This window comes from Pan troglodytes, chromosome 10 (assembly GCF_028858775.2).
Source record: "Pan troglodytes isolate AG18354 chromosome 10, NHGRI_mPanTro3-v2.0_pri, whole genome shotgun sequence".
In the NCBI taxonomy this organism is placed as follows: Eukaryota; Metazoa; Chordata; class Mammalia; order Primates; family Hominidae; genus Pan; species Pan troglodytes.
Genome location: NC_072408.2, coordinates 64,743,490 through 64,804,437, shown reverse-complemented (window position 1 = coordinate 64,804,437; position 60,948 = coordinate 64,743,490). Strand labels below are relative to the sequence as shown.

General features: G+C 38.3%; 1 protein-coding gene across 50 annotated transcripts; it reads right to left on the bottom strand.

Moving 5' to 3' along the window:
* Positions 1–227: 227 nt before the first annotated feature.
* CAPRIN2 (caprin family member 2) lies at positions 228–45,645 on the bottom strand. 50 transcript variants are annotated; one of them, XM_063786802.1, is made up of 19 exons: positions 45,371–45,641; positions 44,034–44,249; positions 41,760–41,822; positions 31,686–31,772; positions 25,630–25,868; positions 24,300–24,382; positions 22,012–22,179; positions 20,908–20,951; positions 19,317–19,994; positions 16,637–16,759; positions 15,042–15,123; positions 13,934–13,989; positions 11,492–11,596; positions 9,760–9,906; positions 7,187–7,355; positions 5,633–5,818; positions 4,459–4,559; positions 2,249–2,312; positions 228–1,192 (listed from the first exon to the last, which is right to left on the bottom strand). In XM_063786802.1, exons 2-19 carry the CDS (start codon positions 44,208–44,210, stop codon positions 1,122–1,124), a joined length of 2,643 nt encoding a protein of 880 aa, XP_063642872.1. In that variant the 5' UTR covers positions 44,211–44,249; positions 45,371–45,641; the 3' UTR covers positions 228–1,121. The 50 variants fall into 50 exon arrangements, with proteins under 50 accessions (XP_063642872.1, XP_009423942.3, XP_063642873.1 ...); XM_009425667.5 differs by having other exon boundaries at positions 228–1,148; XM_063786803.1 differs by having other exon boundaries at positions 5,633–5,815.
* Between the last annotated feature and the right edge of the window lie 15,303 nt (positions 45,646–60,948).

The following is a 60,948-nucleotide window of genomic DNA, read 5'->3' as shown; positions in this document are numbered from 1 at the left end:
AAGAATGCATGATTTGGCCCATGGAAAACAGATCAAATGTTTTGATGAATGGCATGTATAATATCAGAGAAAAGTAACCCTAGAAGGAACTGTTATATATGTCTTATTTTAAAATAACAGCATGAGCCCATGAAGAAATAACCATTCAAGAGTTATCAGTGATGACTATTAAAAAGCAGATATTTTACCTCTCAACTAAATGTTTAATTAAATAGGAACACTGAAGGTGCATGTAACTTTTTTATTGAGGCACAACAAGGCATTGTAACTTGCCTGGACTTGAGGCAGTCAGTTTAGTAAGCTGAACGTTAATACAGTTAAGGATTAAGTGCAAACAATATACATTCACAGCTTGACTAGCGAGGCTACATCACAATTTATAAAGTGCCAGATTAGTGCTAATTGTCATTCAGCTTGATTTTTCACCTCAGGAAGGAAAACAAAAAAGTAAGGACCTCCTCCTTCCTCTAGGAACAAAAACATTTTCCTAAACCAATCAGTCATGAGGGCAAAGACTACTTTTCCTTCAATCCCACTAATTAGAACACCATCCTTTTATTGTCAATACTGTACTGACTTTCAATCTTGATAAAGAAGATAGCCTGAAAACGTAGAATATTTCCAGCTACTTCCATAAATTGCTCCCCTGTGCAGACGTAACCATATCTGGTCTCCCTGGAAGAGCTGAAGAATTGCATGATTGCTAGCAGTTTCATGGTCTGGAGCACCATCATTGGCATAGGCTGATACCAAGACCTCTTCATTCTTCATGAGGTTGACATACAGTGGCACATTCACTGCCAGCTTTAGCATGTGAAAAATGAAAACATAAGTGCCATTCACTGGGCAATTAAATCTACCAAGCTGAAGATCAAAAGTTTCTCCTAAGTTGTTCAGAAGAAGATCAAACACAATAGGTTGGTCTAAAGTTCCAGGGGCCAGATTAGAGGTTCTGGCTGCTGAGAAGGCAACTCGCATCTGCTGAGGCAGAGGGTAGACGTGTACTGGCAGTATGGTGGCTGCTGGATTTGTCACTGGCACATCCACAGGGGTCATGCTACGGGAGTCTCCTTGTCCAGAGTCACCACTGTTAAAGGTTTCGTTGTCTCTTTCTGGGCTGCTCACCTGAGAAGAATCACTCCACCCTGCTGTTTTATTAGCAACAGTGAGTTTCTCATAATGAAGCAGTTAGCTTTGAACACAATATTTAACATTAGTCGGCTACTGAAACAGACAAAGATACATTTTATAGTAAATTCCAAAACAAAAGCAATATATAGCTAGATTATACTTTTCTAGATTTTTCTGGTAATAGGTTTTTACATACTCTTCTAAAGCCAGAAAGGTCCAAGATAATCTTGTCTAATTGATCCTTTTTTAAGATTAAGAAAATGTGGCGCCCAAAAGGCCAGATAACTTAGCAAAGTCTAAAACTCAGGTCTGAACACTTTTTACTTCATCTTCCTCCCATAATTCTTAATTTCTCAGAGATCATTCTACAAAGCACCTAATGTAGAAGGTCTCAAGAAAATGGAGACTATATAAAAGAACCAATTTTTAGAACTACTAGCCACTAGCCATTCAGAGATATATTGATACGGAACTAAGTCCCATGATGATGAATGCTTTTTTTATTTCCAAGTCATACACTTTTAATGTTTTAAGTGCCATACAAAAACACTGCTCAGACTAAGGCAAAGGCAAATTGAATACTAGCTATTTTTTCAGAAGGAAAAGATTGCTTTCCTGTGCCAAAGTTACTCTTCAATGATTTTTCTTCTCCCTTATACAAACTTTTTAATAGTTCCTTCACATTTTATTTAAAAAGTGTTATAACTATTCTGCTTTTGTCTCAAGTCACGGTGTCTTAATTTGTGCTCATTTGAATCTATTAATGCAGTGACACTACAGTAAGAAGTACCCATTATTACAAAAACCACCATCGTGAATCATCACATGAAAAATATTTGAAATCAGCATAGTGAATATATAAAGTTAAATATGCTCTAGTGTCAAGCAGATTTTTAAAAAACACCCACCCTTTTAATTCAATTTGCAATTGGTTTCCATAGCCTATCTAGTGGTCTAGTATCTCCCTTAGTACTTTAGTACTACATTCAAGCAAATTGAAAACCTCAACAAGATAAATGCTAAAAAGCAATGTGCTTTGGAAAGAACTTGGTAGAGGATGCAGAAAGAACTAGAGACATGTGCTGGGTAAGAAAACTATTCAGCTAATTACCCTTACCTCTCGAATTTGCTCGTGGACCACCAGATGTCCCTCCTCGCTTATAACACTGCTGGAAATTATCCTAAAGTGAACATATAAAATTTACCTTGGCATTAAAAATGCAGGACTATAATTGGTTATTACACAGGACTACTGGCTGGCAAATAAGATTAGTCCCCTTAGTTCTTTACCTGGCCTTCCCCAGCAACCAAAGAGGCTCAGATGTTTCCAAACACTAAGAAAAACAAAGCAAGGGCAACAGTGGCATTACTTGCTTCACCTGTTAATTAACCTGACCAATCAGATCTGTTAATACCTGAAAAACAACAAAGCACTTGGAGAATACTATGTAAAAGATACAATGCTAGGTAATGAGAGAAATTTTTAAATGTGGCATGGTCCTCTGTCCCTCATCTCAGTATAAAAGGACATCATAAAGCAAGAACACAGACTTTTCTCAACCTTGCTCTATTTATACACCAAACTGGGAAGACCAATACCAACTATGTTGGGGTTTGGGAATTTTTTTTTAAGAAATTGATAAAAAATTATATTGTATAAATATATTTATTGCCTAGAAATATAATCTAATATATTAAGAAAAAATGTTCCAGGGGCAGTACTTCAAACAAACTCAAGTATGAAGGAAGCCAAACTTCATACAACCCATGAAAAGAATAATTAGTGGTGTAATTATTATATGCAATAAAAATTGAAACAGGACAAGAAGGTACACAATAAAAATAATAAAGCCTCTTACTCCATACTCCCAGTTGCCCCTTTGCAATAGCAACTAGCATTATCAGTTTCTTGTTCCTCAGGAAAAATGTAGAAGAGCACACAAAATACTGTAATAGTGGTATTAAGAAGAGACAGTTCTTTTACCTAAGTCTGTATTAATAAACATCCTCCCCTCACATACATTCCCTGAGGATCACATAATAACATCTAATATTTGCACGGCTGATATACACACCTGGCTCTGTAGTGCTAAGCACTTAGGTGCTTTAGTTCATTTAATTCTCAGAATATCTCATGGAGAATACCTCAGTGTTAGATGAAAAACTAACAGATGAGGAATTAGAGCTCAAAAAGTTTCACTAACTTATCTGAGGTCACATGGCAAGAGAAGTGATAAATGAGGGGTCAAACCCAAGGCATTTAGATTCCAAGATGTTTTCCACTCTTTTTTTTTTTTTTTTTTTTTGAGACAGAGTCTCGCTCTTCTTGCCCAGGGTGGAGTGCAATGGCGCTATCTCTGCTCACTGCAACCTCCACTTCCCAGGTTCAAGCGATTCTCCTGCCTCAGCCTCCTGAGTAGCTGGGATTAAGGCGTGTGCCACCACGTCCGGCTAATTTTGATTTTTAGTAGAGATGGGGTTTCACCCTGTTGGTGGTCAGGCTGGTCTCGAACTCCTGACCTCAAATGATCCACCTGCCTCAGCCTCCCAAAGTGCTGGGATTACAGGCGTGAGTCACCACACCTGGCCTTCACCCTTTTCAATACTGCCTCTGTGTGGATATCCATCCTACCCCATGTAACTGTAAGTTCTTCAAGGATAGGTATTTTATATATTACCAACAGAACTCAGTATGGTACCATACACATACTCAAAGGCTTGTAAAACTTCAAAACTGAATATGCTGATGTATTATAGATTCAAATCTGTAAGTTCCCAAGTTTTGTTAAAGTGGAATTTCTAACATCCTCTTATGAGTCTTTTACCATATGTAGTAAAGAAAATATGCTGGGTTCTTCAAGTAAGTACAAACAACAACAAAAAACTTACGAAAAAGGGCTTTGCTACATTTGCTAGGCAAGTTAAGCTGAAGTCAATGTAGTAAAGTTAAAATCATGGGCTCTGGAGTAAGAAAGTCACATTCTAATCTTAGTTTACCATTTCCTTGATAAGTGACGTTAGGTAAGTTATTTAACCTCTGAACCCATTTCTCCTGTGAGGTGGAAGAGCAAATGAGTTAATGCAAACAACATGATTAATAATGTCCTTAACACCTTCTAAGTTCCACATAACAAGCAATTATCTTTTATCTTTCTTGGGTAATTGCAAAAACTTCCAACTCAACTCTTCTCCATAGGACTTACAAGTAGTTTTAAAGCTAAGAGTGCACTTTCAGAAAACAAATTATGACTCTGTGATATACTTCAATCACCAGCTTAACATCAACAACTGTACCACTATTCAACTATGACAACTATTCTTACTTACCCTTTGGGAATAAGGTGCTCCAGAATACTCTCTAGCTTGGAACTGCAGCTGGCTATAATTTCCATTGGAAATTGAAGGGAGTCCTCTATAAGTATCAAAACCTAATAAATAAACAAACTTACATAAGATTATGGACAAAATCATATTAAACTTTTAAAGAGTCTAATTCTATATTGCTTTAAAAGTTAAATTGATTATATAATGCCATCATTAGACTTATGCCCTCTTTAAGCAAACTCTACTAATATTGCTTCCAAAGTAAAACATATTTATAGAACATTGCTGTCTTCAAATAAGCCAGGTTTATAAATTTACTACTGCTAAATGCAAGGTGGGGTTGGGAAAGGGTGGTGGTAGGGCAGTTAGGTACTTAGGGCCTCTGTCCAGGGTTGTTTTGTTGTTGTTTGCTTTTTTATAGGCAGTGCCTCGCTCTGTTACTCAGGCTGGAGCACAGTAGTGAGATCACAGCTCACTGTAACCTCAAACTGTTGGACTCAAGCATTCTTCCCAGTTCAGCCTCCCAAGTAGCTGGGACTACAGGTACATATCACCATGCCCAGCTAATATTTTTTAATTCTTTGTAGAGGTAGGGTCTCACTATGTTGCCCAGGCTGGTCGCAAACTCCTGGCCTCAATGATCCTCCTATTTTGGCATCCCAAAGTAATGGGATGACAGGCGTCAGCCACCACACCCAGCCTGTCTAGAGTATTTTTGTTAATAATAAGTAGTGACTAGGACACTTGGAACCATAACAAAAGTTTAAGAGAATATCACTATTATAGTCTCAAATTCTATATTCTTCTTTGTGACATAATCTAACAAATAACTAGAAATAATTAGAAAATGGGCATCTTGTAAATATGATACACTTTTAGCAGAGTTAAGTCAACAAAAGAAAAACATTACTCAAATATGAAAATTCATCCTTTGTAAAACAATATGGTGAAACTTTCCACTTCAGTAAGTCACAAAATCAATCTGCTTTTCATACAGAAAATTAGTTCCTCTGTTATGGAGAATAGGTATATTAAAAATACTTTATTATCCACAAACAGGAAATTCTCTACTACATTGTAAATGACAAAAGGGAGCAAGGTTAGGTAAAAATGGTTTGAGTCAAGTAAACACACAGACAAAATAATTCAGTATAATTCAATTTTATTCAGGGCATACCTTTATAACCACCAGGGGACCGATAGGAATTGGTTATTAATCTCCCACCACGAGTACATCCTCTAACAGATCCCCGGCTATTGACAAATGGCTGAGTAGGTCTGGGAAATACATTCGTCTGTGCTGGGTAAAAGGCAAGGCTACCATTGCTTACTTGAATAGTTCCATCAGGATGATAATTTGCTGCTTAAGAAAAACGATTTTAGGGTCCAAGAGTTAAATGGTAATAGTCTTTATACTTAAAAGCCAATATATATCAAAATCATTAATACAATTTGCTGCCTTTAAAAATAAATAGGAGATACATATATTCATGTATATAATTCATCTACATGACTCAAATACGTAATTCATATATATAATGGAATATTATTCAGCCTAAAAAAGGAAGAAAATTTTGACCCATGCTACAACATGAATGAACCCTTAAGACATGCCAAGTAAAATAAGCTAGTTTCAAAAGCACAAATATTGTATACCACTTATATGAGGTACCTAGAGCAGTCATTTTCAGAATCAGAAAGTAGAATGGTGGTTGCCAGGGGCTGGGGGGAGAGGAGGAGGAGGAGTTAGTATTAAATGATTACAAAGTTTCAGTTGGGGGGAGATGAAAAGTTCTGGAGGTGGACAGTAGTAATAATTACACGACAGTTTGGTTGTACTTAATGCCACAGAACTATATAGTTAAAAATGATTAAAATGGTAATTTTTATGTTATGTATACTTTACGACAATTTTTAAAAAGCAGGCTAAATACTCCAGATGAGGGAGTAAAAGAAAATGGATTCTAATTAATACTGTATCTGAGAAGGCACCTGACAAAAATATCCCTTACGTAAGTCACCTGCCCTGTCTTTCAACAGTAGAGGGGAGAACAGAATCAGGTCATCTATGCCTAGGTCCCAGAATTCATATTACTACCTCTTCATCACTTGATTAGCCAAGTACTCAGAATGCTCAATTCATTTGCTCCGACTTCAGTTAAAAAACTTAATAGGGATCTGAAATACCAATACAAAAAATCTACAAGTGCTTCTTAAATTTAAATTAAGAAATGAGTACAAAGTTACCTATTCTTTCATGATTTAGAACAGCATGAAAAATCAAAATAGCCTCCCATCTCTAAGCAAACAGTACAATGAGCATACTAAGTCATATCTTCAATCTTTTATTATAAGATAGAAAAGGACAGATAACCATTTGTTAAAAGGATTAACAGAATGGTTTCAAAACCTTCATATAAGCAGCCAGATAGTGCCCATCTACCTCAATCACTGTCTGTGGTAATCAAAGCAAATAGATTTAAAAATACAAACCTACTTCAAGGTTAAATCCGTCATCTAAGTTCTATCTCTACAAAAATTAAAATTAATAGGCAAACTTAACACAAAAAAGGGCATTAGGTTTTTCTCAACACTGGAGGAACATGTGAAGAAATAATGCTTACTGGTCAGGAAAATACTTCTAAAGTGTCACTACAGACTTCCTAGACTTGCTGTCCATTCACTTGGCTGTCCCTCTAAGTCTTCCAAATATCATATGCAAAGATCTTACCAGTCTCTTGAGAATGGACAGTTTGTTCTACATGTATAGATGGCAGTTGGCACTGGGGTGGTGTTTGTGTACTTGCTGTGGTAAAACTTTGATTGTAGCCAGGTGAATAAGGGGATTCTTTTATTTCTTGTTCTTTTCGTGGAGGCAGAGGTGCATTAACGTTAAATACCTTAAAAGACAAGGACACACTGAGTCATTTGGCAAGTTTCAAAGAAAATGCTTAAGGGTGGTATCCAGCAAAATTGTACGTTCAAAAACTTCTATTTTGCAGGCAAAGGACTTGAATAGACATCTCTCCAAAGAAGATAAATGGCAAATAAGCACATGAAAACATGCTCATCATCATTAGTCATTAGGGAAATGTAAATCCAAACCATAATGCCATAAAATTTTATACCCATTAGCAGGGCTATTTTCAAAAAGACAGAAAATAAGTGTTGGCAAGGATGCGGAGGAACTGGAACCCTCATGCATTGCCGGTGGGAATGCAAAATGGTGCAGTCGCCCTGTGGAAAACAGTATGCTGCCTTTTCAAAAAGTATAGAATTAACATATGATCCACTAATTCCATTTCTAGGTATATACCCAAAATAACTGAAAGCAGGACTCAAACAGATATTTATACACCCATGTTCATAGCAGCATTCTTCAGAATAGCCAAAAGGTACAAACAACTCAATTTCCCAACAGATGAATGGATAAGCGAAATGAAGTACATACATAAAATGGATTATTCAGCCATACAAAAATGAAATAATGATACACTGTATAACGCAAATGAACTTTGAAAACATTATGCAAAGTGCAGTAAGCCAGATACAAAAGGAAAAATGTTGTAGGATACCACTAATATGAGGTAGAATAGGTAAATTCATAGAAGCGAAGTAGAATAGAGGTTAGCAGAGCTGTGGAGGGGGTTACAAACAGGAAGTTATTGTTTAATGAGTACTGAGTTTCTGTTTGGAATAATGACAAAGTTCTGAAAGTAGTGATGATGATTGCACATTATGAATATACTTAATGCCACTGAATTGTATACTTTAAAAAGATTAAAATGGTAAATTCTGTTACATACATTTTACCATAGTAAAAAAAACAAAAAAACCCTCCTACTTGATTCCTGACAGATTTTACACCTAACAGCAAAAGTTAATCTTCCTGCTATTATGCTATCATAATAATGCTGAGAATAAAAGCTATACAAGGGTAAGGGGTCTTTTTTTCAAAAACTAAAGATGAATGAAATATTTTACCATTTAATGAATCTTTACCACGTGGCAAGCAACGATCTGTCCTTCTATGACTCTCTAGCTCCCTGATTCTGCTCCATTTTTCTTTACATCACACAGCACCTGATATACAGGTATTTGTCTCCCTAGCCCTCCTACCTCCATACTAAAATGTTAAGTTTCCTGAGCATACTTTTCTTTTTTCACTGCTACAACCTCAGTGATTAAGAACAGTGCCTGGTTTTGTAACTATTCTTTAATCAATAAATGAGTAAGAACCAATGTGTACTGGGTAGGATTCAAACAGGCAGAGAAAACAGATTGGCATGAGCAAAAGGTACTGTGACAAGAATATATAAGGCAAGCTCAGGGGACTAGTGTGACAGGTTATAACAGACTTGAAAAGGTACTGAGTGTCAGACAGAGTACTAAATTTCATTCTGTAATGGAACACTGCTTGCTTTTAATTAGACAAAAGAAAAGGTAAAACCAATGTGGCTATACTGTGCAGGATGAACTGACAGGAAAAGAGTGAAAGCAAGGAACTATTCTATCTAGAAATAAGATATTCTAAGTGATAAGGTGAGTGAATTCAGCTGTCTGGACTCACCAGCCGATCTCCCGGGGTGGTGCCTGCTTTCCATGCTACTCCACTGGCCCCACTACCACCATCACTCCGAAGTGCTTGGAGTGGGACACTAAGCACCAATAGGAAGGGTACTTATTGGCTCACTAAGGCTTTTTTCCCCCCCAAAGAACTGTTTTATACTAGTCTGTGTTTAGAGAATAAACATACCAAACTAGCTGTAATATTATTTTTTTAAAAAGCCTTAACTGCAATTTGTAGAAAAATACGTAATTCAAAACACCACACAAATCTGAACAAATCTCCAAAAACCATCTTGAGATCAGGATAAAATAAAATGAAAGTTTCAGCAATGACAGAACACCCAAGTATGTGTCCGGTATTTCAGGTTACTGATGTTAGGGAATAATACTAGTAATGATATTAGTAATGGTTAGTATTATTAAGCTGTTGCTAGAAATTCTGTTTCTCACCCACACATTTTGCTTGTTTAATATGGATCCTCAGCTTTGCCTGCTACTAATTCTAAAAGAAGGAATAATGCTCTGATAAAACACCCATTTAAAATTCTAGAGGCTGTGGATTTCCTATTCTTCTGCCACAAACAAGCATTGCCATTGGCCAAATATAATTCTACCAACCCAAATAAATTTTACAAAAGGCAAACTTTTCACACAGTATCCAATAATTATGTAAGAGAAACAATGGCCTTTAACAGGAATAATGAACTGCAATCATCATTCATGTTTCATACTCACTGTCTGCATGGCTTGAAAGGGTGCTGTGTTAATGGTTACTGAACTACTACTTGCTGGAGGTGACTGGAAGCCCTGTTCAGAGCCCTTTGCCATGGGAGGATTTGGAGAAGCTAGTGAAGACGGTTGCTTGCCTGGGGGAATTGCTGCCTGGGGAGGAGAAATGCAGCATCAGCCAATCACCTGCCATATAACAAGCAGTTAACTTACTCTAAAACCCAAACTGGCATAAGTCAGCAAGTTCTTTAGGATGACATTTGGACACAGGAATGCAAAAGAATAGCTTTTGCTTACAATTTCAAATCTCAATTGCTGAGGATGCATACCAGTATTTGCTTTGCACAGCTTGCTGACTAAGTGAAAGAGTCTTACCAATAATCAGTCTAACAGATGAGGGGCTGAACTTTTTATATGCACCTAGTCCTTTTCAAACCCTGAAATGGTAATTTCCAGTTAAGAGCCTAATATTATTCAAAATTTATACATCAGAATTGGATTTAAGAAAAAACTTGGGTTAGTTGTTTAGTGTTAATTTTTCTCTATTTTAAAGACTTATTAGTTAGTAGGTTTCTAAGTCAGCTACCTAAAACAGAAAACAACTCTGATCCAATTTAAGTAATCCTTACCTAAGGAAGCCACAAGTTCTTGACATAACAGATTATAAATCCAAAGGCTTAAAAAAAATACCAAAAACCAATCTCAACTAGATTGTGAAGCAGACAGCTGTGAGTTACTTGGTAACAATCACTTCTTCCTCTTCTTAAAATGAGGAATGAGATAATTTAAATTCAGATCAAGCCAGCACCATAAAAGCTAAGGATTATCTATATTTTCTTATATTCTATAATGAATACATATTCTTCTATAATAGTTAACAAAAAATACCTGATAGTTGCTAAATTACTCCTCAAAATTCATCCTACTATGTCCATCTCAAGGATTTACTCAAACTTAGTAAAAACTGTAACTTAGAATTGAAATTGAAAGCACAAACATAATACTGTTAAAATGCTTTTATTTATTTATTTTTTTTGAGATGGAGTATCACTTTGTCACCCAGGCTGAAGTGCAGTGGCACAATCTCTGCAACCCCCGCCTCCTGGGTTCAAGCAATTCTCTGTCCTCAGCCTCCTGAGTACCTGGGACTAGAGGCATGAGCCACCACACCCAGCTAATTTTTGTATTTTTAGTAGAGATGGGGCTTCACCATGTTGGCCAGGCTGGTCTTGAACTCCTGACCTCAAGTGATCCACCTGCCTCGGCCTCCCAAAGTGCTGGGATTGCAGGTGTGAGCCACTGCACCTGACCGAAAATATTTTTGACAAAGTTAGCCAAAACAAGATTGTAACTCATTCCAACTCAATAAGTGCTAATATTTATAAAATAAAGTTATTGAGCTTTCATTTATACAAATAAGAGACTTTTCTCCTAAAAGTCCTTCAGTGTAAATATAGTGGGAAGCTTGACTTAATGCTACCTACACTTTTCATTTTTTTAGATTAAAAATGGACATTTATTGCACTAGATAAGGCAATACCATATTAAATCTATTTATATGGCAAAGCTACAATAAAGTTACCTGTAAAAGTTCCAAGATCACAATATCTATAGAAAGCGATACATTAATAAAGTATAAATGTTACATCATTCAACTAATCATGCCTGTAATTCATAAGATAAACTGGTTCTGCTATTCTTTAAGATACAAAAGAAATTAAGACAATTGGTCTTTTACCTCAGGAGTCTCTGAGGTCATAAACTCTGTTTCAGATCCAGAAGAAGCCTGATCGGTAGTAACCAAGCAAGCATTTGAGCTACAAGTAACTGGAGAAGAAGTAGCCTAGACACAGGAAAATACAAAATATTGTAAAAGGCACATTTTGTTCACTTTATATTTCTTGGGCCCTGGCCTTCCTAATATGTTACTCTTACTGAACACGCACATGTGTCAAGCACTCTGCTAAACACTTTATACGTGTTAATATATTTAATCCTAACAGTAATCTGTGAGGTAGGTACTATTCTCATTTTATTGACAATTAAGCAGTGGCAAAGAAAGGTCAAGACATTTGCCCAAGATCATACTACAATTAAGTGGCAGAACTGAGATTCAAACTCAAGCAACCAGCTAGCTACACTGCCTGTCCAGGCCTGGTCACCAAAACTACACATCTCATCCCATGTTCACTGATTCTTGGCCCTGTAGTAGATAGCATTCACGGGAAGGTGAGTTCTGGGTACATTTAACACTGTAGGCACAGCTCTGCCAGAGATCATAGTAACTGTGCTTTCATGCTAAGTGCTATCAGCATCCTAAAGAGGCAGGCTGAAATATAAATAGGAAGAATAAGCTCTACATAAATCAGAATGGCACCAAAAATTCTAGTGAGAAATCAAGCTGATAGCATATGTAAAATAAAAATTGGGAGAAAGCACATTAGGAAAAAAAGTTGTGACAACTGTAACCAACAGAAAATGAAAAGAGTGGCTAGGAAAGAATTCTATCGCACAACAGGTATTCAAATACAGCAGAGAGACACCCATAAAAATCTGGCAATAGCAAGATCTAAAGTGTCAGTGAATCCACTCCTTTTATCTAAATGCTTCTATGTGGTTCTCAGAAGCCCAAGTAATAAAATAGGTGAACTGGAAACTAATGAAGGGTTACAAAACAGAGAAATCATGTTTCAGTGACCTTCTTGAAGGAGGCATTATGATATGTTGCTTTTTAGGAAGGAGACTGGGGATTGAGTTTTAAGATCTTATGGAAAAAAATATTTGAAATCCTTTAGAACATTTTATATTACCCAAGTAAATAGGCATAACTTAGATCTGGCCAAAATATTAGAACCATTATAAGATTAGAGTGTTTCTAAAACTAGGTCGTTCTTCTGGCTCTGTCATTAAAGTAATGAGACAAGTGCCCAAGAAAAGTAGAACTGGCTGTTGTGGGGAAATAACTAACTCTGTTGCTAAGGGAAGATTCACAGATGCTAAATTAAGGCATCTTAGGCCACTTGATAGTTAATCTTAAAATGGCTTCAATTTCAGTTAAAAGGTTCATTTAATAACAAAGACATTTACACTAGTATTTATTTAGAAGTGATGGCAGTTCCTGCTTCCAAATTAGTGCTTTTTAAGTAGACCAGTTGGAGGTGGGTTATTGGTGAATAAACATGATATTTGAAACCAATGTTCCAAAAAATGGGTATGAAGATTCATCCAGGAAGCTTTTAAAAATATAGGCAACACCCTAGAAAATTCTGCTCCAACAGGTCTAAGGTCTTATCTAGAAATGTATACCTTATGACATATAAAGTGGGATGGCTTCCGATGCAGCCATCCCACAGCCTCCACCAGAGAACTACTAAGCTAGACCAGTGCTTTTCAAAAAATTTAACTTGTCAATTGAAAGCCTTATGTAGAACCCTAAACAGCTAGAACAAAAAATGTAACTGCTTTAGTAAAAGCAGTCAGTGAATTGGAGGAAAGTAGGAAAAACCCCAATATACCCCGCTCAACAAATACAGTTTGAAAATTAAGGCTGAGTGCAGTGGCTCACACCTGTAATCCCAGCACTTCGGGAGGCCAAGGCAGGTGGATCACGAGGTCAGGAGCTCAAGACCAGCCTGGCCAAGATGGTGAAACCCTGTCTCTACTAAAAATACACAAAAATTAGGCAGGTGTGGTGGCAGGCCCTATAATCCCAGCTACTCAGGAGGCTGAGACACAGAACTGCTTGAACCCGTGAGACAGACGCTGCAGTGAGCCGAGATCATGCTACTGCACTCCAGCCTGGGCGACAGAGTGAGACTCTGTCTCAATAAAACAACAACAACAAAAATTAATTTCTTTCTTCAGACACTTTACTATGTTAATAAACTAAATTACTTAAGTAGCTCAAGAGAACATAATATTCTTAGACAAGGTACCCTCTGATTTCTTCAGGCTTGCTCTCTCCTTACTAAAGTCAGCAAACCTGTACTATATGTTTTCAGCATAGTCATCAGGGAATCATTTTAGGACAAGTCGTATTTAATCTACAAAACTAGATATGCTTAGAACACTTTTAGTAATTTCATTAGGTACACGAGAATCAGTAAGTCTGATTATTCTTTCCAAAGCAAGAGCTTCTTCCTTGAGCAGCAAAGAATAAAAGATTAATTTGGAAAGTTACCTGTAACGGCTCTTGAAGAAAATCACTTTGACTGGACAGATTTTGTTCTTTAGATGCTGCAAGGAGTAAAATAAACAGTAACTACTGAGGGAAGACAAAAGCTTACGCATATCAACTAGGAGGAAACTAAAGTTTGCACTTCACAAAAAAGGCATTAGCTGGAAGGACTACGTCTCAAGTTCATCATGCACTTTCTAGAGTTTTAAAAAGAGAGAACTGTAGAAGAATAGAAAATACTAGTTCCATCGGTGACACAGAGTGATGCTTTAAGGTTAAATGGGCAAAAGTAGCATTTCAAGACTTCCAAAAGAAAAGAACTAAGACATTTAAAAATAACTGATAATAGTGAACAGGAAGGTAAGACCCAGGCTACCATGTATAGTAATTAATTGATAAACTTAATTTTCACAAATTTCAAAGTCAATCTTATCTGGATCATCCGTTCAGTTTTTTTCTGATTATATATATTAACATACTTTTCAATTATATAGTTTGTTTTGCTGCTTCTTGTTAATATCCATCACTTTTATTAATTACTCTCTATTTACTCTCACTTCACCCAGGAATTGCTACACCAATCTTCAAGCTGGTGTATACTGCTCACTAAAGCTGGACTAGCTTTATGTCACTCCTCTCTGGAGAGAAACAAATGTGGAGCAAAAAGCCTAAGCTTTGAAGCATCGGACCAGATTTGAATGCAGGCTCTTTTGTTAGTTACTGTGTTAATCACTGTTCCACACTTCATTGTGGTAATCACACCCGTAGTTAAGACCCAAAAGCCTCAACACTAGATTTAGAGTCCAAAGGAGTCAAGCAACTTCTAGTCAGAATTCACTCCGACAACAACATAAATTACAAAAACAGCTATTGAGTATTTCCATTCACCCATCCCGAGCCTTTCTCCAAAAAATGAAAACAAGTCAGTTAAGTACACTAATGTCCTAATGGTAATTTACCCACATATAACTGGTAACAGATGGATACAGTTAGAATAAATTAATACACCAACATATTAGGACATCTAAAATAAAATCATTTGAAAAGACAACAACAACAAATAGCTGTTAGCTCAAGACGTTTGCTCCAAGTCTTTAGAATGATTACATACCTACGGGGCTACCTGGAGTAGCTGAAGGCGGTTGTGACGTTGGAATTGCACTTGAAGGTTTGTCAAAGTCCAGAACAGACTCCTAAAGATACGATTTTAAATAAAGAGTGGAAACAGAGATTACTCATTTAAAAGCTATTACCATTGAATTATTCATGATGCTGCCTATAGTCTATTAGCTACACATATCTAGCTAAAGCTATAGGTATCTAGCTAATCACTGTCTCAAGATGCCAAAACTAGTCTCCATAGATAAAGAAATTAAGAATTAAAAATAAAATCTAAAGTAACTGCCATAACTTAAGGCTGTGTAGAGTGCTAAAACCACAAGAGTAGGCCATGCGCAGTGGCTCACACCTGTAACCCCAGCACTCTGGGAGGCTGAGGTAGAAGGATCGCTTGAGCTCAGGAGTTCGAGACCAGCATGGGCAAAAAAGCGAGACCTTGTTGCTACTAAAAATTTTTTGAACAATTAGCTAGGCATGGTGGTATGTGCCTGTAGTCCCAGATGCTCAGGAGGCTAAAACGAGAGGATCACTTGAGCCCAGGAATTCGAGGCTGCAGTGAGCTTTGACCACACCACTGCACCCCAGCCTCGACCAGCAGAGTGGGACCCTATCTTTAAACAAAACAAAACAAAAGCCTACAATACTAAATCTAAGGCCTAAGTCAGAAAAGAAACTCTTGACCTTACTAAGGTCCTAAACATAGCCATCAATCCTAGTCTAATCAGAACCCCCATTTTTATTACACCCAACCAAAGAGCATCTATTTATCTCAACCATTTACTAGCTCATGCTGTTAAAACATTTTCAAGATGAGAAATCACGCTCTTGTATCTGCCTATCTCGGTTCTCCCAGAAAAGTTTCCAGTATTTTGCATACTTAAGCTACACATTTGCAGGGAGCATTTTAGTTCTTACATCTTCAACTAATCTGATGGTATAGGCAATTCCTACATTTTGCAAATAAGTGTTGGAGGTTAAATAAACAGCTGGTAAGTAACAGAATTTAAACCCAGGCCCATATTCAAAGCTCAGGATCTTTTACTAAACAAAAATACTTATTTGACTACTTTAGCCCTCAGTAATCTCATACCATTCTCAAATTCTGTGTCTGTATCTCACAACTTAAACATATTGTATAACACAATTTATCATTTAACTATTGATTTAACATAAATTTACAATCTTCTACAACTGGAATATAAATTCCTTGAAGGCAATGAATGTCTTATTTTCTGTATCTGTACTACAATGGTATCTAACAATATCAGGCACAGAGTAGGTTCTCACAGTTCTCAGTACTGATAATCTATAGCAGTAATGATCCTTGAGCAAGTTAAGCTTTTCACATGCTTAATTCATTTTTTTTTTTGTTCTAACAAACTTAGAAAGTAGGAACAATAATCCTCATTTTTCAAATGAATAAACTGAGACAGAATCAAGTAATTTGCCTAAACTCCAGGCTAGGAGAGCTAGGAGGCAGCAGAGCCAGGACTTGACAGAATAATCTATGCTCTTAATAATTTCACTGTAATGTTTCCAGTCAGAACCCCCATGAATATCATTTAAGATTTTGTAAATGACTCATACTTGCATAAAGTTACAAGTTCCTTGAATCTGAGTCATCAGATCCTGCAGTTTTTCTTTCCTCAATACTGGATCCTTCGGAAGGGTAGAGGAAGAACCTACAGGCTGATGCACAGGCTTAGGCACCTACAAGATAAACCCATAATGTGTAAGAGTGAAATGCAAATTCAAGAGCCTAATCTAGGAAACAGCTTATCACTACATCTTAAAGGAAAAGAAAAAACAGCAATGTTCACTTATCACAGGTAAAGAATTTTCTCATAAATACCTTTTCTAAATAAGCAAACTTTAAACAGATTTTTCCCCTTCACAATTTTCATGCAACTCTTTCTAAAACAAAAAATATTCCTTTTAAAGGGAAGATCCAGCAGAACTTCCTTGTTAAGAGTGTTTTCATTATGGACATGAGTTACCATATGTCCTCTAGGATAAGATACCACTGACAATGAGACATACCAATGATTTTTTTTTCCAGGGCAAAAATTACTACTACCACATTAAATGTACATCCCATTTTTAAGATGTATCTGATTTCAGAAATCAAAATGTAAATACATATATAAGTACATACATACACATACCCTAAAATTGAGAGGGATACATATATTTTGTTATAAAGTAAGTACACTCTTGGGGGCTACTGATAGTCATCCTAAATTGCTTAAAATTGCTGCACATTCTGAATTAGACCAATTTACAGTTACTTTTTATAGCTGTCAACATGCCAGTCTCCACTAGCTCCTCTTCTCCACCTTCTAATCAAAGAAGACACACAGCTAAGTTTGTCAAAGGTACCAGATAAAATAAGAGTTAAGAGACCATAAGTGAGTACATATGGGACTCTTTTAGGAGGAAGGTATGAACATCAGTGATTAATTTCATGTTATCTAGTCTTTTGGCTTTGAACTCTATTCTGCACTTGACTGTACTTAGTCAATAATCTAGACAGCTCAGATTCCAAGAAAGACAGAAAAATACTATATTACACATAGAAGTATCCTCTCCTCTCAGTAACTGAAAAACCCTACAACTTCAATATAATGCTATTTGTGCCACAAAAGCAAATTAAATATGTTTTGACCTTTCCAAACATGTAACACTGATTTTAAATGCAATTCATCAAATAGCATGATAATATTCTGGTATGATAAAGGTTCTGCATTGCTACACCTATTGGAATTTTAAGCCAGGTTTTTAAAAGCAGCTTTGAGATATTAAATTGGGTTTTTAAATGTTTTTCAAAATAGTTATATTACAGTTACTGTTGTGTGATATTTGGTTAATAAAATAAAGCTGACAATCTTCTGTAGGGTCAGGAAGAAGCTAAAATTAATATTAGCAACTTGAGAGAGAAAGGAGAGCAAAATAGCCAAATAACTCTAAAATTTTGTTCCCATACAGAATTAAGCCAAAGGTAATTTACTTATAAAATGCAATGCTTTGCTTTCCCCAAGCAAAATGTTTTTCATATTATTATATTAGAGGGCCAATGGTTTATCAGAAAGCCTTTAGCTAAAATGGCACAGATGTGCAAGGAAGACTACTCCATAGAGATAGAGAACACTGGAAGCACAAGTTCACATATCTCAGCAAATGAGGTGGTAACAAGTTTGCATTATAAATAGTAGTAAATAAGTAATTTACAATTTAATAAAAGGCAACCCTAACATAGCACTGTACCCAAGAATTATTCAATGTAAGTGTTATCTACCTGAAATAGGTTATTTATCCTTAAAAGAATGTGGCCTTATGTTTTAACTGAATCTTGTATTCCAAAACCTAACCACAAAATATTTAATGCCAACAGTTTTCCTATCTTTGGAAAAATTCTCATTTTGAAATGGAAATAGAGAACTAATTCAAATCCTTCCCCCAATACTGAAATATCTGCAACCACCATAAACCTTCTTCATAAAGACCTGGGCTAAACTGAGTGACCATAGATGAGTAGAAGAGAAGCAAGAGAATATAGAAAAATATAACTTGTCAGAAAAAGTTATTCGTATAGCAGGTAAATGACAACAAATGAAATACAGTGTCTCCCATCCTGTGACAAGCATTTGCATTACTCACTTGTTCACATTATGTCATTATGGTCTTATCTAAACTATCTACTATTTTCATATCATGTTATATTGTTAAAATTTGGCATTAAAACAACATTTTATAATTGCAGAAATTTCATCTCAGATTGGGCTTAAAGACAGACTAGATTAACTCCCAGTTTTCAAGGGAAAACAATAAATCTACCCACTAAAGAGGGTGAAATATTTTATACATTAACTTCACATGAGCTTTGAAGAGAACTAAGGCCGGGCACAATGGCTCACGCCTGTAATCTCAGCACTTTGGGAGGCCGAGGCGGTTGGATCACGAGATCAGGAGATCCAGGCCATCCTGGCTAACACAGTGAAACCCCGTCTCTACTAAAAATACAAAAAAATTAGCCAGGCGTGGTGGCATGCGCCTGTAGTCCCAGCTACTCAGGAGGCTGAGGCAGGAGAATCGCTTGAATCCAGGAGGCGGAGGTTACAGTGAGCAGAGATCGTGCCACTGCACTCCAGCCTGGGTAAGAGTGTTTCTCCATCTCAAAAAAAAAAAAAAAAGAGAACTAAAAAGTCATTACCACGACACCTTATTTATGCCTACACTGACAGAAGCAGAATGATACAGATCAACTCACATCTTTGGGTTCTGTGTTCAACTTCCTGGGCAGGAGCTGGTCATTTGGTATGAGGCTTGCTGTAGCTACTCCCCAGGACTTTGGAGAAATCTGTGACTGTGATGTTAAAGAGTGTTTTTGACTCTCAACATTGTTTTCCCAGGATTTTGGAGTCTCTGGCTGTTTTGAATCCTGTTCTTCACACATGGGAGTGGTCCATGACTTGGTGGTGTTCTGTTCGCTCTGCAGGGAAGGTGTCCAAGACTTTGGAGTTTGCTTCTTTGGATCTTGTTCTTTCTGCAGCTGAACTGGCCACAGCTTTGGTGTCTCCTGTTTCTTTTGTTCCTCTTGAACATACCCTGCTTTGGATTTAGGTGTATCTTGCTTCCACTGGCTAGGAGATGGCTTGGATTTGGAGATCTCCTGCTTCTTCTGCTCTTCCGGCAGAGTAGACCTGAGTTTTGAGGTGTCTTGTTTCCTCTGTTCTAAGGAAACTGCAGGCTTGGATATCTCCTGGTGCTTACCAGAAGCCTCCCAGGACTTAAAGGACTCCTGTTTCTTCTCTTGACCATCTGGTTCAGTAAGCATATCCCAACGTTTTGGGAGATTTGGTTTTCTAGCATAATCCGCTTCCCAAGGTTGCTCTTCGCCTTGTTTGTTTGAATAATCTACTTCTGTCATATAGCGTCTGTTAAGAAACTAGATAGAGAAACAATGCACTTAAGTCACAAAATTCATAGAAGACCTTGGAGGGAATATTCAACTCTATTAGTATTGCTATGTCCTCTGATCTAAGTTGTTGCACTAATACGAAATTTCTGTCCTTATTCTACTTGAAAAGACTTTCCTACTTCTCTTTCCTACTTTCCTACTTTTCTGTCCATTCCTTTTTCCTCAATTAACAGAAATACAGACTTCGATACATCAAAAGTAGCAACTTCTGTTGGACTTGCCTAAGACTGGCAAGAATTGCTTGATTCGGATTCTTCTACCAAGGCTGTTCCGCCTTTGCCAGCCTTAGGACCATTCTCCCCATTTGACTCCCTCAAACATTAAAAGGCAGAAGATAGTTCAACTTCAAAGTTAAATTATGTAACCTTAAACGTGACATTTCCTAAGTTACCAGTGTTTTCTTTATTTCCCTTATACATCAATGGCACTGTTTTTGAATCTCCCATTCTTTTCAGCTTCCCATGAATTTCAATGTCACTTCAGAAAGAGAACAAATACCCTTTTCTGCTACCAATGTGAGTAAATTCTGGAGAGAGCAAAGTCCTGCACATCTTAAAGTTCCTCTAACACAGGAGCCAAAAATAGCTATCATTTGGGCAGTTCGTGTGCCAGGCCAAATTCTAAGTAATTTAGAATTTAGATCAACCTCTTTAATCCTCACAATAACCCCATGAAGTAGTCATTAACGTTATCCCTATTTTACATATGAGGGTAACAGACACAGCTGGACCAGATTTCTTGCCCAAAGTCCCTAAGCTAGTAAACTGCAGAACCAGGGTTCAAGCTCAGGCAGTCTGGCTCCAGAGCCTTAGCTTCCAACCACAACCCTATGCAAAAGGCTGAAAAATCAACATCAGCAAATTGTCTTTCAGTATCTTACCTCTTGTGGTTGTATCTCTGGCTGGGCAAATTCCATTAGAGACTCTGGGATGATAAAAAGAATTTGAATAAATACTAGGTGAACTGTAAGTTTTTAGACAGATTACAACTATAATTCATTCTAGCAACATATTTCAGAAGACTCGTAACAGAAAAAGGGTAATATAATCAAGTATATTGATGGCAAGAGGAATTCTATTCCTTGTTAGTCCAAAGCATGTGGTCTGAGGCTAGTTCAAACTAGTAGCTCTCCTTATGTAAGACACTTTACGAAAGTCAAGTTTCAGTTTAAAACTGATATCTGATTGAAAATAAGACTATTTCTTCTTACCCTAAAACACAGCTTTTTTTCAAGTTAGCATCATAGCTCATGTCCCATGGGGTAAAAATTGGTCATCTCAGCTTGAAATAGAGCCCTTAAAAACCTCTTACAAGCCAGTTTAAGGTTAGGAGGGGATAAGAGAGTGGAGATACTTAAGCACTGCACTTAGTATTAAGAACTAAGGGGAAATAAACATGGAAAATGCTTTCGCTCTTGCTTATGGCTACCAGAACCCTGCCTGGACTACCTCCTGAGAAGAGGTATTTCTTTAATAAATCCAACTTTGGTAAACAAAAGCAGAAGTGCCACTTGCTCAAAGTATTTCTTCTGCAGGCAAATGATAATTTTAAAAGTATATTTTCTTTACTGACTTTAGCACTTTTTTCCCCTGAATCGGTATTTCGACCTTAGGTTAATTACATCCTCATTCCACTACAGTACTGGTTTCTACTATAACTTCCACTGTAAACAATTTTAAACAGAATTATCCTACTAGTAGTTTAACAGAGAAGTTTATTCAAATTCCATAAATGGCTCCTTTTAACCAATGTATTCTTTTGGGACAAAGTACAAATTAATATTTCTAATAAGTTTCACTCGGTAAATCATGGTGATAAAGCCTAGAGATGTTTTATAAACCTAGGTTTATCCTGTGGTAAGTAAAGATTTCCATGCGTGTAGAACCTAACAAATTAAAATAAGGCAATCACTGCACAATACGTGACTCATTTGGGGTATTAAAAAATGCAACCACTATAAGGATTTTCAGAGGTCACAACAAACCTGACTCTTTGACAGATTCAGTCTTCGATAATTGTGTTTTTTTCTCTGATTGTATTAGCATTTCTTCCTCCAGTGGTACTTCCTTTTCCTTGGCATTTTTGGGAACTGGGATACTTTCAAAATAGCCTGAGTTCAGCAATTTGGACAGTAGATCCTTCAAGTGTTTGTCTAAGAAAGAGTGATTAAGACTTAATTGTCACATGACCTAACTGAAAATTACTGGGAATAGAAATCCTAATTTTATCCTAGTTGTAGTACATTGTTACAATAGTTTACATTGATGTACATAGTACATCCTTACAATAGTTTACAACAGTTTACATTTTCATGGTACTGACTGGAGAACTTGTCAGTACCATGAAAAGTAAATATGCAGTCCATCTTTATTTTATGCTGAATCAATATGAATTTTAATGAGATCAGAATCTCAAAAGTTCAGCAAGTCACTTAAGTTTCTCTGGACCTCCATTTCCACCATTTGAAAAATGACTAAAAATCAGAGATCCTAATCAAGTATGTCACAAAAGCACACATCTATTCCCTGAGATGAGAAATAAGTCATTTTTCCTATCTGCTCCCAAGACATCACAGCTAGCAACCACTCTACCTTCCCCAAGTAATTAAGGCTTTAGAGAAGTAAAAGTCAGTTCCTCAAAATCTATTAGATTGGGTTAGAAAATCCTATATTGGACAATCTCTATTAGATTACTAATATTATTAATCTATTTTAGAAAACCCTATCTTTTACAAACTCTGAAGTATTTTTAAACTACAAAATTCCATCATGAAGATTTTACTCGAGTTATGCTGTTTGTCCTTCCTACCACCTGACCATTTGATGATCAAGAAAAACCTTAACATGATGCTGAGGTCACTACACTACAAATAGGTCTAAAGTCATTTTATTTTAAAAATCCATTAAAAACATAATCCCAAACTAAGCAGAGTTTCCGTACTTCATTTGAGTCTATTATTCCTTTCACAGGAGTACTATGACATAGATTTTGAGTCTATTATTCCCTTCATAGGAGTACTATGACAGATTTTGTCTTTTAAAAAAAAATCAGCTTTCAGATATAATTTACAGGCAAAATCCTCCTATCTTAACTGTACAGTTTTAACAGATATTTAGTTGTGTTACCACCAGAACCATGATATAGAGGATTTTCATCAACCCAAAAAATTCCTTACTACCCCTTTTGCAATTAATCGTCCTCTCCTGACCCCCTGAAAACCAATAACCCGCTATCATCCCATTATGTCTTTTCTAGAATTTCATATAAATGAAATCATACAATATGTACTCATTTTATGTCTGGCTTCTTTCACTCAGCATAATTATTTTGAGATTCATCTATGTTGTTACATGTATCAATAGTTCCGTCCCTTTTTTATTGGTGAGTAGATTCCACTGCATGGGTATACCACATTTTATCAATTTATCAGCTGAATAAAGCTAATATGAACATTCATGTACAAGTACTTATATGAACACGTCTTCATTTATCTTAGCTAGAAGACTAATTGCTTAGCGTTATAAGTATATGCTTCATTTTATTAAAATACTGCCAAACTATTTTCTAAACTCATTTTGCATTCTAACCAAGAAACAAATTTTTAATTTTGATTTAAGCTTGAACAAACTTAGAAATCTTAAGATAGTTATAGATATTTGGATATTTTTTTTAAAAGGAAGCAATCACTGGTAACAAAAATATTACTACCTTCTAGTGAGTTTTCATTACTCTAAGCTAGTACACAAAGCTATGTACTTCATGTCCAGTCATTTGTATTTGGTCATTTGGCCAAAGTCTATTTAGCAAGCCAAAAGAACTCTCTTTCCACAGACTACTTCCAGATCAATAGACAACAATGTTTCAATAGACTATAAAACCATTCATATATTCTTAGGCTGATCTGGTAGATAAGCCTTGATATTAACAATGTATGAATTTAAGATTCTTAAATAGAACAGGTACTACCACACAGAATAGAAAACTGAACCCCAAAATGATCAAGCTAGTGTTGAAGCCAGTACTTAGCTCTATTTCCAAATCATATCGACTTGCCACTTCAAAACTCTCCCTGAATTCCATTTTAGTGACTAGGGTTATACAATAGCTGCTTTTAACAGAACTAAACAAAGGGATCATTCTCCCAATGAATATAGTATTGTCAGACATGTAAGTTCTGATGGACTAACACAGTTTAGACCCTCAATATCATACTAAACTTCTAGACATAAAGTTTAGTATTTACTGCATAAGTCCAGAGTAGAGAAAACTCACATGTCGTTCCTACCACTGCTTTCTCACTACCTTCCAAAAGGTCCCAAAAGTACAAGGATGACTGCTCCATCTGGTCTTCAACACTGACAAGGAAAAGCAGCAGCAGAACAAAGTGGCTTTAGAAGTACATATATATGGAGCAGCACAATTTATGCAATATAACCCATTAACAGACAAGACATTCAAATGTTAATTTTGTCTTTTTGCTCTTTGGAAATAAAAAAATTGAAATGTATACAAGATGACTAAATGCCTGCTTAAGGATTTCAAATGTAAGAATTTTTCCTTAAAACAACTAAAATATGGATTTTATCAAATAAACCCATTAAAGAATAGACCAAAAAGAGTTTAAAGCTGCCAATGCAGTATCATTAGTTCAGGTGTATGCCCTACATAAAAGAACAGTGAAATTGAAATATTAAGAGCCGCATTTGACTTTAAAGAAAGCAGCTTATTTACCAAATTATGTTTTGCTTATATTTCATATATTAAAGTGAAGCTACATTCCCTGAACCCACAAAAGTGAAGGAGGCAATGTATAGATGATGATGATGGAGTAGACTATCAGCATGAGAATTAAAAAATACGGGGCTATATCTAGGCAATTAAGAGTTCTATTAGGCTTCTTTCTGATCAGAGACTGATTTCTGGTAACCGTTGAAATCTGACTCTACTTTAGTAGGGCTAACAAATACAAAGCTGGAATAGCCTGCATCTAACAAAGCAAGAGCACAGCATCTGTCCCCTAGCTGATTTACTCCATCAAAACAAAAAGAGCAATGGATCACTGTGAGGGAAAAAAAAATCAGACAGCCCCAGTTTGCAGGTTTTGTATTTTAAACTATCAAATGTATTTATCACTAGTTATTCACAGCATAATAAGAACACCAAATAATTGTTACTTTGAAAGTTTAATGACACCGGCCAAGTTAAATAGTATTTACCTCTACTTAAGTATAGCAGGAGTAAGAAGGCAACTCTGAGAAAATTACTTTAAAAGTTTTAGAAATAGATATAATATTATACTTGTACAGGATTAAAATTTGATGCTCAGACCTCATTTTTTTAAAAATCAGTATTACAATAAAGAAGCATGTTAATGAGACCATTCACATTCACTTTCCTTCCAGACAATCTGTCAACCCCGTCAGACTCTGGGCCAGCCAAGGTTTCCATATTGAATCAAATTAATACTTTCTTAAGTTCTCTCTCCCCCTCTCTAACACACACACACACACACACACACACACACACACTCTCACATACACACACCCCTAAAAAGCTAAAGTGTCAAGTGTTTCATTTCAGGAAAATCTTTTCATTAGCTTACCTCAGACTTTCATTTCTTTCAGGGCAGGTCAGTTTTGAAAACTTAATGAGGTAGTCAAGTTCTTTTGAAGGCAAATACACTGCACCATTCAAACCCCCTTTGAAGTCTTTTTGTACGTGCTCCTGTGTCAAGTTCTGCAATACATACTGAACTTGAAGTATAGTTCGAAGCTTTTTCTTCTCAGCCTCAAGTTTTAGCATGTGCTCCCTTCTCTGGGCCTTCTTCTGCGCTTTTAGTAGCTGTTAAACAAATGGCTAATTAAGGGTAACAATTCTCTACCATCCCATATTAGCAATACGTATCTACAAAGTCTAAACCCAAATAGCTGAGATTAGATGATAAATCTCATGACTGTCAAACTACCAGTTTAGTCTGTCTCCTTTTTAAGCTAAAGAAGTCACTGAGTAATAAACTGGTTTGTCTCAGGTAACCAGAGCCAAGGGGGTCAAATATCTGACTCCCAAATCCAGGATATGTCTAGAACTGCTAATATCACCATGATGAGTAGCAAAGTACCAATCATTGATGTCCATATTCATTTCAACATTTTACTCTTTCACATTTATGTGTATCAGTCCTTTTTGGACCTTTTAGGATTTTTTTAAAATTTCATATTCCAAGGGAAAAAATATTTAAACTAAAATGGTCAGTTTTAATGAACCAAAGAAGACTGGCTAAAGCATAAGGGATTGAAAAGCTAACAGACATAAAATGTCTTCCAAGTGTAATGCCAAAAAACCAGCCACAGCAAACATGTTATTTTGTTTCAGAAGTAAAATTAAAAATTTTTAAAATAATAATTTGCCCTGTCAGTCTGGACAGAGCTATATCCTCCAATATTTAGCTGACAAAACAGATACAGAAAATAAATGGAGCTTAAGTTTTCCCTCAGGCCGGGCACAATGATACACACCTGTAATCCCAGCCCTTTGGGAGGTCGAGGAGGGTGAATCACTCGACCCCAGGAATTCAAGACCAGCCTGGGCAACATGGCAAAACCCCATCTCTACAAAAAATACAAAAATTAGCTGGGCATGGTGGTGTGTGTCTGTAGTCCCAGCTACTCAGGAGGCTGTGGTAGACAGATTGCTTGAGCCCAGGAGGTCAAGGCTACAATGAGTGGTGACAGTGCCACTACACTCCAGCCTGGGCAACAGAGTGAGATCCTGTCCCAAAAAAAAAAAAAAAAAACCGTTTCCCCTCCAACAATTTGTGTATATAGATTGAGCAGCCCTAGATCTACTCTAAAGCTTAGAACTATAATACCTTAAAGTCTGACATAATATTCATGGGTCCCAGAAAGGACTTGCCATTTAACTAAAAAGTACTATCTCTTTCCATTAAGAAACCTAAAAGGTCTTTTCCCTCCACAGTTTTTGATTGTAACATTTCCATCATATTGGATATTTCACAAGGTATGAAGATTAAAATACAAAAAAAAAAAAACCACTAAGATTTTTCCTATAGATGGGTCAAAGTACTTTGATATAGCATCGATATTTTAAATTATATAAAAGAGATGTGCGTAAATCCTAACAGATTAAAATTAGGGGGAAAACCTCATGAAAAAGATTCACTGTGGCATAATTAATCCCTTCCTAGGGGATGTGGAAGCAACTTAATAAATATGATTTGTGCTACTGCTAGGGACAGAAAGATAGTAAGTGAAGATATAAAATTTTGAGAATGAGAAATAGACTGGTTGAAGGTTGCATGGGCAAGCACATTTTCTCAGATGGGAAAGGCTCAGTAAGGCTTTTTGCAAGACCTCAGTATAGACTGCATCATAACACTTACCAAAACTACAGGATTCTCTGATCTTGCTTGAGAGAAGAAAAGAGGACGGAGGTGGCACTCCTAGCTCTCCAAAACACTGGAGTTTCTCATGGTATAGGGAAAAGCAACTGATTCGCAGGGCATCTTCAGACAATTATACCACATGATTATCTCAGATTTATCTTTGGCCAGTCTCCCAAGGTAGGACTGGGTGGTCATATGGGCTCATGCCACCTTGAACTTCCCCTATCAAAGTATTTTTGGGTTTTTTGTTTGTTTTTGAGACACAGTATCATTATGCCATCCAGGCTGGGGTGCAGTGGCACAATCAAGGTTCACTGCAGCTTTGACCTCTTGCGCTCAAGTGATCCTCCCACCTCAGCCTCCTGAATAGCTGGAACCACAGGTACATGCCACCATGCCTGGCTAATTTTTTTTTTTTTTTTTTAATAGAGATGAGGTCTCTCTATGTTGTCCAGGCTGGTCTTGAACTCCTGAACTCAAGCAATCCTCCTCCCAAAGGGCTAGGGTTACAGACGTAAGCCACCATCCCTGGCTATTTTTTATTTATCTGCATCTATGATGACAGGGACTACATCTACTGTTCACCAATATTCACTAACGCCCAGCACAGAGTCTGACAAATATCAGGGCCTCAAATTTTTGTTGAATAAAATCAAGTATCAGGAAAGTCTCCCAGATCATGATCAGGTGTCATGAAAAGTCATGGACAAGAGCCAATTTCTCCTTCTTTAGATGAAAATTAGAAAGGTGGGTTACACTGTTCTCTTTTTCCAGTTGAGGACCAGTTTGGAAAGGAAACCACTCTCAATCAGTAGTACTGAATGATAAAATTGGTTTTCTTTTTTTTTTTTTGAGACGTAGTCTCACTCTGTCGCCCAGGCTGGAGTGCAGTGGCACGATCTCGGCCCACTGCAAGCTCCGCCTCCCGGGTTCACGCCATTCTCCTGTCTCAGCCCCCCGAGTAGCTGGGACTACAGGCACCCGCCACCACGCCCGGCTAATTTTTTGTATTTTTAGTAGAGACGGGGTTTCATCATCATAGCCAGGATGGTCTGGATCTCCTGACCTCATGATCCACCCGCCTCGGCCTCCCAAAGTGCTGGGATCACAGGCGTAAGCCACCGCGCCTGGCCGATAAAATTGGTTTTCTTAATCGAGACTCAGAATGATGAATCCCTACCAGGAGACAGAGCTCATGAGGACAAAGCAGAATGTAACAAGGTCAAAAAGAAGGACTTCCAAATTTACTTTGAAGGGAAAAAAGAAAATGTTCCACAAACTGCAAAACTGGCTATCATAGAACATGTCTGACAAAAGAAAAACTTAAAAGAGGAGCCCAAAAATTACCAGGTAAAATTAAAAAAACCTCAAAAGTACTGCCAAGCACCTTTCAGGGTCTTGATTCAGTAAGGCAACCTCCAAAGTACTTTATCATGTCACCTAAAATGAAAGTAAATCTCAAACACAGGCAAGTAAAAATAATTTCATGGATATTAACAAAATTTGGTGAGTTGGGAGCTACCTCTAGACTACAGCAGCAAAGAAAAAAAAAAAAACAGATAAGACACTATATTCACGATATAGAGAAAAAGTACCTAGGGCCATATCTTGGCTCTACCACTTACTGGCCATATGACTTTGAATAAGTTCCTTTTCCTTAAATGTAAAACCCAAAACTATAAAAACCCTGTAAGATAACCTAGGAAATACCATTCTGAATATAGGAACTGGCAAAGATTTTGTAACAAATATGCCAAAAGTAATCAAAACAAAAGCAAAAACTGACAAGTTAGATCTAATTAAACTTAAGGGCTTTTATGCAGCAAAAGAAACCATCAACAGAGTAAACAGAAAACCTACAGAATGGGAGAAAACTTTTGCAAACTATGCATCTGACAAAGATCTAATATCCAGTATCTATAAGGAAGTTAAATAAATTTACAAGAAAAATAAACATTAAAAAATGGGCAAAGGACATGATGAATAGACACTTTTCAAAAGAAGACATACATGTGGCCAAAAAGCATATCATAAAAAGCTCAACATCACTGATCATTAGAAAAATGCAAATGAAAACCACAATGAGATGCCATCTCACACCAGTCAGAATGGTTATTATTAAAAAATCAAAAACTGACAAATGCTGGCAAGGTTGTAGAGAAAAGGGAATGCTTACACACTGTTGATGACAGTGTAAATTAGGTCAACCATTGTGGAAAGCAGTGTGGCAATTCCTCAAAGAGCTAAAACCAGAACCACCATTTGACCCAACAATCCCATCACTGGTTATATATCCAAAGGAATATAAATCATTCTACCATAAAGACACAGGCATGCATATGTTCATTACAGCACTATTCACAAGAGGAAAGACATGGAATCAATCTAAATGCCCATCAATGATAGACCAGATAAAGAAAACGTGGTACATATATATCATGGAATACCATGCAGCCATAAAAAAAAACAAGATCATGTCCTTTGCGGGAACATGGATGGAGTTGGAGGCCATTATCCTTCGCAAGCTAACACAGAAACAGAAAGCAAATACCACATGTTCTCACGTATAAGTGGGGGCTAAATAATGAGAACACATGGACACATAGAGGGGAACAATACACACTGGAGCCACTTGAGGGTGGAGGTAAGAGGAGGGATAGGATTAGAAAAAATAACTATTAGGTACAAGGCTTAGTACCTGGGTGACAAAATAATCTATACAACAAATCCCCATGACATGAGTTTACCTTTATAACAAACCTGCACATATAGTATACCCCTAAACCTAAAATAAAAGTTTTCTTAAAAAGAAGAATAAGTCGCGCATGTAATCCCAGCTACTTGGGAGGCTGAGGCAGAAGAATCGCGTGAACCCGGGAGGCGGAGCTTGCAGTGAGCCGAAATCGTGCCACTGCACTCCAGCCTGGGCGACAGGGCGAGACTCTGTCTCAAAAAAAAAAAAAAAAGAATAAGTTACTTTTGCTCTGAGTCTCAGATTCCTGATCTGTAAAATTGGACTATTTATAGCAACTTCCCAGACTATTGTAAAAATCAAGTGGAACTGCATAAGTGCCTGGCACAAGGTAGGCATTTTTTACACGTTTTTAATCTAAAAAGAAGAAAAGAATACCATATATTAGAAAAATATAGGCCTGAATGAAAAACTAAATTGTTACTGGGTAACTCTGAGTAAAGACAGAAGACAGAAAATTTTAAATATCATAAAAGTATACTTCTAACCATATTTGTAATCCTTCTTAGCCAAGAATTAGGATGGTAAATGTCTCCAGCCTAGAAGAATTTTTCTTTATTCCAGAGGAATGGAGAAGAGAATTTTAGTTCACTATAAAGAAAAATAGGCCAGGGCGACTGCTCACACCTGTAATCCCAGCATTTTGGGAGGCCAAGGCAGGAAGATCCCTTCAGCCCAGGATTATAAGCCTCCAGAGAATTATGATCACACCACTGCACTCTAGGCTGGGTGAGAGAGCGAGACCTTGTCTCTAAAACATAATAAAAAATATATAAATTTTTTTAATGAAAATATCCAAAAAAATAGAAGAGATTATCTTATGAGGCATGCTCTCCTCTCCAGGAATGAATTTATTTAAAAATTTCCGCAATTGTTGGAACTTGACCTTTAAAGGACCTTCTAGTGCTGAGATTTGAAAAAGTAAAGAATACTTCACTGAGAAGTGTTTAAGACTTCATATTACTGATTAAATTTGTCAGAGATAAAAGTTTGAACTGCCAACATAGAGAACCTAACAAGTAGTGAGGCCAGATTTAACTCTATTTAACATGAGTCATTAATTTTCCCATCAATAATTTTCATGCTTTCAAGAAGACTACCAACTCTGTTGTCTCATATGTTAAATAATGTGAAAGAAGCCTATCTTATATAAATTTACAAGCCTATATTCTAAAATATCTTTAATAAATATACCTTGTCAAAAGTTTGATTCCCTGTGTCAATGATTTCTATAATTCTGTAATTAAATAACATACATTAGATAACTAATGCTTTATTCACAATGTCTCATACTCAGATGCCATTTGTGTTCTCCCTTGAGACTACAGAAATCTGAAAAAACTAGTTCTCCAACAGTTATCCTCAATCTTCCATCACGATAAAATATCAGCAGAAATTAGAAGAATAATAACCAAACACCATTACTAGACACTGACACACTGACATTTTCTCCAAGATCAGTGGTTAAAACTGGTTTCAGGAAAAGCAAAGAAAACATACTCACATCTAGGCTCAACCCAGAAAAGGTTTTTTGAAGCTCCTTGGCAAATTCCAAATTATGTAGCACTTCTTCATATTTCTCTACAGCTTCCTACCAAATAGGATAAGAAAACATCAATTTTGTGACTGTTTAAGTAAAAATATGTGAAAATAATGTTTCTTAAATACAGTAGAAGAGATTTAAGATCTTATGGCTATTTACTATACAGACACAAAAAAAGTACTTGCCTAAAGAAAAAGGAGAAAGAGTATTAATACCGGTTTTATTAAGTTGCATTTAAAAATTCAATTCTAATGCCAGAAATTCAATTTTTATATTAGAAATATGAGTCCTAATTTTACCCCTATAAAGTCTAAGATCAGAAAGGCCTGTTGGTTTTAATAGCACTGAGCCAATAGGATTTCTCCGTTAATATTCATTCACTACTCAAACATATTACACAAATAGCACGGTGAGTATCAGAGAGATGAACAAGCAACTTCAAGACATTTATAATACAGTGGAAAGATTTAGAATAATTACCTGTAACAGACAAAAATAAATAAGTATTATAACAAACAATATGCAATGTCCTACAGGAAATTTAAAGGAGCAAAACTTTTTTTTAAAGATTTCCCAGATAAACAACACTGACAGAAAAGAGGGGGGCATTTCATGGGACTTTAACTCAAATCCATATGGAAGAGAAAGGACCAATCTGAAACAGAACAAGGTGGAGAACCTGTGCAACTGGATAAATACTTATTATAAAGCCTCAGTAATTAAAATAGTAAAGTATTACACTCCAAGGTATCTACCCAAAAGAAATGAAAACATGTCCACATAAAGACTTGTATATAAATGTATACAGCAGCATAATGGCCCAAAATGAAAACAATCCAAATATCCAGCAACTGGTAAGTGGATAAACAAAATGTGGTACACCCACACAATGGAATACTAGTCAGCAGTAAAAACCAATGAAATATTGATACAGGCTACAACATGGATAAACCTCAGAAATATTATGCTAAGTAAAAGAAGCCAGATGCAGAAGACTATTTTATGTGAAATGTCCAGAAAAGACAAATTTTTAAAGATAGAAAAATCAGAGCACAAAAGAGAACTTTGGGGGGATGATAGGAATACTCTAAAATGAGATTGTGCTAACAGTTCGATAACTCTACAAATTTACTATAAACAAATGTACGCTTAGAATGGGTTTACTTTGTGTTAAGTATATTATACCTCAATAGTGTTGAAAAAAACAGACTGATATTAAGTCTTTATAAAGGTACAGAACAATAGGAACTCCTGTGTAATAATAACAGTATTAGTATAAATTGGTACAATAATTTTGGAAAACAGTTCAGAATTTTTACCTATGAAGTTAATCATGAGCATGTCCTACAGCCTAATGATAGATACGTACCCTGAAAAAAAATCTTACTCCTGAGTCTCAGTAACACCTAAAAGATTCCTCAAAGTAAAATTCTTCATAGTGACAAAAAAAAAAAAAAAAAGCCCCAAAACTTCAAGCATCCATCTATTTAGAGACTAAAACTAAGTAGAGAGAACCAAATAAAATACAGGCACTTGTATTGATATAAAAATACTAAATATAATGAGTGAAAAAAGCAAACTGCAGAATATATAGCATGATACCACTTTCTGTAAGGTACAAAAAAAAACAACTCTAACAGGGCAGCAAAAAAAAAAAAAAATGGTCTTAAAAGCAAGGGAAAACTTCAGGGTCCTGGTTACAGGAAGGAGAAGGTACCACATGAGAAAGGAGCCTCAACACTGTTGGAAACATACTATTTGAGTTGAGAGTTGGGATCTGGTGCTTGCTTTATTATGTGTTATAACTTATATGGAATATATTGTTTCAGCCATATATTTTATAATAAAAAGGTATAGAGATCTTCCTGCTACAGAAACAAGAATGAGCAGATAACATTACCAGGATATACAGTCCTCAGAGGGATGTAAAACTATAAAGAAATACTCCATATCTACTCCCAAATGGTATTAACTTTGATTCAAGAAAAGCAGCATCAGCTGGGAACTACCTCAACTTTCCATCATCTAATGAAGACCTATCCTTTCATTTTTCCTTTCTTTACTAAGTGAAGAAGGTATCCCCCCTCCCCCCGCCCCGCCCCCGCTTCTACCTGTGCCCTGGATCCTACGGAATTGTGCCTTCATACAAAACTTTACTTTAGGATTCCGTCTTTGATGTCTTCTAACAAAGAGCTGCTCCCTCTCTATTGATGCTTAAATCAGCATTTTACAAGTTCATGTCATCCCCAATCTAAACAAGAAAAATTAGTTCTTCTGTGACAACTACTTCCCTCTAGCCTTACACAAATTCAAACGTGTTTTCAGTCTCCAGTTCTTCAGACCTCATCAACCTGGATTCCGTTTCTACCATTCCATCAGAACTGTCTTAGCTGAAGTTAGCAATTGTCGATGCCATCCTTTAAAGCTGTGGATCTTTTATAGCTCTCATTTTGGTTGACTTAGCAGCAGCCTTCAACAAAAAGGCACACTCCTGCTCTACAGACATTTCTTGTTTTTACTAACACTAAACTTCCATTTTTCTCCCATTTCTCCAGCTGCTTATTTACTAGCAATTTTTGCATTAGCTTCTCTCACCTGCTTTTAGCACCTGTAAAATAGGAGTAATAGAACCTACCTTACAAAGATGCTGTACAATTTAAATGATTGTGTATGTATAAAGCACTCAGAATGATGCCCGACCCTAATAAGCACACCGCATTTTTAGCCATTATTGTCCAAACATTAAATGTCAGAATTCCTCAGGATTCTGTCCTAGGCTTCTCTATTCTGCCTTCTATACTGTCATCCAAGACAGTCTTATCTCCTCTAATGGTTTCAAGTAGCGGTCATACAGGTGATATTTCTATCGGGTAAACTTCTCCATGCTCCAGTCTCGTTTACCCAAACAGCTGGTACCAAACACTGATGTCTCCCAGGCACATTAAAATCAATAGTACAAAATTGAGCTCTTTATCCTACTCCATCCTCCCAAAACCTCCTTCTGCCCCAGTGGTCCCACGTTTAATAAATGGTTTTGCCATCCATCCACTGTTCAAGCAAGAAACCTGAAACCACTCTCAGCTCTACCCTCTACTCCTACATCCAGTCACCAAGCCATGCTGATTTTACCTCTCAAATCCAGCTACTTGATTCAAGTTCCTCTGCCACTGCCTTAGTAGGGCTCCCATAATCATTCACCTACACTACTGGCAACTCTTTTCTAATTTCCTTACATCCATACACTATCTCCAAACCATACTTCACATTGCAAAGTGATTTTTTTAACTAAAAATCTGTAGTTGTTCCCTGCTTAAACATATCTGTACCATTTCTGATGCCTTTGGGAAAAAGTAATTTTCAAATGGTGTACAAAGACCTACCCCCTCCAGCTTCATCACCCATCCACGTGACCTTCTTCACAGTTTTTGAAAAAGGCTCTTTGTAAAAAACCAAAAATCTGTTCCTTCTCAGAGCCTTTACGCATGCAAGCATCTGCCTAGCCTTCTGTTCTTCTTCCTCCCTCCCCCCTTTCACTGGCTAAGTCTCATTCATATTTTAGGTCTTAACTAAAGTTCTTCCTTTCCTAAGGAAGCTGGCCGTAACTCTCTAGACTAGGATGGATCCTGCATTACAATCCCTTATCATCCTATACTTCACCTTCTTAACATCCATCATATCTGTATTTGCTTATTCCCCACTCTCTTCCCCATTACATCATAGACTCCATGTGGTAATGATCACATTTGTCCCCTAGGTATTATAACTGTAATATTAAGTACAGCACCTCCTAGAGTAGATACTTAATATATCTTGTTGAATGAATAAAAGATAGTTCAGATGATCTTAGAGAGCATCAGATATGCTCAAGATTCTGAACAATTTAAAGCTTTTGAAAGAAATCATATACTGAGAGCTGTTTCAAGAAAAGGACACCACAGACAATAGGACTGGTGAATTGAAGGTAAGATCTCAAGACAAGGATATCAACTAGGAAGCGTATGTAAAGTTTAGGTGGCTTGCCTTGACTACGCCAATAGCAGTGGAATTACAAAAGAGGGAAGATTCTATATTATTTATTAAGTTTACTACAGATGTATTAAATGTAACACGGGATCACAGTTCAGCAGCAAAAACAGGTACCACATTCTAATTCTTTAACAACAAAAACTTTGGTAGAACCAAAGACATCAAGTTCCCTTTGCCGGTTGCTTGAGAATTCACTTGAATCTCAGCTCTTTATTTCAAATCCAGATCGGAACCAAACATACTAAAGTTATAAATGTAACAATTTAAGTTATTTAAATTATAAAGTTACATTAAATTACAAGTTAAAGTGACTCCACAAACAACTTCATTAGACATTCTTTTTACTATTTGAAAAGAGAAACCTATGCTACCAATTTAACATAAACCTTATGTAGCTTAGCCTTGACAGATCCCTTAAGAGTTACTACTTCAAAGAGGCTGCAAGAGCCATATAGAACATTACAAGTTTTATTTACATTATTATAAGTACCTGTTGGGTTAAAGAAGAAAATCAAACTAAAATTATAAAACTTATCACAAATAACATTGAAAATACAATATCAAATCAAATACAACTGAACCAGTGCTTGAAGGAAAATTCCGTCTTCAAGAAATTTTAGAAAATTTTCACAATTTGAAAAAGCAAATAACCAAAAACAAAAAAGCAGAAAAATTTTTAAAAAGTGGAATAAAGTAAGTCCAAAAGCTGATTTTGGGTGGGGGGGTGGAATATGCCCCTAGATAATTTAAGAGTAAACTAAGGAAAGAAAACCACACAAAATTATAAAGTAACAACAGAAACAAGCTGTATTAAAATTTTATTAAAAACGACTTGGCCCTAATCTGTGCAAATAAATTTTTAAAACTGAATGAAATAGGTGATTTTCAATGAAGTTTTTAAAAACTGATGCCAAAAGAAATCTAAACAAAAATCAATCTCCAAAGAAAAACATAGAGCATATTTTCAAAGAGGTCCCACCTCAAAGAGAACCAGGCACAGATAGTTTCTCACACAATAATTCAACCAACCTTTAAAGACCATGTATAGTGGAAACACTGCCACAATATTAAAAACAACAACAAAAGAATTGGTGAATGAGTAGATGGAGCACAGAGAATTTTTAGGGCAGTGAAACCATTCTGTATGATATTACAATGGTGGATACATTTGCATTCAACAAAACCCATAGAGCTGGGTGCAGTGACTCACGCCTGTAATCCCAGCTACTCAGGAGGCTAAGAGGATCACTTGAGCCCAAGAGTTCAAGGCTACAGTGAGCTATGATATCATGCTATTGCACTCCAGCCTGGTGAGAGAGAGACCCTGTCTCTTAAAAACAAACACACACCGACAAAAACCACAGAATGTACAGCACCAAGAGTGAACCCTAATGTAAACTCTAAACTACAAACTTTGGGTGATGATGATGTGTCAACGTAGATTCATAGAAAGTAAAAAATGTATTTCTCTGATGAGAGATGTTGATAGTGGAAGAGGTTGAGCTTGTGTGGGGTGAAAGTGCTACTCCAGTGAAGGCATGAATAATAAGAAAACAAATGCTATTGCTGACGTGCACAAGATTTGAGTGGTATTCCCTTAAGTCAAAACCTAGTCTAGAACAAGACCCTAACTCTCTTTTATTCTGTGAAGGCTGAGAGACTGAGGAAGCTGCAGAAGAAAAGTTGGGAGCTAGCAGAAGCTGGTTCATGAGGTTTAAGGAAAGAAGTCATCTCCATCACATAAAAGTACAAGATGAAGCAACAAGTGCTAATGTAGAAGCTGCATCAAGTTAGCCAGAAAATCTAGCTAAGATAATTGATGGAGCTGGCTACACTAAACAACAGGTTTTCAATGTAGATGCAAGAGTCTCCTATTGGAAGAAAGTGCCATCTAGGACTTCCATAACTAGAGATGAGAAGTCAATGCCTGGCTTCGAAGCTTCAAAAGACATGCTGACTCTCTTGTTAGGGTCTAATGCAGCTGATGACTTTAAGGCCAATACTCATTTACAATTCTGAAAATCCTAGGACCCTTAAGACTCATGCTAAATCTACTCTGTGCTTTATAAACAAAATAACAAAGCCTGGATGATAGCACACCTTCTTACAGCACTGTTCACTGAATATTTTAAGCCCACTGTTGAGACCCATTGCTCAGAAAAAAAAGATTTCTTTCAAAATATTACTGCTAATTGACAAGGCACCTTGTCACCCAAGAGCTGTGATGGAAATACACAGATCAATGATGTTTTCATGCCTGATAACATAACATACATTCTGCAGCCCATGGATCAAGGAGTAATTTTGACTTTCACGTCTTCTTAAGAAATACATTTGGCCAGGCGTGATAGCTCACACCTGTAATCCCAGCACTTTGGGAGGCCGAGGCAGGCAGATCACCTGTGGTCAGGAGTTCGAGACCAGCCTGACCAACACGGAGAAACCCCATCTCCACTAAAAACACAAAATTAGCCAGGCATGCTGGCACATGCCTGTGATCCTAGCTACTCAGGAGGCTGAGGCAGGAGAATCGCTTGAACCTGGGAGGTGGAGGGTGCGGTGAGCCGAGATCGTGCCATTGTACTCCAGCCTGGACAACAAGAGCAAAACACCGTCTCAAAAAAGAAAAGAAAAGAAACACATTTAGATAAGGCTAGAGCTGCAATAGATAGTGATTTGTCTAATAGATCTGGGCAAAGTAAATTGAAAAGTTTCTGGAAAATATTCCCTACATTCTAGATGCCATTAAGAACATTTGTGATTCATGGGAGGATGTCAAAATATCATCATGAACAGGAGTTTGGGAAAAGCTGACTCTAACACTCATGGATGACTCTGAGGGGGTTCAGAACTTCAGCAGAGGAAGTAACTGCCGATGTGGTGAAAATAGCAAGAGAACTAGAAGTAGAGCCTGAAGATACGACTAACTGCTGCAATCTCAGGATAAACTTTTAATAGATGAGGAGTTGCTTCTTATGAATGAGCAAAGAAAGTGATTTCTTGAGATAGACTCTACTGGTAAAGATATTATGAACATTGTTGAAATGACAACAAAACCTTTAGAATTTTACATAAACTTATAGTTGATAAAGCAGCAGCAGGGTTCGAAAGACTGACTCCAATTTTGAAAAAAGTCCTACTGTGAGTAAAATCCTATCTAACAGCATCACATACTACAAGAGACATCTTTCATGAAAGAAAGAGTCCATCAACGTGGCTAATTTCACTGTTGTCTTAAGAAACTGCCACAGCTGCTGCAACCTTCAGCAACCACCACCCTGATCTGTCAGCAGTAATCAACACTGAGGCAAGACCCTCTTCAACCAGCAAAAAGATTACAACTCACTGAAGGCTCGGATGACTATTAGCATTTTTTAGCAATAAAATAATTTTTAATCAAGGTGTGTGCCTTCTGACACAGTGCTACTGCACACTTAACAGACTACAGTATAGGACAAACATAACTTTTACATGCACTGGAAAACCAAAAATTTGTGTGACTTGCTTTATTGCAATCTTCACTTTATCATGGTGGTCTGAAACAGAACCCATAATATCTCTGAGGTATGCCTATACTGGTAACAATTCTCTGAAGATTCTACTTTTTTTTCCTTCTGACTTATCTGCATTTTCTAAATTTTCTACCTTATATATTGCATGTATGAGGTGTGATTTCTCAAAAGTACCACCAACTACGTGCTTAGTTACATCTAAAGACCCAACATTCATTTTATACTTAGTAAATCTATATGTAATAAATATTTTATATACCTACTACATGCTACACTCTATTCTACGCACTAGGAATACAGCAATGAACAGACAAAATCCTTACTTTCATGGAACTTACATTGTAAGGGTAGGAAAGAGACAAAATAAAACTTCATAGCTTGTCAAAGAAGTGCTAACTTCTATTAAGAAAAATTAAGCAAGGAAAGGAGCTAAGCAGTGTGAATGGGGAAGTGGAGGTATAGTGAGGTGAGAACAGATCTCACTGTGGGTACCTTCAAATAAAAGGCTGAAGGAGGTTGGGAATTGAGCCATTGAAACATCTGGAGAAAGAACATCCCAAGCAGTAGGAATATCATGTGCAAAAAACCCTGCAGAAGTGTGCCTGGGATGTCTGAGGAGCAGCAAGGAGGCTAGGGTAGGTAGAATGGAGCTAGCGAGGGAAAGAAGAGCAGGAAATGGAGTCAAAATGTCAAAGGAAGTGGGAAGGATATTCTGTAGGGCTTTGTAGACACACTAAGGACATTTTACCACCAGAGGGGAACAAATGGGGACTTCTGAGCAGAGGAATAACCATCTTGACTTGCATCAGAACAGGATCACTGAGTTTATTACGTTGAACAGACTTGGAGAGGGCAGAAATAGAAAAACCTGTGAGGCAGAAGTAATTACTACTATAATAAGTAACGCAGATGAAAGGTTATATAGCCTAGATGAAGATGGCAGAAATGGTCAGTTTCCTCATTTATCTTAAAGGGAGAAGTGAGCAGACTTGCTGATGAGCTAGATGTGAGCTATGAGGAGAAAGGAGATAAATTCTCCAAGATTTTTGGCAACTCCTGCTAGTTGATCAAGCCATCAACTGACATAGCTAAGATTAGAGGAGGAGCAGGTTTTGGGGAACAGGGAAAAATCATGAAGTGTCGGATAGGCAACTGGACACAGAAATATTGAGTTCAGAGGACTGATCTGTTGGCAATATAAATTGGGCAGCTGTCAGCGTATTACTCCAGATATCAAAGTTCATACATTTATTATAGAAGCAACATGTGGTTATAAAGACAGTAATGAAATACTGAGAATGAAGTTTGCCTGGCTGGAGCAATGAAATATAGCATGTCTTTAACATTTCTTAGAGAGCTACCATGGGAACAATCAATCTCCAACCCCCTCTCCCCGATGTTTCTTAAAAATAAGGAACACAACTCTAACAGGACACTTCATTCAAGAATATTTACACACAAAAAAGTTTTATCACTTTAAGAGTTACTGAACACACCGTGACTTTAAAACAAAGCTATGCTGAAATGCTGCATGTCCAGCTAAGTCCTCTCCCCAGCTAAGTGAGCGCACCATTTGCAGAGCTCACACAATTCAAATATGTGTCTCAGCAAAATTATAACTTACTACATCACAAAAATTCTGGGTCAGTGGAGTCACTATGGAATGGGAAAAGTCCTTGAATGTCAGTATCTATGATGTATAGCCAAAGATTTCAGTTGAAAAACATAAAGACAAAAGACCCACAAACAAGATGAAATAACTTTCAAATAAATGTGTCCCTTCTTAGCCAGGAGACATGATCAAGTCAAAATGGCAAACATCCACGAAGCACTGTTTTCTTTCCGTGCTGCAAAAACTCTCCTTCACAAATTACATAAAATTTGCAATTACCAGGTATATCATTGAGAAGTTAACTGATTGAAAAAATGCAAGTAGCTTAATGTTTATAGTAAGCTTTTTTTTTTTTTAAAGGCCAGATATCTATCAGATAATATGCCTCCTGAGAGGGGACACGAAAACCCAGGATAGAAAAGTAGGAAGAGACCATGAAAAGAATTAAGGTGAGGCAGCTAGAGAAAACTAAGGTAAGCTACAGTAAATATTCTTTCACATTCTGGAGCAGAACGATGTTAGGTTTAGAATATACCAGTGAAGAGCTGAAAGGTAGAGTATGCCTTCTCTTCTCCTTCAGTCCACTCTGGCACATAAGTTTAATTTAAATCTGTATGTTAACTCTTAGTGACAGTCTACACTTTCACTCCTCTTTAACAATCTACACCCCCATGCATACCATCTTCTAGTCAACAGAAAAAAAAGTCATATCTGAGATCTAACAGGCATAAACAACAAAGTCTTCTGAAACAGTTTCGAACAAACTACGGATTTTAACTGTGTGTGTGTGTGTGCTATAAAGACTCTGATCGCACTAAATCCATGTTGAGTTTTACTAAGAAAAGAAAACCAGCAAGTCTTACTAAAAGATCATAAGCCACTTACCAACTGGTCTGGATTAAGATGCTCTCCACTTTTCAGGCGATCCTTATAATCCTCCAGTTTGAGCTACAAAAGAGAAACTTGTATCTACCATAGTCTGACATAAAATTCAGAAGCAAATAAAGTAAATGCCAGATCTTGTCTCTAGGAAACAAAGTCCTTGAAGTAAGCTATCAATCTGCAAGACTATCATTTTACTATACGGCATGCAGCAACTGTAGATGAGTTCCAGTCAGGGGAGAAAAAATACACAGAATCACATGAGTCTGGAATTACAAAAGCTAAGCAGTAATAAAACTATTTTCTCTTAATGACTCTATTAATAACTAGACTACTTAACCCATAGGGACTTACCTAGTAAATCATGTGTCCCCAACACAGTAGCTTCTCAACAGGGAACAATTTTGTCCCTCAAAGATACCTGGCAATATCTAGGGATATTTTTGGTTATCACAACTTGGGAGGGGGAAGGGAGGTGAAGAGTGCTACTGGTATCATGTGGTTAGAGGCCAGGGATGCTGCTAAACATCTTAAAATGCACAGGACAGCCCTTTACAACGAAGAATTATCCTGTACAAAATGTCAGTGGTGTAGAGGTTAAGAAGTCCTACTCTAATCTCATGCTTAAACTATTAGTTCAGTTACCTGTTGAATTATGTGGCATTTTCCTAAAAAGAAACTCCTACTGGAAGTACAGAAACACAAAGAATTCTTTTCTATCATTAGAGTAGGCTCATCTTGAAGTTATTTTTCATATTATATTTGATACTTAAGGAAATTATGAAAAATAAATTGCATTTGTTGGCCCCATAATAATGACATAAACCCACTATGGTATTCTTTTTTTTTTTTTTTTTTTTTTTTGAGACAGAATTTCACTCCGTTGCCCAGGCTGGAGAGCAGTGTCGCGATCTCGGCACACTGCAACCTCCACCTCCTGGGTTCAAGTGATTCTCCTACCTCAGCCTCCTGAGTAGGTGGGATTACAGGCACCCCCCACCACGCCTGGCTAATTCTTTTTGTATTTTTAGTAGAGACGGGGTTTCATCATGTTGGCCAGGCTGGTCTCAAACTCCTGGCCTCAGGTGATCCACCTGCCTTGGCCTCCCAAAGCGCAGGGATTACAGGTGTGAGCCACTGCACCCGGACCCACTGTGGTATTCTAAAAGCATTCTTCAGGTTCCTCCTGTATTGGCTTTAGTGGAAAAATTCTTTCCCAGAAGGTTGAAACAAAAGTACTCATACTATCAGGTATTCAAAATTAAAGAGGTACTATAGGTAAGCTAGAGAGCATAAGCATACATATATGTAGTTCCTCCACCTGAGGGAGGCTCCGTCAATAGATCCTGCTTTGACCATTTATCACAGTGATGGGGAATTTGTGCTGACCTGGCACACTCACCTTACCACACTTGTGATCAACTGCATACATTAAAAAGATAAATGGTGAGAGCTACAGAGAAGCTACTAGCAACTTGCCTTTCTTTACTTTCTTAGGTTTAAAAAAAAACAAACAAAAAAAAGAGTCAACCAGACTCTAAAGAGTCTCTTCACACTCCTCCATTAAAAGCAACTTTAAGGTTTAACTAGGTCTTGGCACAAAAGTATTTAACAACACATAGGTCCAGATAGTCTCTCAACCTCACCTGTCCAAAAGCAGAAGAGAAACGTAATACAGCAAAGCAACGTGCAGTCTGTTTCACAGGCTACATGACTCAGGAAATGAAGAAAGATTTAGATCTTTTACAACAGCATTTTCTGTAGCTAGGGTTAACTCCTGGGTCTCTTTACAAGGCTGACCACCACGCTTTCACCTAGCAATCTTAAATCTTCACCTAACACCACAAAAGTAAGTGGTAAAACATTTTCTAGTTCTACTACGGTTAAACCTTCCAACGACTGCAGCAGTTATACTGCAATATCAACTGCTGCAGAAAGTCACAAGGAAAACAAGCTAAAAAATCAGCTATTAACACATCTATGAAAAGAAACATTAATACTACATAAGGAATTAATCTGACCTAAAATAGCTAGCTCTTAAAGTATTTCAACAGCAGCATGCATAATTTAACTATGAAGAATATTTTTATTCCGTTGTTTTGACAAATGAAACAGAAAATGTTTAATATTTCCAACATGTAACCTGCTTGTTTAAAGCAGCTAAACCTAAGGTTAGTTAAATTTTTAGTAGAGAACACCTATGAGCTCTGAAAGAAAAATGTCAGCTCCTTAATCTTTAAGATCATGCATCTACAGGACTGGAAGAAAAAAAGTTACCTTCTTTTTCTCGATGTTTCTAATTTTGTGTTTAAGGCATATGAGTCCATTTTCAATATAGGTCTCATACGCTTGGGAAGGAGATGCAGCAGAACTCAGAGTAGACTGCAGGGGGCTCAAGGCCCGCTGGCTTTCCCCATGCTGACTGTGGTTCACTTGGGGCTTGGCTGACTTCATATTCCCCTCTCTTTCGTCCTCTGAATGGCCTGAAGGTGACTGGTAACCAAAAGGGGATGAAGAGAGTTGCACCATTGAAACAGATAAAGCTGAAGGAGGTGGGGGAAAGTTAAGTATAAAATTAGGACTAGAGGGACACAGCCAGGCAATAACTTCCCTGGAAAGTCTAGACCACTCCCTTAAACTCTTTTCCACAGAAGTGAGCTCGAAACCCAATGATGCTTGAGATACTTGTACTTCCATCCTACTTTTAAAGTAATTAGTGCCGCTAGCCAATAAGGATAGCCTTTACGCAGGCAAAATCTCCAATACAGAGGATGTTTCCAGAAATTCGATTTTCCACACAGGGAGGAAGAACTGCAATGGCTTCAGAGCTCCTTTCTTCTCATGAGGGCAGATCACATTCTAAATAATTCCCATGGCCACGTGATGACACCAAAAGAATAAGCTTTCCACACCGGGACCTAAGGCTGAGCCACTCAAACCTCTTTACATGATCCCACACCACCAGCCCTAACCTCAATCCTGAACGTCTGAAAGAAAATCCCAAACTCACAACATTCTTTTACAGCTCTAAGTGAACCAGCAGCTTCTTGAACAAGAATGCTAACTTCCCCGATTGCTCTGGGGCCTACAAGGCAATCCATCACTACTGGACATTTGCAGACAGGTACTCTCTCAACCTGCAGGAACCCCGCGTTTATTCTCAGTTGTTTGGTTTAGACTAGCCCAAAACCGCTTACACCCAACCAGTTTAAGGGCTTATTCTAGCGAGCCCTTCCCGTGCCCTAATCAGTGGCCCTTGAGCACTTACGTATCCGTCTCTCGACCTCCAAGCACTCGAGGTATCCCTTTCTCCCCCCTTAGGAGCATCCCCAAACGAAGGACAGAACAGGCCCCATGCACGCCAGCGCGCACCCCCTCAAGTCTCCGGGGGAGCCTGAGCGAAGAGCACCTCTCCCGAGCGGCCACGGAGAGCACTGCAGGCACCGACCCCCACCCTTCCCACAGCCGTCTCGGGTACGCAGAAGCCGCTTCTGCAAGGCCCCGGGGGAGGCTGACCTGCGGAAAACGCACCGGCCGCGGCCCTCGGGAACCCCGCCCCGCCCCAGGGATGCCAAGCCGCCCCTCCACCTCGCCGCGGCGCCGGCCGCCCAGACCTGCCCACCCTCGCCGGGTCAGCCGCCTCCCTCCGCCGCGCCGACCGAGGCCGCCGCAGCCCGACTTCACCTCCCCAGGCAGCCGAGGCCGCCGCTGCCGCAGCCCGGGCCCGCCTTCCAAAGCCGGGGGGAGGCAGGAGCGCTGCGGAGGTGGACCGGCGCCACCCCGCACTCGCGTCTCCTCCTCCTGTCTCCTCCCTCTCCCCTCCCGGTCCTCGCCCGCGGCCTCTGCGGCGCCAGGGACCCGGCCGACTCAGCCGCTCGCGCCCAGGCCCGCCCACCGCGCCGCGCGTGGCTTTTGTAGGCCGCGCCCCGCCCCGGCCCGCTCCGCCCCCGGCCGCCCCGCCACCGCCTCCTTCCGGTGCTCCTTCCCGGCTGCAGCTGGCCGCCTGCGCTTGTCGGGTGTTAGTTCCGGGCCCAGCTTGGGCTGGTGGTAGGTCGGGAGAGGGCGCGGTCTCCCAGCCTTTGCGCAGATTGCGGGGCACCAGGTGGGGCCGAGGCGACGCCGAACGCCGGCAGGCCGGAAACCGCGCAGCCCCGCTGGACCTCGCTGATTGCCGGCGGCACCGGTGGGTTCGCGACCTTGAGCAGGTGACTCCAATAGCTCCAGGAGGGCAGCGAGCCCTTCGCGGAACTGCCAGATAAGCCAAGCTTGAGGCTGTCGTAGCCTAGTGGGTAGTCGTGAAATGCAGATGCGCCTTTGCCCCTCAGATAGCATCTTTCATAGTAGGATGGGGAAAAAACACCGTTTCCTTACAGGGGAATCAGCCTGTAAGAGCAGAATGCCCCAAATCAGCATCGCCATAAAAACGGAGTAGGTGACTTCGCAACCTGCAATAATAGGATTGAGTTTATTCAAGCTGTATTATTTGTTCATGTGAAACACATTAATTGACTGGCACGCAGAGAAAGCTGTAAAAAATATTTGTAAGGTTACATAAAATTAAGAGAAAAGTCTGGAAATACGTAAAAGTTTATTGAGGAAAGGAAGGTGTTTCTGATACCAAATAAGAAACACACACACACACACACTCAGCAATACTTTGCCCCAACATGTGTTTACTTATTACACCAAGTGGAGTTTTTTAGGTCCTGACTGTCCCTGACGCTCTGATAAAAAATATTGAGACTAGCAAAAGAACAGAAAATTCAGAAGAATCAAGGAAACAAAGGTCAAGTTTTAAAAGCCTTGGTCAACTTCACACAAAATTAATTTTAACATTACTTAATACATTTTTTTGGCATCTATTATCTGTGTTCTTTTCGGTCCCTGGTGACATAATGTACCCTAATGTTGCATTTTAACTTTGAATCTCTGAATCCCATATGTGTTCTTCAGGGTCAGAGAAATACTAGATTTTCCCTTTTTCTCATTGTTTATAACCAGAGAAACGCAGAAGATGCTGAACATGAGGAGAGGAAGGCTATGCCTTCACCTTTGGTAACACAAAAAACAGTGGCCATAATAAGAAAAAATGTGAAGGACACACTGTTGGATCAATGAGTTGACACAAAGTTACAGCACAGCCTGAGTTGTAGTCCGAGCTAATGATGAACCTAAAAATGGTATTTCAGTCAGATTAATCATGAAATGTTTGCCCCCTGCCGGGCGCAGTGGCTCAAGCCTGTGATCCCAGCACTTTGGGAGGCCGAGGCGGGGTGGATCACCTGAGGTCGGGAGTTCGAGGCCAGGCTGGCCAGCGTGGTGAATATCCGTCTCTACTAAAAATACAAAAATTAGCCGAGCGTGGCGGCATGTGCCTGTAATCATGGCTACTCAGAGGCTAAGGCAGGAGAATCGCTTGAAACCCGGAGACGGACGCTGCAGTGAGCCGAGATTGTGCCGCTGCACTCCAGCCTGGGTGACAGAGCAAGACTCTATCTCAAAAAAAGAAAGAAAGAAAGAAATGTTTGCCTTCTAATCGGTCAGGCAAAAAGGAGGCCATAAATTTTAAATTTTCTACTAAATGGATATTCTTCTAAATGAATAAATCCATACAGATTTACTTCTCAGGAAGGATTATAAAAATGCATCACGAAAGAATGCAAAAGCAAAAATAATTGAATTTCAAGTCCAGTAGGGTACAGTCTGTATACGTATGGCGTGACATTTGTAGGAGAACATACCACAGTAGATACTCCTGAAGCAATGTCTTCTGAACAAGTTAAAAAGATGATTCAGATAAAAGCTTTTCTGCTAGAGGAGATCTTTAAAGTCAGTAAGTCTGGCTTACTTTGAAAGCACATGTCCCCAAAACTTTTATTTGTCAGGAGTTTAGTTTATTTTACCCTCTCCCACTCCCTATTTTCTGTAACACCGTGACTTTTCTTGCCAACTGTGAGGCAGTATCTGTGGCATGCCACCTCCAAGCTTAGCAAGGAATAACTATATTGGAAATATGATAAAAAGTGTTGTCTCGAATCATTGATAGAAGAATATATTCATTTATTCATTCAACAGATGTTTACTTAGCACTTGCTATGTAGTAGGTGATAAGGCATAATGGTGACTGAGACAGTATAGCTTCTGCCTTCGTGGAGCTGAGTGGGAATTCAGTAAAAGCTATAGATGTAAATGGCAAAAACAACCAAATCAAAAAACCCGAAGACAAAAATACTAAAGACTTTAATAATGGATGGTTTGATTTCTACAAAAACAGCCAGACTTTACATCCTTTGAAAATGTGAAGGTGTTAAATATGCACTGTCTGACAAATGTTCAATTGCTGCAGGGATGGTTATGCTGTAGTCACTTAAAATTAATATAGCTTCATATTGTTGAAACTGGAAAGATAAATCCACCAAAGGATGTGAAACCTGGTAGCGTGTTAGTAGAGATATGAGAAATTATCTTAGACACATGGTTGTGGGTGAGAGAAGTCTGTTTCTTATTGGCTCTACGAGACTTTGTGGAGAATTGCCACCAAGAGACAGAGAGAGAGGGAGAAAGTCACCAAGAAAAATAATAAGAAGGCTAAGAAAGAAAAAGACAGGAACAATAACATAAGGTTGTTAAAAAGATAGTACTTTTGGCCGGGTGTGGTGGCTTACGCCTGTAATCCCAGCACTTTGGGAAACCAAGGCGGGCAGATCACCTGAAATCAGGAGTTCAAGACCAGCCTGGCCAACATGGCGAAACCCCATCTCTACTAAAAATACAAAAATCAGCCGGGCATGGTGGTGCACCCCTGTAATCGCAGCTACTTGGGACACTAAGACAGAAGAATCGCTTGAACCCAGGAGGAGAAGGTTGCAGTGAGCCAAGATTGCGCCACTGCACTCCAGCCTGGATGACAAGAGTGAAACTCTGTCACCAAAAAAAAAAATATATATATATATATAGTACTTTCACATACTTGCTGATTCATAGAGTGTCTATTCAAATATTTGAGAAACTTTTTATGAAAGTAAAGAACTGAGAAATATAGACCTCAGGTAGGAAAAAAAACTTGCCATAATAGTTTAGGGTATTTTTAGAGAAATATCTAGTTTGTAAGATTAATAATTTGGTAGGCTTATTTTTTCATAAAATTATACATTCGTATTGGTTTTGTTGATACTGTTTTTCTGATATTGAAGTTAATGCATTAATAGTGCTCCACCATTAAGTACCTTTGAAATAAAAGTTCTTTAGAGGAGGAGTAATCAGTGTAGAACTTGTGAATGTGTGTCATTAAATCAATAATATCAAGCCCATAAAAATATGATTTCTGTCCAACTTTGAAGTATTATAAAGTGTCAACAGCATGGGCTTTGGAGCCAGACACACATGGATTGGATTCTTGTTCCTGCCCCTTACTAGCTGAATGATCTTGGGCAAGTGACTGAAATTCTGTGGGCTTCAGTTTTTTCAGCTGTAAAACTGCTGATAATAAAACAAACATAATATTACCTATTAACAGCATTGTTAAGGATTTCATTTCGTTTCTGTAAAAGCATCTGACTAGAGACTAGGCCATGAAAACGTATCCTCCACTGAGATACCTGTATTTGCTGCTTTTGCCATAATACGAAGCCCAGCATTTCTCCTAGTAGCCAAGGAGAACTAGAGAACTGTGGAATTTATGGCTAAGGAATCCCACCCCCTCCTTATTTGAAAGATAAGGTATATAAAGCTGCTGGACATTTGTGAGTTTTCCAAGACCTAAAGAATCTAGGTCTTCTGCCCTCTAATGCAACATGCACTCCAGGCCGCTGCATCCCTTTCCCTTGATGCTTCCATGGAGTAAATAAAGTATAGAAATAGGCAATTAAACTTGAAGATTGAAACCAAAAAGAATAAGCAATTCAGTGTTACAGTGTCTTCAAAGGAATTCATTCAGGAAGACATTTTAAAATATTCATATCTTTTGATCCAGTAGCCTTTATTTTAGGAATCTCCCCTATCAAAACAATCAGAGATGCAAACAATCACTTATTTATGAAAATGCTAGGCACCACATTTTTTTAAGTGGTGGGAAATTGTAAACAACAACCTAGACACTCAACAATAGAGAAATGGCTAAATAATGTGACTCTAAGCCATGAATTTTAATTCAAGTAGTACAAATCATCTTTTCAAAGAATATTCAATGACATGATATTATATGAAGTGATAAAAAGGGCAGGATAAAACACGGTATAAAACATTTAGTAAGATTGTGACTTTGTAAAGTATTTCGTTTTAAATATGCATGGAAAAGGCTGAAAGATGTTTTCACTTTATTTTTATAGCGTATGTTTAGTTTTTATACCAAACCAGAAAAAGTATTTTCCCAAAAACATGAAAGCTGCCCCCTCCATCGATTACCATTATTAACTTTTTGCTTATATTCTTCTAGACTTATTTCCAAGAAAATATCTGTATAATTTTTTACAAAAATGGGAATGTACTAAACATTTTGCAATTCTGCTATTTTGACTTAAAATATAGTGAGCATCTTTTTATTAAAATAAACTTGGTGTGGTGGCTCACGCCTGTAATCCCAGCACTTTGGGAGGCTGAAGCGGGCGGATCATGAGATCAGGAGATCGAGACCATCCTGGCCAACAGGTGAAACCCCGTCTCTACTAAAAATACAAAAAATTAGCCGAGTGTGGTGGCGGGCGCCTGTAGTCCCAGCTACTTGGGAGACTGAGGCAGGAGAATGACGTGAACCCGGGAGGCAGAGCTTGCAGTGAGCCGAGATCATGCCACTGCACTCCAGCCTGGGGGACAGAGCAAGACTCTGTCTCTAAATTAATTAATTAATTAAACTTTAACTTTGGATTAGCTTTGGGAGGTAGAATTTCATATTATTTTAATTATATTCTTTTTACTTTCTGTGAACAAGTTAGAACTAACATTATTTAACAGAAATGTTAGTTATCCAAATAGGAATCACAGCAATATAATACACCAGTAACTATTTGAATAAATGGTAATCTACATAATTATTCTTTTTGTACAAGGACAAGAATCCTAAATGAAACACAAAAAAGTGACTCTAGAAAGAAAGCCTAAAGTGGTACAAGTTATTTTGTGATTTGAAAAAAATAGTACTTATTCACCATCACTTTGTTAGCCTAGAATTTTTCACATAAACGATGTACTCATTTTTGATAAATAGTATGTTTTTAAAAAGTTCTGTTTCTTAGATATGGCATCAAAAGCACAAGCAACAAAAGAAAACAGATAAGTTGGACTCCATCAGAATTGAAAACTTTTGTGCTTCAAAGGACGCTATCAAGAAAGCGAAAAGACAGCCCACAAAGTTGGAGAAAATATTTGTAAATTATATGTAAGATACTTGTACGAAAATATAAAGAACTCTCTTAGAACTCATTAATAAAAAGACAGCCCAATTTAAAAATGTGCAAAGAATATGATAGGCATTTCTCCAAAGAAGAGATAAAAATGACCAATAGGTACATGGAAAGATGCTCAACATCAGTAGTCGTCAGGGGAATGTAAATCAAAACCACAATGAGATATCATTTCACACCTACATAGGTGGTCATAATAAAAAAAGATAATAACAAGTGTTGATGAGGATGTGGAAAAATTGGTTGGAATCCTCATACATTGCTGGTGGGAGTGTAAAATGATGTAGCTGCTTTGGAAGACAGTCTGGCGGTTCTTCAGTTAAATATACTGTTACCATATGACCCAGCAATTCCATTCCTAGGTATACTCCCAAGAGAAATGAAAACACATATGCACACAAAAGCTTGAACACACATTTTCATAGCAGCATTATTCAAATCACTGAAAAGTAGAAACAACCAGGCCAGGCGTGCTGGCTCATGCCTGTAGTCCCAGCACTTTGGGAGGCCGAGGCAGGTGGATCACGAGGTCAGTAGTTCAAGACCAGCCTGGCCAAGATGCTGAAACCCCGTCTCTACTAAAAAAAAAAAAAATACAAAAATATTAGCCAGGCTTGGTGGCGGGTGCCTGTAATCCCAGCCACTCAGGAGGCTGAGGCAGAGAATTGCTTGAACCCGGGAGGCGGAGGTTGCAGTGAGCCAAGATCGCACTACTGCACTCCAGCCTGGGCGACAGAGCGAGACTCATCTAAAAATAAATAAATAAATAAATAAAGTAGAAACAACCAAAATGTCCCATCTACTAATAAATGCTTAAATAAAATGTGGTATATCTGTACAATGGAATATTATTCAGCCATTAAAAGGAATGAAGTACTGATACAGTATGTACGAAATTTAGAAATATTATACTAAGTGATGCCAGGCACAGTGGCTCACATCTGTAATCCCAGCATTTTGGGAGGCCGAGGCAGGTAGATCACTTGAGGTCAGGACTTGGAGACCAGCCTGGCCAATGTGGTGAAACCTCATCTCTACTAAAAATACAAAAATTAGCCAGGCATGGTGGTGGGCGCCTGTAATCTCAGCTATGGGGGAGGCTGAGGCAGGAGAGTCACTTGAACCTGGCAAGTGGAGGTTGCAGTGAACCAGGATCGTGCCACTGCACTCCAGTGTGGGCAACTCCATCTCAAAAATAAAATAAAATTATATTCCATCTCAAAAAGAAAAGCCAGCACAAAAGGCCACATACTATATTATTCCATTTATATGAAATGTCCAGAATAGGCAATCTATAGAGACAGAACATGGATAACTGGTTGCCTAGCACTTGCGGGAGTGTTGCAGGGAAATGGAGAGTGACTGCTAATGCGTACAGGACAGGGTTGCATTGTGGGGCGATGAAAATGTTGTAAAGTTGATATAATGATTGCACAATTCTGTGAGTATACTAAAAACCATTAAATTGTATACTTTAAATGGGTGAACTGTATGGTGGTGTGGGTTGATTTGTGTCCACTAAAAAGATATGTTAAAGTCCTACCCCTGTACCTTGAATATCACCTTATTTAGAAATGGGATATTTGCAGATGTGATCAAGTTAAGATGAGGCCATACTGGATTAGGATGGGCACCTAAATCCAAGGACTGGTGTCCTCATGAGAAGAGAGAGATTTGGGGTCGGGCGCGGTGGCTCCTGTCTGTAATCCCAGCACTTTGGGAGGCCGAGGCGGGTGGATCACGAGGCCAGGAGATCGAGACCATCCTGACTAATACAGTGAAACCCCATTTCTACTAAAAATACAAAAAATTAGCCGGGCATGGTGGCAGGCGCCTGTAGTCCCAGCTACTCTGGAGGCTGAGGCAGGAGAATGGCGTGAACCCGGGAGGTGGAGGTTGCAGTGAGCCGAGATCGCGCACTACTGCACTCCAGCCTGGGTGACAGAGGGAGACTGTCTCAAAAAAAAAAAAAAAAAAAAAAAAAGAAGAGAGATTTGAAGACACAGAGGAGACACAGGGAAGAAGGCCATGTGATGACAGAGACAGAGTAAAGCAATGGAGTAAGAGCCAAAGAACAGCAAGGAGTGCTGACAACCACCAGAACACAGAAAGGAGGGAAAGGATTCTTCCCCAGAGCCTTCAGGAGCATGCCCTGCCGACATCTTGATTTTGGATGTCCAGTCTCCAGCACTGTGAGAAAATAAATATTTTCAATAAAATAAAACAATATTCTGTATATTCTGTAAATGTAAAATAAAATAAAATTCTGTAAATATTCGATAAAAGAAAACAATATTCAATAAAACAAATTCTGTTGTTTTAATGCACCCAGTTTGTGGTAATTTGTAGCCATATAAAACTAATATATATGGTATGATACGGTATGTGAATTATATACTAATAAAGCTTTATTTTTAAGGGCTCTGGCTTTATTTTTGTTTTAAGTGGAAATGTGTATACTCATGGCAGAGAGCGTTGGAAGTCCAGAAGGCAAAAGGTGAAAAGGAGGCTCTATTCATGCAGATTTCTGCGGGGACAGAAGCAGGAGTGAGGGGAAGGCATAGGCCAGAGCCCTTACTGGGGTTCTGCAGCAAATGCAAGGCAGAGCAGGGGAAACAGTTTAGGATTGGCTAGTTTGAATAATTCCAATAGGCTTTGGGCTATAGGGGTGATATCTAGTTGCCTGATACCTGGCCCTGTGATGATTTAGGGCAGGGCAAACAGTGGCTTGGTATGTGAGAGTTAGATAAGAAGGTATGTGGAGCCACAACCTTGGTTCAGGTGGTCTGCACATGAGTTCCCGGCAAGCCGACTTACAGGACAAAAGTAAATATGGTTTACCATATTTACTTATGGTTTGACCCTGCGATAAGTAGGGTCAAATAGACATACAGAATCTAAGAAAATGCAGTTAAAACAGGTAGCCTGATACCATTTACCTTCAGATTGAGTCCCCTACTTACTCAAGTACATTCCCTGACAAGTTAATAGCTGAATACTATTCCCTGATTGGCGCTTTGGCCCTGGGAACTAAACTTTGGTTGCTTCTCTATCCAGTCATTGTCTCTCCCTTTGGGCTCCCTGAAACTCTGCATCCCACCCAACTGCCTGTCCATCCCAACGGGTCTGATCACATATTCAGTGAAAGATTAAAACAAAATTTAGCAGGTCCCAACTGCCCCCAAGATGCAATGTTCTTTGTAAATTATTTACATTTTATTTTTGAGTAGGTTATGGAATACAGTTGCTATATGGAAGGAAAAGTATCCCCTCACTCTTGTCCTCAGTTCCCTTCCTCTGAGTTAACAAGTGTTAACTATCTTCGGTGGATCTTTCCATAGGTTTTATGCACATGTAACAAGTATAGTCTCCCACCACCATCACCATTTTTTAAATTCAAATGTTCACTTACAAACACTGCTACATCTTGCTTTTTTCTCCTAACAGTTTATCTTTGCAATCAACCCCATACCATTATACAAGGAGCTTCCTCATTCTTTCAAACAAGCACAGTATTGCATTTAAATGTATCATAAATTACTTAATGGGCACAATGTAAGTTGTTCAGGAAATGAATACCCTGAAAGCCCTGACTTGATCTCTAGGCAATCTATGCATGTAACAAAATTGTGCTTGGAACTCATAAATGTATACAAAAAAATAAAGGTACCATAATTTAACCAGTCCTCTAGTGAAAAATATTAAGGATATTTCCAACCTTTTGCCTTACAATTATGCAATTAATAACCTTATTCATACATCATTTTGCACATTTATGAATATATCTGTAGGAGAAAACCTTCAAAGTAGTATTACTGGATCAATTATGCTTTTGATAGGTGTTTCCAAATTGATTTTTATAGAAGTAGCCACATGTAAACTCCCTTCAGCAACATATGCAACCTGTTTATCCTTCCCATCATTAACACAGCATGTGTAGCATTTGCTGCCGGTGCCCAGACCTGTCAGTGTGTTCCTGTGACTTCCGACTGTCAATATCTGCTCAGTCTCTGTGCCTGAGAGTCCCATCCCCATCTGAACAAGGCGTCTTATGGGATTATAGGAAGGTCAAAAGCACAGAAAATGAACACCACTACCTTCAACCCCCCACCATACACACAAGGCACAAGGAGCATTCATCCCTGACTTTCCAGCTCCCTCATCCCTCTAGTGGGATAATTCTGAGGTTTGTATGTTACATTACCTCCTAGGGTTTTTCCACATGGTAGCTGGTAAATAAAGTACCTTCACTGGCTGCCTTACCTTTTCTATGGCATTTCCCTACTTCTTTTTCCAGTCTCCCCTCCCAGCTGCCCCATCTGAATTGCCCTCCTCGGATTCTTTTTGTTTGTAATTAGTATCAAGAAGCAAAAGTTGGGGTCAGCAACGTTTACCTTCCAAAGATAATTGAGCTCCTTATTTGATCTGAGTGTTCTACATCTGTTTCATCTTCATCATAATGTTGATATTTTTCGGGCTATTGGAAACTAGTCTCTTTAAAGCCATGCAACATTAATTAAAGCTTTAAAGCAGATGTCTGTGCCAGAAAAAATTCAGCAAATTATTTACTTTTAGAATAAGAATATTTCCCTTAATCTCAGCAGGAATCCTGAGAGCATGCGTATTATTCATGTAGGTTGGCACTGAAATTATCTTGGGGCCATGGAGAAGAACGGAAAATAAACATGTTGATTTTCATAGGAAATTTTAAAAGATATATACTTTTAAAGGCTTCATAATTTTTTTTTTCAAAATGCCTAACAACTAGTAAGTAAAACAACATGGGGGAAAAAAGACTAAATGGAACTTCACTTAAATGCTGAATGTTTCACTGTTGAGGCAAATTATTTTTTTCTAGGAAAGTTACCTTCAGATGCAGGCAAGTAAACTACTAGCTAATAAGTCAGCTTAGAGCTTTAGTTTTATTTCCTCTGAAATAAGATTATAATTCATAGGAGTGTTTTGATGATTAAATGAGCTAATAGATGTAAAGTACTTAGCACATTGCCTTTCATATCATACTCAGTAATTGGTCCTTATTCTTACAAAAACAGTTTCTGCTCATGAGCCATTATCTACTCTAAAAGTAGCCAAGGAAGAATATATGCCATGAAAGGATTAGGACAGCCTAGGGAAAGGAAGTAGGGCACTATATAAACAATTCATAAGACAAAAACCCCACAACTCAGGACAGCGCAAATCAAGAAGACAGCATAGTCTCTTTTGCCATGCTGGGTAGCTTGGGCTACCCAGACTTCTATAAATATGTAGAGGGGGCATCACAGGAGCTTAATGCAAATGCTGGAGTAGGCATGTTTTCTCTAAGATCATTGCTTTTGCTACCCCTACCTGACACTATCACTGTTAATGTTACCAATTCTAAAAACATTATTTAGAGTGGCAGCAACAATACATCTTCTTCAGAGCAGCCTGTGCAATGGTTATGTGTTTAAAGCAAAATATGAAGGTAAGAGGTAAAGGGCAGGCAATGAGAGTTGGTATAGAGAGGATGTACTGGATATATCATGCATCTATAATGGCATAGTAGAAAGAGAACGGGACTAAGAACCAGGCAGGCAGAGTTCTAATTCTAGCTCTTCGAATGATAGTTTGTGAACTTGGGCAAACTGCTAAATTTGTCTGTTAACAGTCCCCCAATAAATTGTCAGCAAGTGCTATCAACTCTACCTTGAAAGCATATCCCAATTCTGTCCACTTCTCTCTATATACACTTCCATTGAAGCCAGGCCACTGTTTGCTCTCTACAGCAACAGCCTCCTATGAATTTCTTGTTTCCCTGCTGACCCCACTACGATTTCTCTTAGACACTGAAGCAGAGGGATAGTTAAGAATTTAAAATATGATATAATCTCCTGCTCAGGTCTCCTAATGATTCTCTACCTCACTTAGAAAAAACAAATTCATACTATAGTACTTAAGATGGTGTTCATGATATAAACCCTCCCGCAACCTCCACGTCTGTTTCCTCATTGTGGCTGACAGTCCCTAATGTGGTTCCCATGATTCCCACCTCCAGGTATTCATCCCAGTGTAATTCCCTCCCCTTGAGTGGGCAGGACCTGGACATGTTTTTAACCAACAAAATACAGCCAGGGTGACGGGCCATCACCTCTGTTATAACCTTACACAAGACTGTAACCTCTCTTGCTGGGAAACTCTCTCTCCCTTGCTGGTGTTGAGGAAGCAAGCAGCCATAATGGGAAGGCCCCCACAGCAAGGAAACGAAGGCAGCTTCTAGCCAACAGCCAGCAAGAGGTTGAGGCCCTACAGCCAAGAGCCTGCAAAAAATTGAATTCTGCCAACAACTACTTGAGCTTGGAAGCAGATTCACAGATGAGCCTCCCATGAGAACCCTACTTTGGCCAATACCCTTATTGCAGCTTTGCAGAGGACCCAGCTAAACTGTGCCAGGCTGCTACATTTGTGGTAATATTGTTACATAACAATAGATAACGAATACACTTCTCTTCCATTACACTCCTCATCTCTACACTGGACCTTCTTGCTGCTCTCCCCATAAGTCAAGGCTATTCCCTCCTCAGGGCCATTGCACTTACTGTGTCCTCTGCTTAGGAGGCTTTTAACCCAGCTCTTTACCTAGCTGACCTTTTCTTGTCATTCAAGATCTTAGCTCTAATGTTTATTCTTATCTAACAAATCTAAATAGCCATTCTGACACTAGCACATCACGATGTTTTCGTTCTCTGCATAGGACTTTTTATTATGTGTAAAAAATGTCTTTATTCTGTTTCTTTACACTAGAAAGTGAGCTATTTGAGAGCAAGGACCTTGTCTATCTTGTTTCCCACTATATGCCTAGAAACTAAAATAGTAGCTGGTACTATAGTAACATTCAACAAATACTTGTTGATTAACATTGAATGAATATTGGGCAGTATTTAGGCTCCTTCCCGTGCTCAGATAGTCTCAGGTCCATAGTCTCAGGTCACATATGTCCCAAGGGGACATATGCAAAGATGTACATTGTAACAATATTTGTGGTACAGTGAATAGATAATCTTGGTGTCCATCACTGGAAGAGTAGATTAGCAATAGATCAGATTTGCACATTGCAACATGGCTGAACTTAAAGCATAATGCCCAAGAGTGAGATGTATATGATGCACTTTTTTGTAAACAAAAATACACATGCATACAAAGATATCCATTTTGTAAGCACGATATAAAGAAACAAGCAAAAAAAAAACCACATTAAAAAGACTAGAATGTTTGCCTATAGGAGAGGAAGGAGATGCAAGTGGGAAATGGGGTTAATAGGTAATAAATAAAACAAGAGAAGGACCTTGCTCAGACTAATGATGATAATGTACTAGGAATCGAGCTGTGTGATTAATTCAATCTTCTTCATCAGAGAGCCAAAATTAAGGCAAAGCAACACTGTGTGATTCAGAGATCATAGGCAATATCCAAAGGTGTCACCAGCTTAAAGATTAAAAAATGTTGGATTAAACATTGGAAGGTGACCTGCACTGGGAGTCTCACATCATTCTTCACTCCTACCCTTCCCTCGCTCTCCTTATGGAACCCAGGGTCTGGGAGCTTCCAAATTTTCTCTCAGTTTAGTGTCCACCCGTCTTAGGTTTCCATCATGATTAGACTTAAGCTTAATTTTCTTGACACTGCTGCTTCACAGCTATGCTCTTGCCATGCTCTTGCAGTAGGATGTACACAGTGTATGGTTCTCTCTCTTTTGTGATGTTAGACCTATTAAGGACCAGTGCCACCAGTCTTTATGTCAATGCCTCTCTAGTCATTTTGCTTATCTGAGGCTAATTTTCTAGTACATTCCTCAGGAAGAGTTCATGGGAGCAATATTCCCTGAGATCCTAAATGTCCATAACAATTGATCTGTAGGCCTTATACTTGAAAGTCAACTAAGCACAATATATAAATTCTTGGCTCACATTCTTTCTGCTAACACATATCTTGCAGACTTTTATGTTACAGCTTATACCTTTCTACATTGGAATGTTCTTCCCACTCGTCACCTGTCAAACTCTATTCATCCACTTATACCCCGTTGCAGCTTTCTACTGCTATGAAACATTTCCTATCTCCTCCTGACAGGGTTAAGTTCTACTTTCAAAAGTCTTCTTATGCAGCTTTATATATTTCTCTATGGTATTACTTAATACATCTTATATAGGTTTTTTTTTAAAGAGACAGGGTCTCACTATGTTGCCAGGCTGGACTCACACTCCTGGCTCAAGCAATCCTTCCAAGTAGCTGGGACTACAAGTGCATGACACTGAACCTGGCTTGCTTACATATGGCTTTTAAAAAACGTCTCATTTTTTCTTCATGAATGCAATAGCTTCTTTTATCTCTCTGAGACCATAACTCGTAGGTCCTAACTTTTCTGATTCCTTTATTGTCTCAGTTTCCTCCACATTCTTTCCTGTTTGTTTTATCTCTATTTCTTTATGCTGGAAACTTTCCTCAAGTGTCTGATGATTCTTACCTATTCATTTATATCTAAAAGTGAGGCACTGAAACCTAAAAACAAAACCTTTGTGGAGAAGTACAATGTATTGAATTATAGTCTTATTGCAGAATGATTTGGTAGGGCCCCAGCTATTCCCTAGGGAAAACCTCCCCAGAAATGTGTCAGCATCTGTAAGTCTTTTTTCTAGGCATGGCCATTTTCCTCAGGAGAAATTCTCCTTCCAGTTTAATACTTTGGTGGGTGTTATAGATGCCAACATTCTAAGCCACGGTAAGGAAGGAGGCTTTAGAGTCTTACTTTGAGATATATCAATTTCCACTTATTTCCCCTACTTTCTGCAGAGCTTCCTGCCTTTCACCTATGCCTGAGTTTGAGTTCCTCAATTCAATACCTTTCCATTTTCTGCTGGGCTGGGTTACTTGTCTGCCTATGGTATGGAAAGGGATATAAGGGTCTAACTGCTTCATTCACAGATATTCAATCCATCCGTCTGTTTTCAGCCTCACTTCTCACCCCTACCTTCAGAGATGACTAATACTACCTATTCCTGAGATTTTCCAGGGTTTTAAGGCAGGGTTTTTCTTTTTGGCTTCCCTCTCTGCAGGCAGTATTGTTTCAGCTTTCTCTGGTCTGCTAGATCAGTTAGCAATTGCAAACTGATTTGGAGGCTTCCAAAATTTAATTGGCATGTCTCAACTGTTCTTCTACCCTCTCCTGTTGTCTCCCTTCATGTTCTTTCTCTTAGATTTATGCCTTTTTAAATCCCTTTAGTGTCATCTAGGTGAAAATTCAGGAAGGAACAGAAGGAAATGCAAGTCTCCAATCTTTTATGTTTAGCAAGAAAACTGTGCTTTTAACTTCTCTGTTATGCTGTCTCTATGTATAGTTTGCATGGCTATCCCCCACATAGATAATGATTTTCTTGAAGGCAGAGACTTGAAAATAAAAAAATTCTGACACTCCTGGGAAAAGATTAAACGTGCTGCAGTTATGGCAACAAGTAACTACCAGAACCAGTTCCAAACTGGTTTAATGGGCTGGGCATGGTGGCTCACATGTGTAATCCCAGCATTTTGGGAGACTGAAGTTGGAGGTTCACTTGAGCTCAGGGGTTTGCGGATGCAGTGAGCTGTAATTGCACACTGTACTTTAGCCTGGGCAACACAGTGAGACCCTGTCTCAAAAAAAAACAAAAAGGAATAAAATAAAATAATCTGGTCTGGTGGATTGATGGCAACTTACCTAAGTGAACACACTTCTGAAATCTAGCCAGAAACAGCCCCATGCTTTTGAAAGCCAGCCAATC

Bases quoted from the DNA above. Each gene is read 5' to 3' on its own strand.
- CAPRIN2 (XM_520819.8), bottom strand. From the start codon at position 44,453: ATGGAAGTACAAGTATCTCAAGCATCATTGGGTTTCGAGCTCACTTCT. The intron at 41,823-44,033 runs GTAACTTTTTTT...TCTCTTTTGTAG, and splicing joins GAAACATCGAGAAAAAGAAG to CTCAAACTGGAGGATTATAA. The intron at 16,760-19,316 runs GTGAGTTGATCT...TTTATCTTGTAG, and splicing joins TGAACACAGAACCCAAAGAT to GTGCCTAAGCCTGTGCATCA.